Source organism: Pomacea canaliculata, linkage group LG2 (genome assembly GCF_003073045.1).
Source record: "Pomacea canaliculata isolate SZHN2017 linkage group LG2, ASM307304v1, whole genome shotgun sequence".
Lineage (NCBI taxonomy): Eukaryota > Metazoa > Mollusca > Gastropoda > Architaenioglossa > Ampullariidae > Pomacea > Pomacea canaliculata.
This window is the reverse complement of record NC_037591.1, coordinates 21,739,391-21,789,887: the sequence shown is the minus strand read 5'-3', so window position 1 is coordinate 21,789,887 and position 50,497 is coordinate 21,739,391. Positions and strand designations below refer to the sequence as shown.

Below are 50,497 nucleotides of genomic sequence, written 5' to 3'. Positions count from 1 at the left end.
AATTATATATATATACTATAAGAAAAACAACAAACTTGCATCAAGATTAATCATGTGCGCATCTGCAATATCACACACCACTGACACTTCATCTGAGGTTGAGCAGCTGGACCGCAGGTGGCACAAACGCTTTCAGGTGTCTGTTACTTTTGCAGGTTGGCATGGAATAGCGTTTACCTGAGCTTAATCATTTAAATTCTCTCGTTAGTACATGTTCAGGTATAGAAAAAATGCGTGAAGCTTTCCTAACTGTTGATCACAGAAAGAAGCTAAATCCCTGTCCGACACCAATTATTTTAGAACAGATATGAACACTACTGTTCAGACTGTTCCTATGAACAGAGAGATTGCGAAACCAGAATACAAATGAAAAGGATAAAAGACTCTCAACAAACGACTGGTAGAAACGTACTAAGATTTCTTGACTAACTGAAAAACTATTCAGCTTACGAAGAAGGTACATTCTTTGTTGGCCAGTGTGTTCGGTGTTTAAATTCCATTTGTATTTCTTCCAATTTTCTTCATAAATCATTCACTCCGCTAGTAAATTCCACTTTAGTAGCACATTTGGTCAGTTTCACCAAAATTTCTTTTTTGTAATGATTGGTGGTGATTCTACGCTTCTGTAGATACTTTTTCAAAGTTGCGACATTAATATTTTCAAAACTTTTGTTGCTAAATTCGATCGGTTCGCTATGAAATGCCATGTTGTTTGCCCACGCTAGGAAAACGCAACTTCTAAAAGGCCACAAACGATAAGCAAAATTTAATCCCCAATCTGTAGTTGTTTTTCGTGTCAGACTGACATGAGTTGATCAAGAAACCAGTTATCGAGACCCTTTAATGTATTTTTTTTAGCACCAGTAATAAAGCCCGTATAGCTTACATGCATCTACCATAAATTAAATTCTGATGGTAGTATAGATTACATAACCAAGCAAAAACTTGCAATAAGAAATGAACCACTTGCAATCACCAAACCGGACCAGCATATACCGCTTGACTGTTACTCTTGGTGAACTACTTGTGGCAACCATGTTTTATACTTGGTCCTATGATCCCTGTATGAGATCCGGAGCAGCTTCTTCAGGCATCTGTTTTCCAATGCCTGAATTCTCCTCTCTAATTCAGAAAACAGAGTCTATATTTTACACTGCAGGATTATATAAGATCATTAAAGCACAAAGGATAAAGCATTATTCACAGCTATGTGAATTAAGGACTTGTACAGACTGTATTTCCAGTGAACCTGATGTAATGGCTGCTCCGGACCATAGCCTAGTCATTGCCGTTGTTGCTGTCACGATCCTAATGCTTCTACCCGAGGTGGAGCTGCCGTCTTTGGAGATGGAGGCTCGCAAGTCGCCACTAATCATGAATTTACTTATATCAGTGATGGTCTCCATTCCATATGCGTTTGAACTGTCCTGCCAGTCTGTTGGTAATGTCTTACAGTTCTGTTAGTGTCGTCTGCAAAGCGTAGGTAGAGAATCGGTCTTCCACCGATGGAAATAAATGTGTGATCATTGTGGATGGTTTCATGCATGCTGTTCTCCAAAAAAAAATATTAAACAGTAGAGGAAATAGGGCACACCCTTGATGCACGCCTATTGTCATGTGAAAGAAAGCTCCTATTTGATTATTCACCAGTACCGTCTGTGTCTTTTTTTCTTTTTTTTTCTTTTTTTCTTGTTAACAGCGCTAGCCAGCAAAAATTGATTGGTTTCACCAAACACAAAATGAAGAATGTCGTAAATATTCCAAAGGTAAGATCAGTTTCACACAGTTTGCCCTTTTAAATTCATATCATATTCAGAAAATGCTTTTTTTTACCATCGCAGGTGAAAGAACTTTCTCGCCACCAACTAGAAATAATTCAATGCCTCCTGCTTTCTTAAGTCTGGAAAAGGAAATAGATAGTCAGTAGCCTGTCTCTTATTCTGAGGCTCACGATATTCTTCTTCTAGTCAAACCTCTTGACTGAAAGACGCTAGAAATTATTCAACTTCTCCCGCACTCGGCTGTCTGGAAAAGGAAACGGATAGTCGGTATCATGTCTGTTATTATGAGCTCACGATATTCTTCTTTCGGTCATCCTTTCTACTGAAAGACGCTAGTTTGTTTTTTTTAATTTTTGTTTTTTTCTTAATTAGAAAATTGTTCATGTGTGCACGTACATGTCTTGTTGCTGTTGTTGGGATGGAAAGGTGGATGATTGCGCGTGCATATCAAGTGGAGGAGAGGTGACATATGGACATCTGAAAAAATACAGTGATTTTAAGCATCATCAGGAAGTGCAATTAGCATTCCCTCCTAGATAAATCCTCTGATCTTTGTTATCATTTACGACAAAATATTGTACGACATACATATTGTATCTTTCTGATTGGGATGTGCAAGAAGAGAAACATTTGCGCCAAGTACAGAAAGCCTATACATAAAGAAATGGCGAGGGCTGATTTCGGTAACAAAATTAATATTTGAGTCTTAGAGGAGTAACAGATGCGGCTAAAGAAAGATTAGAGATGGGGCTGGCAAAACATAGGTTAGGTTTACTCCTAAGGGGCCGTAGTCATGAAGCGAGAATAAGTCGTTTCCTCGGGGTAACTCAAGGAAAAGCGTGGTGTTTTCGTAGTTACAATGCCATCCCCAGACACCGTGGATATTACTTTGTTTCTTTACCTCCAGGCTATCGTTTTATATCCAAGAGTACAGAGAGAGGGGCAAAACAATAGTTGCTGGGTCCGGACACTACTTTATAACTTTATAGACAAGATACTCGTCCTATCATTCCCCATTTTGCCCCAGGAACAGGCCTTACCGCCGATTTATAATTACTGCCCCTGGAGCTGGTTATCTATGATAGATAAATACTGTTTCTCTCTCACTCTCTCTATTACCTTCTCAGTTCTGTCGCCCTGCCTGTGAGCACGCGATGTCTGCAATTATCATTATCAATATTCACTAATATTGTACTGTCAGCATACCATTGCTGAATTCCAATAATAGCGCCTAACCTCACTTGTCTTGATGTCAAAATGTTTGGACAATAAACAAGATCAATGTCTCTCTTTTTTTTCTCTCTCTCTCTCTCTCATGCACATATTCATATACACAGATGTATTACACACATACAAGTGCAGAAACAAACATGCAGATAGACAGCTGTGGGGTTTATGTTTCACATGTGAACAGATATATTTCTTCGCAGCACTGAAACATCTGGTGTTTGTTAACACCCTAGGCTATACAGACACTGTCGAGCGGTTGACATTCTTGTTTTACCGAATAAGCGTTCGAGTCTGTTGACGTTTATACTCAAAAACTACATTGTTCATGGAAGAAGATTTCATATTAAATACACTGTGTGAGAAGAGGGAAAGAGAGTGTTTGCGTGTTTGTTGATTTGATTTTTGCTAATGACAGGATAAATGAGCCTTTTAATAAGAAGACTAAGATAACATGTCTCACTTTACCCACTAAACATCCGCATGTTCTTACGTTTATTTTAAAACGGACTAGATTTACGAAACAGAAAACCGGCAAATATTCTTGCATCAATCTTATTTTATCTTTACAATAAAAAAAAGGAATAAAAAGACAGGATAAACCTTCAGAAGCTGTCTCTCACGTTTATATCTACATGTTTGAGTGTGTATGTCATAGTAAAGCTCCCCCAGCCTCTTCCACCACCACCACCACCAACACCACACCCTGCTATGCATCATCCCTTAAAAGTTCAGGTCTTCATAGGTCGAGCCACATCGCTGTCAACAGCTGTTAAAACACTGTGAAGTTTCTGACATCACAACAGTCAACACACAGAGACATCATTCTTCACTGACACGTCATGCATTCTTCGCCTATTTCCTTGTTGACGTGGGAGTCACGTGGTGCTGGATGCGACTGTGTTCGCTGCCCTCGGTGACCTACGGATCACGTGTCGTGCAGCTGGTAACCCTGACTACCAGAGTCAAGGTGCAGACCGTGGAAGGACGTTGAAGAAAGGTGAAGAGAGACAGGGAGCAAATGTCAGTGATTAAAGCTTTATCCATCGACACCTTGTAAAATTTTTACTCAGTGAATTGTGTGAAGAATGCGGGAAGAGAAAGTATGAAGTATAAGTCTCATAAAATCATAAAAGTAGTCTGGAAGCTGTTTATAGCTGAGCATAAAAAACAGGGATCACATCAAGGTAGTCTTGCTCTTATGCATCTGCCAACGCTACAAAAATTCAACAAAAGAGTGTGTTTGATGTGCTTTTTAATTTTTTTTCCCTTGTACCCAAAGACTGGAATTTGAGTCTTGTCCACGACCTGAGGACGTCTGTGGGTAATTTAATGAAGAAGTGATCTTAGTGCAGAACCATAAAGGTGAAACCTGTTCTCCGTGCCATCGATCTCTTCGGAAACTCAAGGAGCCTGTTTTTAGCAACCGGCATCCAAAGCCTTTGGTATATAAATATAGGACTTCAAGCTTAACACCGGAAAATCTTACACACAAACTTTCACAAGGCTTCAGAACTTTGTAAGAATCCTCACCAGCGTGATTTAAAGCTTTGTTTTCCAGACATAACAGAGTATCATTTTCACAAAACAGTTTCAAGAAGTCTTGAAAACGTTGCATATTAAGGCTAGTAACGGTAATATAAAACCATATCACAGAAAATATAAGAAAAGGGGGAAGGGTGGAAGGAGGGAGAAAGAAAAAAAATAGAATATCTTGGAAATTTTGAAGTCTATTCGAAAACCTGTACAGTTTTGGTTTCAATATAGAGCTTAACAAAATTCAATCTGTAATAATCAAATCGTTCCTGGAAGGTCCGAGATCCAAAGCAACATCTTTATTTTCTAGTGAGATTTGTATCTTGGTTTGTATACGGTACACTGTAGCATTAGCCAACATCATACGTTCCACAGACACATTGTGAGATACTTAATCAAGTTTACTTGAGTATGCTTGCAGGCATTACTATTTACCAATTCGGCACAACCGTATTGTATTATATTATACTTCCTATTTCTCAGACAACTTGCTCTTTACTGCCTCTCTCCCTTTTGCACACACACACACTCACCATACTATCACGGCCAGAGAAAGAAAAAGAAAAATCGAGAAACCAGAGAGCGTCTCAAAGAAGAAAATTCAACCAGCTTACAAATATCTTAAGAACAATGTATTTGCGACTAATGACAGATAAGCCGCATTAGAAGGGAATAAATTAAAAAGGCCCAAAGTCTAGCAGCATAAAACAGTTCCATAGCAGCTGTCAGACAAAACTTCTTTATTCTCCTGACCTCCTTCAGCTACTGCTGTGCGAGTTTTGTGGTCGAGGAACCATTAACTCAACAACAAAGAATTAATACCACCACCATGTCCGATAAGCTTTGAGCATTTATGGTAGTAATCAACATCACCTTCGGTCACGATCAAAGCTCGTTGTTACCTCTCAGAGTTATGTGTAGCTATAATATTTCACTGAAGCCAGGAAATCTTCTCAAAGGGTACGCAGGTCTTATTAAGAAATTTCATCATAAGGCTTTTGATGGTCTACGAATAAACACTGCTCACGCATTTTTTTAATCTTCGTTCGGTCAAGCAATTTTTGATGCAATAACGCAGCTCTGATTTGATGGCCTGGCGAGACCCTTTATCACACTTCTCTGTCCGCCCAGTGAGTTGATGAAAAAACAAATAAACAAACCCTTGGACCATTGGGGCATCCATTTGCACAGGACTAAAATCGAGTAAATAGCAGTCAATGGTTAGTACTTTTCCATCAGTAATTAAACGTGGAAAAGGTGCAGGCTGGCAACAAACTTTCTCCAATATCTGACAAACAACTTCTAAGCACTTTCCAAAACTTACAAAATATTTCAAAGTTTTCTAGTTTTTTCCCAAAGAAAGATTGACATTGTATTATGCCTTCTTAATATGAGCTTAACAGATTTTAACAAAGCACTGAATATTTTAGTCTTTTAATCAACATATATCTGAGCTGCCAGTAGGAGAACAGAAATCATCTAAAGTTTATTACAAAAGACCTGACTGAAAATAGCGTTCGACAGCTGGCTGTCTCAGTAATTTATTTATTGTTTTTGTTTTGGTGTTTTTGTGTGGGGGTTTTTTTTTTGGAGGGGGGGGGCTTTTTTAGTTAGTTGCTTGTTGTTTTTTTTTAATTCAAAAATCTTGATGCTTATAAAACTACTCATTTCTTAGAATAGTGTAATCGGACAATCATGTTTTCACAAATATATGTTTTTCTGTATAATGCTCACAGTGTACACAAAATTATTTCCTACCGAACATTCGTTCATTAATTCAAAGTCGCATGAAGTCCAACGATAACTGCCACCCAAGTATTTTCTCGTCTAATTCCCATGATAGTTTGCCAGCCTTAAGGTGGTCCAATCAATGTTAACTCTCACGTTTGATGTAAAATCGTCCATATAGGTTGTGGGCAACCGAAAAGAAGCATACGTATCTGTCGTGTCACGTACTCGTATGTGTACTGTCTATCACGTGATAGACGACCGCGTGCCCCTTAAAATTCACTCTATTATTATTCATTTAATATATATTTATGTTGCTATTTAAAAGGCTTATAGATTTACTGAAATCTTCCGATGCTTTGGCTGCCCGGATCAAATGATTTCGCGGGGCGGACGTTCCCCCACCCTATAATAATAAACCGTGGTGACCGTTTTAGAGAATGATTTTGCTTTCTGACAAATCTTTTGGGGTTGGTTTTTTTTTTTTTTTTTTTTTATTGTAATTTACAGAATCACATTATTACATTAATTATAAAATTCATATTATTGAACCACTTTCCTCGATTATCTGTCGGAGCATTTCAACAACAACCGGGTTAAAACTCAAGGTTAGTGAGCCATCGGTTGTATCTGGAACTTCGACAGCTGGCGTTTACCGCTACTGTCAAATAGACTTGGCAGGTGACCATATACATAGTTACTATACCAATTTTTTTTTCGAACGGCATCGTTTCTTTAATGTGAGACAACAGTGACAGTAAATATTCAGTCCAGATTAATGTCAGATCGAGTGATTTCAGCTCTATATGTTCACCATTCTATGTTTTTCTGAGAGGAAATTAAATTAGACCACAATGGACGGTTGCGAGTGATACTGATTTTAAAGAAAAATTAGAGGGGTGGTAGCAATGTGTAATTTTAATTATTGATACATTAATTAATGACAGTCAATAGTGACGTTAGAATGCAGGTCTATTATCTTAACACGCAGTGATCATGCACACACAGTGGTTCAGACAACGCATCTCACATCTACTCGCTAGACTACGTATTAAAAGCGTTGCCGAGAGCTAAATGGAACTGAAATACAGAGACTAACCTAATTTTAACACAACTGCTGCAGCAAGTCCTCACCTCCCTTCTCTTCTCCCCCCACATCACATCTTTTGTTACTAGACAACATGGAGGAGAGGGAGGTGAGGCTGGGGATTGGGATCGAGGAGCCTGCAAATCTTTTCAAAATACTATAACTGCTTTTACAGTCACGCCGTCCCTTTAATTACTTCGTTTGGTTGTTGTTTTTTTTTAACACCCCCGGTGAAAAAAAAAAACCCCGCACCTCCTGATTCCTCTCAATGTCCTGTGTCCCCGTCCCCGCTGGCACGTGGAAGGTGTGACGTCACCACACGGAGCAGACGGCTGCACACACACTTGTGGAGCGAGGCTGGGCTCCGAGACAGCTGGCGGTCCACTTCGGGCCGACCAATGGCATAATGTGAAATCAGTGTCTGCACACAAACTTCCCGGTCTCAATGGCGGCGGCATCCTGTGGACTAATAATATGCCTCTGTGCCTTCACGGTTCTTCTCACTGGACACAGTTTTGCCAAAGGTGAGTCCGTTTTTCGTTTGCTCGAGCGAGAGGCACCGGAGGATCGAAAATGCGACCCGCTGCTTGAAAGCAGGCGACTGACCTAGATGAGATAACATTGCGTCAAAGATGGCGCAAGCCCCCACGCAGAAGTGGGTCACAAGGGTGTTGCGCTGTGTTCGTTGTGGGACGATAGTTCGCGGCGCTTGAAAAAAATTTTTTCATTGGTAAAAAAGCAGCGGGTTGTGTGGAGAAATACTTGTTCATTATTTTAATGAAGCGGCGGACGACGCATTGTAGGACAATGAACCTGTTGCGATCGGCGTGTGAAAAAGGTAGCTTGAAGACGTTGAGTTTATTGGATAAGGTCCTAGTCGCCTGAGGAAGGTTGTGGCTGGATAGGGATATGTGTTAGAACATGGAAAAATTGCCGTGTTGAGGGTAAGGAAGCTGCGCGAAGATTAATATCGTGGAGTAGGATTCAGTGAATTAGAAAATCTGGTGGCAATTAAACTGTGGTACAAGGTTGATCAGACATACTTATCAAGTGTAATAATATCACTTTTTGTTTTCGTGGTATATAATTGCCAATGGAAAAGTACAGCCACTTCAGCAACGAGGGTGTGGACAGTTGGGCTTGTTCTTTTAGACACATGAAAGTGAGCCTGACAGACCGCTCACCTTTAGAATTTTGGGGCTCACTAATGTGATGGGGGAAAAAAAATCTGAGTCAAATACAGAACAAACCAAAACAGTTGTGAACAAAGGAATATAAAATCTGCTTCATTTCCTTTCAGTTTAAAACTCCTGATGGTATGTACATAGGCAGGGTTATGTGAGCAGAAAACTAAAGTAAACATGCAGCGTTTGTCATTATGTGTAAACACTCCTAACTTGAGTCCCTTATACAAATGCTGAACCAACGGCGATGACATAAAGAGGATCTAAGAATGATATATTGGAATATCTCTGGGGAAAATGTGCAACACGAGGTGAAGTTACATAGCAGATGGCAGGATAATGTCGACTGTAAATATGTACGTGCATACACATAATTATATAGAACATAGATAGCAGGTTACCTCTATTTTTTTTTAAATGCATCGATAATTTTTAAAAATATTTTTATATCTGACTGTCTCTAACTAGCCTACTCATCCTTTTTTGCTGAAAATTCTTGTAACAATTTTTTTATTTTCAAGTTCTTAATGCATGGAAGAAACATATTTCTTTTAGTTTTCTGGTGGCTGTTATAATATTTTGGACAAGTCCTTAAACTATTTTTACTTTGACGGGTAAATGTCTAGATAGATGAAACGGGTAAAACCGTGATAGAATACCCTGTTGTGAGGAAAAACTACCAGCTCATGATAAATTGAGTAAACAGTTTGAAATAACCATGGGCCAAAGACTTTCATAAAGATTTTGACATTACTGACATTTTCAAGATATTGGCATACACCAAAAGAAGGAAAGAAACAAACTGGAAGGCTGCTGAGAAGGTGATCTTGATGTGTAGGAGAAAAACATTCACACATGAAATTTGTGCACAAGGCACAGTAGACTAGAAACTACTCCATTTTTCATCATACATTTCTACAGGCTGAGAGTGAGAGACTAATTGTGACAGATGATTGAAGGAATCTGTGTGCATTCATATGGAAATAAGCTCAGCTGGTTCAGATAAAAGTTTACTAATAGTAACTGAAATAGCTCTGCTGAAAGTGCTGCAATCAAACATCAGTACCACAACTGCAACTCATTATCAAAACATCCTTTTTCCTATTGTCTTTGTCACACATTAAGCAAATTTTGCATTTTTTTGTTGTTTTTTTTTTTTTTTTTTTTAGTAAGACTGCAGAAATTTTCTTTGAAAACTATTTTACTTTTAACATGTTAGAATTGTTATACTGCATTCCTCTTTAAAAGTTTAACAATATTATCAAAATAGCATTATGTAGTGTCATAATGTATTTGCGATAAAACTGATTCTGAAAAGAGAAGACCCTTCTTGAAAACGTTAAATTAGATCAGAAACAAAATGCAGTCATGTATATATTATCTGTTGTTGTAAGCATTTTATAAACAGTACTACTATTATGATTATTATTATCATCACTTCAACCACTAGTACCTTGAGTTAAATAGTTTCTGCTTGAAACTGATGAGTCGGTATGAAGAAGACATCAGGAAGGCTGAAGCAAATTTTCAAGTTATACAGCATCAATTCTAACATCTGATGATGTCTATTGGTTCAAAGTGCAATGCATTCTTCTGTTTTGGGGGGGGGGTTGTTTGGTTTGGGTTTTTTTCAACTTCTGACTTGACTTGAGGCAGCATAAGAGTTACAAGTGAGGACAGACTGTTCAGGTGTGTGAAGTAGGTATAACATTTTGATTTGAATTCTATGTCTTGCATGAATCAAATGAAATAGTTCATTGTTACTGGTTATTGATTTACTGAATAGAATATTTTCCTTTTAAAATGGGGACAGTTTTGAAGAAGAAAAAGATCCATAGGAAATGAAATGTGTGATGATAACTGCTTTACTTTCTTTAGCTACACAGGACAGCAGAAGAGAGAGTTGTAAGGTAGTGGTCACACAGTTGCTGCCTAGGCAGTTTTCTTAAGTACTTATTTTCAAGCAGTACCTGAGCTATGTGTCAGCTCCTTTTTCTCAAAAGCTTGTCTTCAGGCACTTTTTATGGTAAGATGTGTTCTAAGACTATCACTTGACAGCCCAGGTTTCCAGACACCTTAGACAACTTCTACTAGGACTAAATTTATTGCCAGACACATTGTGAGATACTTAATCTGAGACTTCCTCTAAAACATAATTATTCTGAGACACTTGAGATTCCTGTTGCTAGGAAAGAATTTGTTTCCAGACACTTATTGTCATCAGACACTTTTCAACACTTCATTTTATAGTACAAGTTCTCTGACACTAGAGACACCTGTTCCTAGGGTTGAATCTGTTGCCAAACAGTGCTAGATACTTTTTTTCAGACTCTCTTTTGAAAGCACAAGTTTCTACATACTTGAGACACCTGCTGCTGGGAAGGAACTTGTTTCCAGACATCCCTCTGATGTTTTAACTGTTTTCTGGTATTTTACTGGTAGTTGTTGTCTGGCATTCACTTGTTCCAGATTGAAACACTGCTTAACAGACACTTGTTCCCTAGGAACTTGTTTCACAAGCACTTTCTATCAGACACTTGTTCATATCATAGGCAGTTATTTTCAGGCTTATGCAGTGTTTTCTCAAGGCACCAGTCTAGACACATAGTCATCATCTTTTATCTTTTTTGTCATGATCTTTTTCATCATAATTATTGTTGTCCAATAACATAAGGATGATTGTCACATCTGATGCCAGTGCTTTTTTTAAGCCTTTGCTGCTGTCTAGGGTTATTTGAGAACAATCATTTTTTAAGTTATCTGATATTACATCTGCACATGGGTACACCCTCAGTTATGCACACACACTTTTTCTATCCATTTCCTGACTTTATATGTGTTTTAAAAATGCCTTAGTTTCTGACCAGGTGACTGTTTAATAAAAATGAGGGTAACATTTTTTTGAACTGTAATATTACAAAAGTAAACAAACACAGGAAAACAGGAACAATTTACTCATCAGTTTTGCTTCCCTGGTAGAGTGAAATAAAGTGGGCATTTCCATTTGTAATCATGCAGGTATTACTTGGAGGTTATATGCAGGGCTATTCTGATTAAGGTTATTTACCCACTATAGATGCAGGATAGCTAATTTCTTTGATCTGTCTTCTGTGTTTGCCACCACTAAACGAAAAACAGTTCTTCCTTCTAGATCCCATGCCTGCCATGTTTTCCCCTTTCAGCTCTTCAGGTTTAAAGCAGTTTTCCCTTTCTTGTGCACCCCTTTTCCTCTTCCCACTGGTCGCACTTTTTATCAACCTTTTAATCCTCCACATATTTCATGTTTAGGGTTGAGGGGGCGGCTAGCCCCAAACCTAGCCTATGAGAATTACTTGCTGGCCGGCTGTAATGGTAGCGACATTTATTTGGCCGGGCTTGTTACAGTAGGTTAGCCTCCAGAGGATCATAAACCATCTCCTAGTGAACGACTGCAGCTAAAATTGCTCGGCACAAGCAGGCTTTCCTTCACGTCTTCCTGTAAAACCGTGTATCAGAGGAACCGAACTAGAACGAGGTGTGCACACTGTGTGCAAGCAAAGGGTTGGCGCTGAACAAGATTTCTTTTCACCTTGAAAAAGACCCCCCACCTTGTTGTACTGTGCGCAGTAGTTGTGGGACAAAGTCCATGCATGTTTTGTCACCGGTATTGAAAAAAAATCCTGTTTCTAGGTATTGACTGTTGAAAGTTCTAATTAATTTATGGTTGCAAGGATCGATGTGCACCGCGCTGCAGAAGTACTAACTCTGTCGGTCGCTATGCTGTTGAAGAGTGATCAGAGGAACTGGGTAGGAGGAGAAGGAAATGATCTGAACAAGGAGGTATCTCAAGCTCACTGCAAATTAAAACCTGCGCGCGTCTAGGGGGGGGGGGGGTTGTGGGGTTTTTTCCCCCTCCTTTAGTTGGACTGTAAAAGGGATGGGGAAGCGTCCATATATATATATTTCCGCTGACTAGTTCCGATCAGTCATGTGTTTTGTTTTGTCTCTCTTTCAAGCCAACCTTTACTGTATTCAGTGTAGCTTATGTGTCTAACTCCAGTAGATTTCCAGATTGGGAAAGTTCAGAAGAGCGGCGGAGATCAAAGAGGAAAGAAATTTTTTGTGCCTTTGGTTTTGTTGTTCGTTCATCCTTCAGATGTTCAGCGCTCAGTCAAGTGTGCTGTGACTTTATCCTTTCATCGCTTTGATAACCGGTTCCGCCAAGTTGATGAAGACGGAGATCATATGATGTGCACACCGATGACATTTATAGATAGTATCCTTCGTCATCTGTCCAGAAAACTTAAAAATAGGTTCTTTTATGTCTTTTTTGAAATAATGTTTATAGTGACCGGTACTGGTTGGGTAGTACATGGTGGGGGAACGGAACAGCGCCCACACTGGTGCACACATGTCTATTGGGTTTTATCTCAGCAGCATTACATTGCTAAGGGCGTATTGCTGCACGATGCGGTAGACATGCAGCGCAAACACGACCAGCAGGTTAATGGTTTATACCTTTTCACGCTAACATTCTGGTCTTCTCCGCTGTAGCCTTCTCTCTCTCTCCCACCCACTCCCTCTTTCACACATTATGCGTGCATATTTATATGTATATAAAATACAGAAGACAGAAAAAGCATCCGAAATACTTCATTCTTTCTAAATTTTCAATGCCATTTTCACTTGAAATTTCTTGTCAGTTTTTTTTTAACTTTTTGGTGAAGTAGTTAAAGCGCTTGTCATCGCTACAATGAGAATTGGGTGTCGTGAGATCGTATCTCAGCTCTCTCAGAATGTGACTTGTTTACAGGGCTAACCGTGGGTGGTTTCCTCTGGGTACTCTGGTTACCTCTACTGTGTGTGTGCTCGCGCGCGCGTGAAATATTATAATTTGAATGATGGTTGATGAACCTGTAAGACGCATTAGACGCCTACTGATATATACTCGTACAACTGTATGTAAGCGCTGTGAGCCCCACCCCGCACCCTTTGTTGGTTAAGAAAAGCGCTCTATAAATAAACATTTAATAACTTTCCGTCCTTATCTTTGCCAAATCGTTTTTCTGTCCATCTTTTTCTCTACCTGCCAGCCAATCTCATTACCGTCTGATATTGTTTGTCAATCGCACGGCATGTATCTCTTCCCTTTTTTTTTTTTTTTAACATTTTTTGTGCACAATGTGTTTGGCACAAGTTTCACTTTTAGTCTTTGGTTCATATTTTCACATTATTGCGGAAATGAGAGATCCGTTTGACAGACAGTAATTAACATTGTAGAAAGACATTGCGAAGACCTGAACAGTCTGCTCATTATAGCAATGACTGTGAAGTAAAATATCAACTTTTAGGAAGTTCGTCACTGCTTATTGATTTGATGTTCACCTTTTACCTTTCCTACAGCCTTCGTTTTTATTTTTATCCTTACCTGATATTCATCACTTCCTTGTCGGCCACAGAGGTCTGGTAATATGTCGCTGGCAGTTAACTTGATGGCTAACTCCTAATAGCTAAAATGTGAATAAAGCATTGGCAGTTTTTAGCTGACTAGTTACTATTAGATGATGGCCATGCAACTAGCGAGTATACTTACTTGCCAGTCCTGTTGACCAAGAGATACCACGCGATGTTGTGTGCGCACAGGCCTGACGAGAGGGGTGGGGGGCAGGGTCTAGTGTACCCAGGGCCTGTGGCTGTGAAGGGGGCCCAGACTTGGTCATTTCATTTTTTTTTTCTTTCTTTTCCCTTTCTTTTTATTTTAAAGAAAGGTCGATGTAACATTTCTCACTCTGGGTATTTTTTCTGTGAAGCAGGGTACTACAAGTTTGATCCTTTAGTGTCAGTATTCCTCATTTACTAACCACTAACGTGTTAACAGCTCTGGGTTCAAGTGGTGATGTAGATCATAGTGCACTTGTCCTAATCTTTGCAGTCTATCTTAAGTTACTGAATGAAATGTAGATACTGACAATCGAATTGTAAGCATATTATTATACATTGAGAACATAATTTACTATTATAAATTACAATTACAAGGGGCCCTGACAGATCATTGGCCCCGGGACCCGTTCTCGCTCTTGTTGGACACGTTGAACACATGTACATTATGATGTCGGCACAGGCCTGCCGAGAGCCAGCACGGGCCCCGGGGCAGATGAGCTCTACAGTCCAATTGTAATTGTAAATTATTTTCCCAGTATATAATAATAAGCTTACAATTCGATTGTCAATGTCTATATTTCATTCAGTAGCGTAATAAAGACTGCAAACATTAGGACGTGCACTAGGATCTACAATTGTTTACACGTGAGTGGTTAGTAAATGAGAAAAAAAAATGACAAAAAGATCAAGCTTGTAGTACTCTGCTCCATAGAAAAAATCCCATAATGAGAAATATATCATCAGGCCTGTGAAAAGGCCCTAGCAACAGTTTGTGCTGATAGCTGAGGACATGTCGATTTTGCGGCATGAGCGTAAAGTTTGCAGATAATAATAATGATGAAAAAGGTCAATATGTGTTTTGACTGTATGGTTTTTCACCCCATGTTGTGGAAAATAATATAGGCGCCATGACTGTACGTGGTTTTTCACCTCATGTTGTGGAAAATAATACAAGCCTCTTGACTGTACATGGTTTTTTACCTCGACTTGTTGGGGAAAACAATATGGGCGCCTAGACTGTACACGGTTTTTCACCTCGACTTGTTGGGGAAAATAAAGTAGTTGACATGCAATTCAGCCCCTGAATGTGACAAGCAGGAACCAGCTCAGTTAATTTTTGGATGGTTGATAGGGTTATTTGATGTGTTTCAGTAACTGTGCGGTAATTTCACGACACATATTGCGTGAGTTGGGAAGGTAAAGGACGATAAAGAAGAGAAGTATTCGCAGAGAACGGCATGCATTGTTGAGCATGTGTCACGTGACGGGATATTTACCCGGGCCTTTAGCTCGTCCCTGTATTGACAACAAGCGCGGACATAGCCCACTCCCGACAGTAAAGACTCGTATGAGGATACCGACGAGAGATCTCAGTCCAAAGCACAGACCAGTCTAATGAACTTCTGTTTTATATACATTTATTGCGATTTTATCTGTAAGGAAACTTAATGTAGTCATTAAAGTCAGGCACCGATGCTGCAACATCTGTGCATTCGCAATGGAACAATCAGGCGTGGACGATCCATAGATAGTAAAGTTATAAGGAACAGAAAGCGTTTTACAAATTAACTGGAAACACTGCGCATTGTTGGTACTACTGCGTGAAATGCTGGATCATGCGAAGGAGTTGGTCACGGGAAAGGAACACATCTTTATACCTCTCACAAGCGTGGAAACAGCGACGAAAACAAAGAAAATGGTCACTTTTTAATGAGACGTCAGCAATATGCTATAATTAATCTACTTTTCTGCCACGACGATTGATACTGTTTCCAAATATTATAATTATTTCTGATTCCAACTCATGTCAGTGTATTTCGGCAAATATCTAAACGCCTGCTCGTCTTTACGCGATGACAGACCTACCCGCAGACAAGAGAAAAAGCTGAGGCGCATTTATGTTTACTAAACACCGCGGAAGCTCTGGAATGCAGCGAGCTTTTGCGATCTTTCCGCATATCGTCAAAAGGCTATCAGGATACGTTGCAGTCAGGCTACATACACCCCGTACCTTAGGTCGGACTATTTTAGCTTCCTTCCACAAGGCTGAGGGGTTGGGGTGGAAGCTGGCAGTAGACCATGTTCACCTAGAAGGTCAGCTGTTCGAGAGAAGTGACTGTTCGATGACCTACATTAATGCTTACCTCAGCTTACGTGCCAAACTTTTCCCCAGCGGGGTGAAATATGCGGGTGACGTTTTTTTTTTTTTGTTTTTTTTTTTGGGGGGAGTGGTTATTTTTTCCCAAGGCTTTTATGTGTACATGGGTGTTAACCAACATGGCTGTGTGCATGCTAGGAACTGAAGCCGCGGGTAAGATATACATGACCGAATAGCGAGGCACGAGTCAATGCTGAGGGCCAAAGTGTGTTAAAATGTAAGGTGAAGCTGTTTTTCTGACGACTCCATGCACTGTTCAGTCATGCATGCTGATAGCCATAAGGTCGAGTGAAGCGACTGAAACTGATAAATTCAAGAGCGCAAACGAAGCGGCAGAATTATATCTCACTTCTCTCTATCTTTCTACTCGCGAGCGAGCGCGCGCGCGCACACACACACGGGCACAAAGAGAGAGGGGAGAGTGTAGTCGATCGTCTGTTGCTTCTAATACGTCGTCTCCGACTCCCACTCACATTTCTAGAAGAAACTAAATAGAGCCGCCTCGGGTATCGATCCTGTCTGGAACCTAGACTGTTAAACATTGTGGTGACGTCGACTGCTTTCTTTCTTTCTCTCTTCTTTCTTTTCTCTCTTTCTTCTTTCTCTCTTTTTTTCTTTCTTTGTCGCTCTTTCTTTTTTAACACTCTCTCTTATTCTCGCATTCTTTCTTTTTCTCTTTCTCTCAGCAAGTAGTAGACTGAAAGCCTGGATGTCTAACGGTACACTGAAAATGATGTGCTAGAATTTATGTCATTCCAATAGCCTTTGCAAAAAAAAAAAAAAAACACAAACAAACAAAGTGTGGGCCATCCTCTTCTACTTTTACTTTCTCGTAAACATCTATCGTTTCCAGACCGTCAGGAATCTCGGAGTTATCTTTGACTCATTCTTATCTCTCAAATCTCACATCAATGCAGTCTGCAAGTCCATCTTCCTTGAGCTTTGCAGGATCAGTCACATCCGACCCTTCATGCCGGTTTCCGCCAAAAAGCTCATGTCTGCTTTTGTGTTGACCTGACTGGATTGCTGCAGCTTGTCGAACTTTCTAACAGCCAAATGGAAAACTTCAAAGGGCTCAGAATAATGATGCTCATAGTGTCATCCGTGAGAGCAAAGCAGGGCATGCTACACCTTTCCTTTGCGATTTTCACGGGCCACCAGTCCGAGCTGGCGTTGATTACCATCTCACCCCTCCGTGTTACCCTTTGTCTTCACGGTCTCACCCCCAACTGACGTCTTACCACCCAAGTCGGTCTCTTCTGTTTGTGTTGTCTTCCTCTCTTCCATGTTTCAGAAATTCGGCAGGCGCTTCTTTTCTTCAGACCTCACTGTTGACTAATATAGTTAACTCAGTTTTACCCAATACTGTATATATATATATGCGGGCGGGCCAGCGGGCGGGTCGGTCACAGACAGGAGGCGGGTCGGATGCGGCCCGCGGGCCGGCCTTCAACAGAAACTCAAACATGCCTCTAATGTTTCTGATTGAAAGGACTTAAGCATGAAGTTTACAAATGAAAATGAGTAAATTGTATCAAAAGATGGCACTGACTGTTTTTTCAGAAACATTCTTATCAGTTCACTATGGTAAAGTACAATAAACTTAGAAGCAATGGATTGATGTATTCTTGAGCTCAAACAGGGCTAGGTTTATGGTGCACATATACATTATAAAATAAGATACCTTTGATCAGTGGCAAACGTCTGCAAAGAACAGTGGGAGATCTTAAAAAGCTACATGTTTTGCATCTGGCTGGCTTTTTATGACGATGTAATTAAATCATAATGTATAGGAGCCAAATTCAGAATGCAGAATCACAGATCCAATTGTTTGCATGCAGTCTACTACAGTTGTAAAAATGTGTATATTAATGATAATAGTATCTTCTGTACTATAACAGAATTGTAATTTTCCATTATACATACAATAGATGCTGGTTTAGATGCAGCACAGGGTTGATTGAGTCATAACACAAGAACATTCTGGCTTCATTTATTCTGTGCTGAGATGAGTTATTTAAGAGCTTGAGGCTCATGCAAGACTACCTGAAGTGCAAATGATTCCCATCTGCCGACCACCCACAGGTTTCATTTTATAACTTATGCCAACTTTTTGTAAGAGGAAAATTTAAGTTACTATCACACCAAGGGAGTGCTACATGCTTCCAGAGGTGGCCACCTGATTAAGTTTTCTAGGATCGCTTACATAGTTTGTGGCAAAACTTTTGAGAAGGGGGAATGTATTGATGAGCATGCCTATATTTCTTTTTTGACCTGTGTACACATGTGCATGATTACAACTGCAGATACATACATCTACACACTTACTTGTGGATGTGCGGGTTGTTGTTGATTTTTGAAGGGTAAGTACTTCCACCTTGAAGTGATTTCCCATTGTGGAGATCTTGGTGGGGGAGGGGGGGAAGATGTGGGTATGGAGGGTGCGGGTAAAGGGAGGGGGAAAGGTCACTGTTTTGTGGTGCCACAGGTGTTGTCTACAGTTGTTTGTACTCTCTTTTCTTGCTGGTGTCTAGGAGGTTTGTCAAGTCTGTGTTAGTGGTGAACTGTGTTTGTGCTCATTTTTCCTGTTTTTGGTCTGTGAGGCCTGCCAAGCTTGCATTGGTGGTGTGCTGTGCTAATGCCCTCTTTTCCTGCTGCTGTCACTTGCTGTTAGTACCTAGGAAGTCTTTCAAGTCGACCCTAGTGGGGAACTATATTGGTTGCAGTATCCCTCTATTTTGGATTATTTGACTTTCTGATAGAGGGGGAGTTTCCCTTGGTTCTATATAAGTGATTATGTTGTCCAGTTTTAACCCTTTGTCTATCTTATTTAGTCTAGAGTTTGGGTGGCTTGTCGCTATTGATGCTACTAATGGAAGTACATTATGTCTTAGTTCTTTAGATGGGTTGAAGCCTTTATTAAGGTATAGTGCCAGTCTGTATTTATCTAAAAAAAAATGTGCTGGCAAATTAAATACACAAAGGCAGTGTGTTAGCCTATGTGTTTATGCCTGCTATATGCAGTGGAGATACTATATTCGTAGTATTTGTATCTAGGCTGGCACATAAGGAATCTGCACAATGCAAGTGCACATGGCTGTAAGTGTGTGTTACGGCAAGCATTTATAAAGTGTTTTATCCCTAAATACTGGAGCAAAACACTTTTACATGCAAACACAAATGTACAAGTTGGCCATCAAATGCATCATAGTACATAACACAACATGCATGCACACACAAATGTATAACACACACATTGGGTGGAAGAAACCAGAGTACCTAGATAAAACCTCCATCAGTATCCCTTGTAAACAGCTAGTGTCACATCCAGAGAAAGTTATGTCTAAGCCAAGATTCAAATCCAGGAAACCTGATTCTCATTGTTGTGGGGACAATCATTTTGGCCACTGCGCCACTAGCTGGGTGCGTTTGTGTGTATTTTGTCTGTGCATGCATATGTACATATGTTTGTACAAGTATATGAATGTGTATGTGTGCATGTTTATTAGGGCTGTTTATTGATGCAGAGCTCTCCATGTGCAACCATGTTAGTTCTGTTAGTTCTGGGAAAAAAATTGTCTGTTATCTTGAGCTTTTACGATATTCCCACATCATGTTCCTTCAGTTGAGATCAGCTGTATCACATTATTCAAAACCTAAATATAATAAAATATAATAAAGTTCTGCATGATAGAAAAATCACATCAGTTTTCTGCTGTCCTGTCTATTGCTAACAGTATCATCAACTAAAAATGTACACTGTTTTTTTGGTGATAAGGATGCACACTGTTCTTTCTCTCTCTTTCACTCTCTCTCTCTCACACAAAACACACACCACACATAACAATGGCACACAAAATGTAAATCACTTTCATCATCCTTTATGCTTTTGGTGATTTATCATCCTGCAAAATGGTTTTATGGAATATTGATTAGTATGGACCTCATAATTTTAACAGAACCTTATTTTTAACCATAAAAGTTTATTTTACTTCTGAACAGAAGAGGCGGGGCTGTTTCCAGACTGTTGCTATGGGAGCAACCCAGATATTTTGGATGCTGGAATTGGAATTATAGGAGAACCAAAGACTGTGGTTGTCACCCGAAGATCATCACTCACACTAGACTGCCCTGTGGCAGCTGAAAAAGAATTTGGCAGTCTGAGTTTTTCTTGGCAGCTAAATGGTGTGGCCATAAAGTCAAGGTATAATAAATATCTGTCCTTGTCTATTATTGAGCCTGAATATGAGATTATTTCTTTCATTGCTTAGATGCTCTCTCTTTCTTTGCATATATATGTATTTTTTTATGACTATAATGATCCAAGTTTTTTTTCCCCTTCTAGTTCTCGCTTGCACTCCATCCTAACTTGCTTTACTTCAGTTTTCTATCCTGTTTCAAAATTTCACTTATTTATTACTTTTCAGTTTTTATCACCGCTGCTTCACTTAAGATAGTGTTTTCTTGTGATGATGCTGAAAATTTAAGATTTTTGTATTTGCATCTAGAATATATCATTCTAATATCATTATGTCTGTCTAACCCAGTATATTCTCTCTGCCTTTTTTCTAAAGAATGATTGTGGTGATTCTGGTAGCAGTGATGGGGGCTAAGGTTTGATGATGAATTTGCAGAACTTTGTAGTTTGTGTCACAGTCTGTCAAGCAGAATCATTACTAATGTTAGCTGCAGACTACTGGTGGGGCTATCCGCAGTGCAAGTGATAGTGAACGATATTGGCACATTACAGTACTGTTAGCTCATCTGAATGTCCTTCAGATAGTTTCTGAACATCCCAATATTGTCATTTTAGCAGAAAATCAGACCTAATGCCTGCATCTTAGAAGATGATACATCACAGCACATATGGTTACATTATCTAACACCAGAGAGCAGGAAATCTAAAAGTGTACACTTTGTTCCACAAGCTGTTTTCAACAAAAAATGTAACTACAAGCAGTGCATGTGATGGATTGTCTGAGATTTTGCATCTCCTTTGAGAAAGCTGTTAAACAGTTTGTCATAAACTGTTGACTTACTGTTGCAAATCATGTGCTAATACTGGCTGATATTAATGGCACAATGAAATGGCCATTATTCAAAGGTATGAGCATTTCCATCTGTTGGCTGTGAATGAAATTTCAGAAAAAATGTTTTAAAGTTGGAAGCTATTCCAGGAAAGATGTATTAGCTGAAAGGTCTTTCACAAAGTCTGCAATAATTAGTATCTTGACTTTTTTGTTCAGCATTTTTGGGCCTCCAGGATTCTAGAACAGCAAATGAAGAGCACAGTTGCTTAAAAGTCAAGCATGTTATATAGATGGGCTATTAGAAAGGTGAAAAACTATTTTTAAAAATCATTGTATTTCTACCTCTTCATCATCATCATCATCATCATCATCATCATCATCATCAATCACCCATCATCATCCATTAACCATCATCATCATGTGTAAAGTTCCCTATTTTTATTCTTATACAGAACACCCAAGGCAAGAGTATATATGCACAGAAATGGCACACTTCATGTCAGAAAAGTGATGCATCGGATGAAAGATGGAAATCTGGTCTCTGATGAGGGATTGTATGAATGCTTTGTCACCAACAGTGTTGGCACTGTCTTGGCACAACTAGTTAAAGTTGTTGTTGCAAGTAAGTAACAGTGCATCAGTCACTTAACTAAAGTTTCCTTTATAATTATAAAACTACTTACATTAATTTGGACACATGAAATTTTTCTTTGGATCTCCACTTAAATGAAGTAATAGCCAGGGAACTAGCTTCAAAGGAGGGAGGGAAGATGAAAGAAAACAGACACAGAATGCGAGATTACTGAAATGTCTTTTTTTTTTTTTATTTCAATGGGTCCACTATAATTTACAATATTTTTAGGTGTTGCCAAAACATTCATCCGTGAACCTCAAGATCAAGTGGTGCCTGTGGGAGGGTTAGGCTATTTTCAGTGCTACATTGATGCTACTCCTAGTGACATGCTCGTTGTTTGGCACAAGGATGGAAACATATTAGAGCAGACAGCAGGTGAGTCATTGTGTTGTTATTGATATATTTATTGTTTGATTAGACATGTTTGTGTATTTTCTTTGTCACACCATTGTAGTTTAGAACTTCTGTTGTCAGCAGTACTTTTTACCCTTAGTTTCTTCTTCATGATCTTCTCTGGCTCCTGCCAGATGGAGATGGCAATTAAGGGAGAACAACAGTTTGATTATAGAGTGGAGAGAGATATTGTCACAGTTCCTAATGTGTTTCAGTTTCATTAGTGCTCTGTTGTTTGCACTACTGAGGAGTGCATCTGGTTTTGAGCCTTTGCTGGAGAAAATTGATGCTAAATATTTGAAGATGCGGACTGTCTCCCAAACTTGACTGTTGACCTCCGTTAGGGGTCTTTTCATAGACTGTAGTTTCTTGCACTTGGCAGTGATGTCCACTAGTGGTCTTGTCTGCTATGTAAAGGATCTCTGACTCATGGTTATTGACAGTACTACATGCCACATCCAGTCAAATACTTTATTGAAGTCAAGACATGGTAGAGATTCTGTTGTTGAAATACTCCACTTCTCAAATGATCATATTATTACAGCTCATGACAAATGTATCCTATAATAATGCAAAATATCACTATAACCTGGCTTTGGTCAGTTCCTTTTATAAAGAAAAATTTGGTTGCAGTCTTGCATTTCTTCAATAATAACTTTTCATATTGATGAACCAGATGGGACATGTTACCTGTGTTTTCAGCTCTAGACATTTTGTGCTTGGTGGAGTACTTCAAATCCACAATGTCATCCCCAGTGATGCTGGTCATTATCGATGTCAAGTGACCAACAAGGCTTTCTTTGATTTTGTTACGGATGAAGATTATGAACCACCTCAGTGGCGAATCAGCCGTGAGGGAGTGCTCACAGTCACAGAAGGTAAAGTTTTTTGTTTAAAGAATTCCCCTTTAATTCTTAGACTTTGAGTGTGCCTTAAATTTGTTACAGAGTAATCCCACAATCATTATAATGCCTGACCTAAGTGTAAGGTGTTTTTAAGCCCATGGACAGTTGGAGTGGCATTAGACAGTTGCCCACAGTTGTGATATTTTTAAAGTTTAATTATGTATGCATGAGTAAATGTTGTATTATTGATGTAAAAAGTTTGGCTCTGTGGCCATTTTTGTTCTGTTAGATGGTGGCTGAACTTGTTCGAAGAATGGCTTAGTTGGTAATATTTGACATGTCTACTCATGTCATTGGTGATCGATTCATCTTTTGGGCCTGAATCAATTTGACTTTCATGCTAGGACAATATATACTTATACAATAGTCATGGCTGGATTGATTCAACTCACACATGGTAGACTGAAGTGATTTGGTTTGGGGGGAAATGACTGGTGTACCATTGAACAAGAAGTCTCTTTTCAAAATGTACTTAATTTATTTTCTGTTTTTTCTTCAGAAAGTTGTAACATATTGCAAACAGTTACCCAGAAGCCATCTATTTTAAAAAATACTTAGTACTTTTTAGTACATGACTTTTGTAAAAATATCGTAATAGAGCACAAATTGTCAGTTGTAAGTTGTGTTGGGAGGTGGTCATGCATGTACTAGACTACCTTTATACAAGAGACTTTTACAAAGTCAATATTATTGCCAGTTTAAAGTTTATATTACAAGTTTTACAGGCTTGTGTATTTATAAATATTATTGAAAGAACTTTACAATTATTTGGAGCTGGTGATTTCACTTGAAGGTAATAATTAAATGTAACAGACTCGATGTGGCACAAATTGCCATGTAACTTTTTTTGTTTGTTTTCTCCCAGATATAAAGGTGTCTGTGAATCTATCATAACTTTAGTATCATAAAAAAATTTCAACTAATTTAGTTTTGTTTTCACTGTTTTAGAAACTACTTCACACTCACCTATTTTTCTCGCAAAACCCCAAAATATCACTGAGGTTGCCCATGGTCATCCGGCCATTTTGGAGTGTGTTATTGGGGGTTCTAGTGTGAGATGGAAAAGAAACTGTAAGTTGCCATTTAAAATGTTTTCATACAGGTTAAACTATTGAAAAAGACTTGTATCATTGACCAACAATAATTGCAGTTGAATATATAATGCTGTTTATAATTGCTTAAAATACTTACATTTATTCACAAGTAATGGGCCAACTATCACTTGCCTTTTTGGGACTCTAACCAAACAGCTTTTGACAGGTCTTTTTACAAAGTATAGCATTTTAGGGTAGTAAAGAATTCAATAAAAACTCACAGCTGTAAAGACACTTGCACTTGACTAAATTTTTCTTTGATGCATTGAAGTGAATTCCTGAGTCAAACATGAAATTTGACAAATGAATAAATCATAGCGCTCATTAGTTTTCATGAAAAATTAGTTTTGAGAGCCAGGGGAAAAGTGTGAAAAATATTGACCTTGATTCTAACTTTTAGCATCATTGAAAGCAAGAGTGCTTTGAGCGTATATTCATGACTTATTACTGTAACAGTGAGCCCACTTTTGTGATATTTCACAAAAAAATAGGTTTTTGACTTCATTTTAACATTCAGGTGGGAGATTGGACAATTACAGGTTTATTTCACTTGAGTGAAATAAAATGTTTCACTTTTGACTTAAGCCTGAATTCTAGAGCTATGGATAGTCTGCACCTTATTTATTGATACAGTTAAGCTCATCATGGTGGAGTCTTTGATCTTGATCCTCTGTTATATGATTGCACACGCATACACACACAGTGATTGTGACAGATTGCCAAGTCAGAGCACATAAAAATTTTTACACCAACATTCAGATATGTTTTTTATAGTGGCCTATTGTTATGAACATCGAGTATGTTTATGGTAAAATTTAGTTTTCAGTCTGATATTCAGTAACAAAGTACTGCTTATAGAATTGTTTTGCTTGCAGTCTGTGGTGGTGTCACTTTTAATGTTGATTGTCTTTCTGATCATTTACAAGTGAGGCCATCACAAGATCTCTGGGAAACTATATGGCCCTCAGCGAATTTCACAGTCCTCCCCGGAGGTAGCTTACAAATTCATCGTGTTTCCACTGCTGACCAGGGTATCTACACTTGTTTTGATGTAGATGGCAAGGTTTCAGCCTCAGGAGAACTGCGTATTCTTGGTGAGGAGAGTCTTTCAGCTTTTTGCTTGGATATTCTTTGTGAATTCATATGTTCATGAAAGGTGTGTATGTGAGTGTGCATATAGTGCATGTGTGCAATGCGTATGTGTGTTTGTACATGTGTGTGTGCACATGCATGCATTTAAATATGAGAGTGTGCCTGACTAATTTTCTTATTGATCAGTTTATTCCAATTATTGTGTATAGGTACAGTTCATCACAGACTAAACCATAAGGGTTGCACCCTTCTAGCCCTAAGTATTTTTAAGATGAACTGCTTTACAATATTGTGCTTCGTTGTCTAGCCACCATAGTTCTACAACTCACTGGTTGGTCTTTGGGTTTCAAACAGTTTTTAAAACATTTCCAGACTGGACACAAATTAATTAAACATTTTCCATAATAGCTAGTATCAGCATCCTGAAAGTACCTGTACAAGTTCATGTGATAGCTAGCCCATGTATGTATGCATATGTGAGCCAATCATCTTGTAAATTATTAACATTGATATTTCCTGTCCTACTGTTTATGTCCCCTGCCACAATCAGGTAAATATCACAATATTGTAGCAAACATTCCATCAAGCATCACATGAGTGTGTGAGAGAAAAAAAAATATATCAAAAAATGTGCACACATGCATGTAACTCCATGTATGCATATATATCTATATGAATGCCTATGCATGTGTTGTGCCATTGTGGCAAGCATGCAAGAAAGATGTGACAATAAATTTAGCTATCTCTGGAACTCAACTTATAAAGACTTATAAATACTATTCCTGTGGAATATGCACCAACCCTTGCAATTTTTTTAAAAGTTGTGAGCATGAGTGCAAGTCTTTACAATGTATTTTTTTCACAATTTATTCTTACTTGAAGAAAATACATTTCAACAGGTTTTGAGACCTGTGACAAATTCACCATAGACCATGCTTAGAAGAGATAACACTGAGCACAGGCCAACTAGAGTGTAAACAGTGCAATGATGGCAGTTCATGTAAAATTTAATGTCACTTAGCCAGGTGCTATTATCTTCAGTTCAGAAGTCATTAGCACAATGCAAAATGTCATTGATGTCAACTCAAATGGTCTCACCATCAGAAGGAATATGATTAATGGCAATAGGATGTTGTAAAACGTTATTTAAATAAAATCAAATGTCACGAACTATCCAACTGAGTTACGCAATTCTACTACTTTACAGAGGAACCTGTTATTCAGGAAGGTTTCCAGAGCCGGGGTTACCCTCTAGCCAGCATGATACGCCTGGACTGCGTAGTTAGTGGACAGCCAAAGCCTAAAGTTCGGTGGCTGAGGAATGGAACAGATGTTGTAGAGAAGTCGTTCCGAGTGGAGGTTAGGGAGCAGGATCTTGACTTTTTATTTGAATGATTTATTTTGGTGGCAGAAAATCTGGATAATTTATTAAGGTGGCACTTTCACTTGGAGACTATTTGTTCATTTTGCATGCTAGTCAGCCTTTTCCTACTACATTTTGATGATATTTTTATGATGTTTTGCACAATATGGCATCAAAATATAGCAGATTGCAATCAGATCAATCGAGAAAACAAACCTAGGAATTGGTTTTGAATATTTCCATTATAAACAATTTCATATATTCAAAATAATTTAGTATCATAATTTATAAATATAAATGATGAATAATTGTAATAAATATTATAGTAATTGAATTTGTAGAGTTCATTTCCAAGTGTACAAATGAGCACAAAGTGAGGTTCACAAATGAAATGACTGTCAGCTATACAACTAAGAATCACAAACAGCAGCAAACACTGTGGCAAACATGAACGAAGTTTATGGATGAACTTGAGGAACCAAGGAGTAATAATTTAACAATATGTTGATTTGTATAGTGCTTTTCCTCACCATTAAAGGTGGTCTCCAAGCACTAGTCATGACTGTCCACATTTCTTGGCGATGGACGAAGCTACAGTAATGTGGGAGAATAGTCTCATGTTGTAACTGCTCGTTTAATACTACTTTTTTCTGTACATGGTACCTTCAGCTGCCAATAGACTGGGTGTGGTGTCTCATGGAAGACTGGAACCATTTCAAAATAGCACCAGAGAACCAAAAGTAACAAGAAAGCACTGGAGAAGGATGCCATGGTCAAGTTTATTAAACAACTGATTTAACTGATTTAGTCTAGAATGATGGTAATGAGATGCAATTCCTTTCTCAAGAAGGATGTAAAAGTCTTCTGCCACTGTAGCTATCTGTATCGGTTCAATAATTCTCCTGACAGGCTGACTGAAATGGTTGAAGTAGGCAATGGCAAGAGGAATGGTTCAGTAGCTGGACCAGCACAACCTTTTGGAGCACTTTGAGAGGAAAAGGAAACTGGAAGATAGAAGGCTGTGTTTCTTTAGAAATGTGTTGATGACAGCATGCTTAAACAATATGCAGTAGTAAAATATATTCATTATAAAAATATATAAGACAATATTGGTTCCTTTCATATTTTTTCCCTACAATGTTGACCAGAGATGTACATGCATTACACATATAGTGTATTGTTTGGCTATTTTATGAACTTATATATATATAACTAATATGTATTTATGATATGTTTAATGTGTATTGATTTATAAAGGCATCATAAATTAAATTCTTTTTAGTGACAGAATAGTCAGGCACAAGAAATGCCTGAAACCTGTTGTAAATTTTGTATTGACCATCCAGCATGTATCATTGCCATAAAGTGTGCAGTGGGAAGGATGTGGGGGGGAGGGTATTGGTGTTTTACACCAAGACAGCAACTAAGGCTACATCACGGCAAGGAAGACAGGCCTATAAACATATGCCACATGCAGAAAGAATAGCATGTCTGAGAGCTGAACCCAGGAAGCTGCAACAGGCACTCATTGTGCCACCAGACCACCATCCATAAAGTGCAAAATATCAGAACAAATATTGGATAACAAAACAATTGTAGGAGAAAGGATCCAGTAGTGATGGCTGATGAATATCAGCCAGCTAGTGCCCAGCATTGTTATCTAATTGCGACATTGTCAACAAATTTATAAAAAATAAAATTAACGGTTTGTGCATCTCAAGCCAGGTTGCCAACAGGTCTTAGGTGAAAGTGCCTCACTATAGAAAATTAGTTCCCTGCCACAAGTAGTTGTAATTTGCAAGTTTTTTGAGTGTAATCTATGTTTAAGGGTTTGATGTCCCCTATTCCCTAGTTTCTGTGTGTGTGTGTGTGTGTGAATGAGCGAGTTAGTGATGAAAGAATGTAAGAAATGTTTGTGCATGCACATAAACATATGTATATAGCAATGCACACATACATCTTACAGTTTCCAGGCACATATGTGAAATATGTTGTCAAATATATGCTTACATGTGTGCATGTGTACATTTGTAGCCTGTTTGGGTTTTTTTTTTTCCTATGCATACATGCATACACTCCTGTGTTATTGTGTTTTATATTTATTTCATATTCTACATGGTTGTGCTGACTGTTCATATGCATACATGTGCATATGTCTTTATATTTCATAAAGATTACCTGTTCAATCATCAGATTCCTACCATAAATCCCATTATTTTTCTGTATTTTGTACAGTTTCTTGGTGATGCATTGGTGATTTACCACAGCAATGTAAAGGACTCTGGATATTATCAGTGTCTAGCTGAGAACAAGGCTGGCTGGGCTTTGACAACTGCACGCATTGCTGTTCGAGTTGTCAGTAAGTTAATTTATGAAGCACTCTGATTGTTTCAATAAAACAGTAATAAACAAATATTTTGAGTGCTTTTGTTTAATAACTGTCTCATTCGGTTCTCTGTTAAAGGAAATTACTAGGAACCTGGGTGGGCTGAGGGAGAGAAGGGGAATGGTGCTGAACATGCTAAATAATAATTTGTGCACTGATTGAGCTGAATGAGGCAGTCTGTTGTGGTATTTCATTACATGGTCTTGTGATGCTTACAGTTTTAAGCACGCATCAAACTCTTTTCAGATGATGCTCCACCAGCACCCTTTAATGTGACTGGGGAAGCTACTCTAGATACCAGCATCACGCTTTCATGGGATATAGAGAAACCTGCTGGGCAGCTCATTGGATTCACCATCCACCATCAAAGGTCTGATGGTGAGTAAATTTCACAATCCTCATGTCTAGCAAGCAAGTGCATGGTGACATACATATTGTATATGTGGAATATAAATCTGTTTATATACCTCGTTAGTCAAGATTCCATCAAAATACATTTTTTGTTTTTTGTTGGGTTTGTTGTTGTTGTTATTGTTATCATCATCCATCCTCTGGTTTGTTGAACGCCACACATGCATTCTCACAATCCAGTTTGAAATAAATTTATTAAACCTATGAGGGAACATTCGGTAACAGATATCCGAATTGCTAGTTCACTGGCAACCAAGGCTGCAGGCATGCATATTAGGTGGTTCATACCTATGTAGTGCAGTGCATTTCTCCTAGTTGACCCACATGTTGAAATGGGTACCTGACTTCATAGAGGTCTGGGCAAGAAAAGGTGGCAAGGAAGAGATGTGCACCTCCACCAGCAAAGCCTTATCTAGCACCTCACTCTATACAACCATAACCACTTGGGACTAACTTTGTGTGTTTTTGTTTTTTTTCCAAACCAGACAACATTGTACCTTCCATGAACATTGTGAGCCTGATATTTCTGTTGGGCTGGGGGCTTATTTGCCCCTTTTTTCTGTTATGTGAAAAAATCAATCACTAATGCATTCTTCTTTTCTGTCTGATACCAGGTGTGGGTGGGGAAGAGGTACAGGTTGTTGTTGGAAATTACAGAAAGACAACCCTGTATGAGCTTGAACCTGACACTGAGTACAATATCTTTGTGAGGGCTTACAACAACTTTGGCGCAAGCCTCAACTCCCCTTCTGTTTCAGTTCGTACTCATATAAATGGTAAGGTTATAAAAAGGAATAGAAAATGTGTGTTTGGATATAAGTGTGTATGTAAGTGTGTATATTGATCAGTGTACATAATTTTAAGGTAGACTTGCGGTCAGCATTAGTCTTCACTGCTTATGACACGAATGGTATTAGTAACATCAGAAAGACTGCCACATGTCACATATACAACAGTCAAACTTGAGAAAACTTGGATTTTTGCCTTTGTGATTGATGGTCATATGTATGAAAACTGACATTTCTCCAAAGAATTTACCACATTAAATTCTACAGAAGGCAGTTTTTTCCCAAGTAGAGTATTTGCGATGCAAGGGATAAATTCAGTTAAACACCCACAACTTTGATCAGCAGACATGCAAGCTCATTAAACAACAAGTATTTTAGAGACTTTAAGTTTTATTTTAAACCCACTGTGCTCTAAACTCTTTACAATGATTTTAAAATTCTGTAAATATTATTGGGAAGACGAGTTGGCTTTTTCTCGTCAATGCTATTTTGTGCAAATAAACTTTGCTCACTAAACCATTTTTTTCTTTCCAGCACATCCTTCACCCATGCTAAGTGCCGCTGGAAGCACGTCCATTTTAGTTACTTGGTCAGATTTCCATGCTCGCTACAGAAAACTTTTTCTTATCGAAAAATATCGGATCTATTACGGGCCAACAGATTCTGAGCACAAACAGCACCAAGATGTGTCAGGAGAGCTGGACCAGTATATTCTGAAAGGTGCTTTACATAACGTCCATTTTCTCAGTACAGTAATTTTTGCCAAGTAACATTAAGGAATCTAAAGTGGTTACATTCAATGCTGCTTGTTCATGAAAAATGGCAATGCATGGTGAGTGCATTTAGGACCTTCAGATTGGTTGGTGTTAAGGGAACTAAATAACTCAATGCCTTACAACACTTTGATCCAAATTAAGATGGATATTACCTGCTAGCGTGTGGTGATTTTCCATTTGTGACAAAGAAAGTTGAATTGATTCTTTGAAACCTCCTATCCATGAAGTTCATGTAATGAACAGATCTGGTTGGCAAAACTGGTGGATTTAAGGAGTGTGTTATTGTGCCTTAATCAAATGCTGCCTTTGATGCATATAATAGCAAGCAAAGATAGGTGATGCTTCACCAACAAGAGGTCAAGCTGAGATAAGAATTATTATTTACAACTTTACAATTTGCAAAATATTCTACATGATCTGCTAGAACACATTTCCTTTATTAATCATAGTAAGTATTTAGAAGGTGCCTATTCAGCAAGTACTAGGCTCACTCTTTCGGTCATACACCATTCAGGCATGAACAGTGATGCTCAGGCATATCCAGTCAAACAAGATGAGACCAAACAAAGACATATTATATGTAATACTATTTTGAAGAAAGAGAAGAGGAGTGTCTAGCATTGCCAGTGATAGTACGAACGAACGAATTCTTTATTGAATAAACCTTCTGGTTTGTTTCATGGGGGTTAGAAAATTACAGAAATAAACATCATCAGCAATATTCCTAATAAATTCCTAATCAATGCATTTAACATTTCTTTATGTACTTATTTCATTCTTATTTTTAAATACATGATACAAAAATTTTGATATTTGTCTAATAGTTGTTTCCGAGTTATCTGTAAAGACTTGCGTTATTCCATCATTGCCCTGTTTATATGGTATTGTAGATTTTAGCCAGTGATAGTACAGGAGATCTAAGTAACTTTATATTTTATGCACTCAAGAATAATAAGCCAATGAAGTTTCATTATTAAAGGAGAACAAGATTGGTGGTGTGTTTTGAAAATGTCGTGGGCAGCAGACTATTGAACTATTGAACTTTCTGAAGGGACAACCAGTGAAGTGTGGGTTGCAGTAGTTTAACCAACTGTAGCACAGGGGTGATGAGAATTTCAGTAGCTTCTTATGTGAGAAACTGGCTAATGAAACTAATCCTCCGAAATTTCAGATAACATATGGCAGACTTTTATTGTTAGAAGGAATGACATTGCAAGCAGCCTGAATCAATAGAGACAAAGAAGAATCCAGTCTAGAAGATCCAAAAATCGTTAATCATCACCATAATTATTATCTGTCATTCACGATTGGGTGTGTAAGCATGAATGTTGGTTGGATTGCAAGATTGTTGCAGTTGTAATCATCAACTTACCAGCAGTAGACAGTAGTGAAGAATACATGACAAACAGAATAGAGCCTTGGAGAACCCTGAATAAAAGTGAAGTTGAAGCAGATGAGATGCTGTTGACCAACACATAACTGAAAACAATCCAGCAGCTGGGAACGAAACCACAAACTGTCTAACTTTATAGTTTCTTGAAGTTTGTAATTATAAAAACTTCAGGGGTTCTAGAAGAATTTATCAAAATATGAATGCATTTTGAAAATATTTGAGCATTAAAAATCTGAACACATTGAACATCTGTTAGGATCAGCTTAAGTAGGTGTGAGTTATCTGTTATTGTTTAGGGGTGGATCTGTGTATCTTTTCCTGCATGATTTGGCTCATATTTTTAGCTATTGATGCCTAAATACATGCACAGGCAGGGGCTAGTTGCACAATGTATTTCTAAAACTTAAAACTGTTCTAAAGAAGCAAATTTATACACCTATTTCAAAAATTGCATCTTTGACATTTAGATGCATTGCACATGCACATTAAAAAAAAGTGTGCTAACAGAACAGAAAGTCTGGCTTAAGCCATTTTATCTTATTTAAAGCATCTTTAGTTTTTAAAAAGAATCAAAAATTGTGGTGTGCACTGTTTCTATAAACTGATTATTTAAATAGTTTTAAAGCCTAAAAGTGTTTAAATTGGAAATGTGTTGTGCAACTGACCTATTGTCTCCAAACAAGCACACCTGCATGTTAGTTCATGTGATTTGTTTACAGATCTAGATGAGAACAGAGAATATCGCATAAGGATGACAGCTGTTTTTAAGGAAGGTGTGCCAAGGCTTTCAGAAACCAACTGGCACTGGCAGAATTTTCGCACTGGTAAGATAACAGATGGCAATTGTGGAAAGTTTGTTGCTCATATTAAGAAAGTGCATAGGTTTTATTTAAACACTTGTTTAATCTGAGATGATGATATCACATCCTCACTAAAACAGCAAAGGGCAACAATAAATCATTTACTCCATTATTATATTTAATTAAATTCAATGACGTTTATAAATATAAAATATGCTGTCTCACATCGTATCAACAGCAGCATAGTGAAAAACGAGCAGGGATGGGCGACACAATCCTACAATGTTGCCAATTGAATGTAACCACATTAAAAGTAAGCAAGCCATAAAAACTATCAACCAACTGAAATGCTTGTGTGAATTTGTATATGTGTGTATATATATACTTTAGAGCTTTTTGAAATTTAAATGGATGTGATTTATGGGCTCATAGATGAACGTTTCTGATGAATCTTGAAGAACAAGAAGAATGTTAAAAACATTTTGCAGGCAAGTCTCCATCAAATGATATAAAAACCATTGAAAATACAGGAGGCAGTGGTACTGGACTGAACAATTCAGTGACTAATGCTGTGTCGGCACCTGTGTCTTCAAACTTCACCACTCCACTAACAATGGTTATTGCTGCTCCCGTCAATCTCTACGCCTTCCCCCTTAAACCAGATGCTATAACCCTTCAGTGGGACTACCCATCAAAGAGTCACTCAGGGGATAGCATGCTGTCTCCCATCACACACTTTGGTGTTCGTTGTCAGGCCATTGACTCCACCATGGCCAGCTTGTGCTCAGACACTTCCAAGGCAGTTCTGTACAAGACCAGGTGAAACAACCTTGCATTGGTTGCACAGCTCTTGTCTGGCTATAAGAGTTTTGTTTCAGTTGAGCATTCAGTGTTTCAGTTAAAGAACTCTTTAATAACAAGTATATTTTTTTTGTCTGTTCTTAAAATCATAATCAAGATATTGTATGTGAGCAAGCTGCTGATGTTTTTAATATTTGATGCATAGGCCATGACATAATGCAGTAGATTATCATTGGTTTTATAGGTTAAAATGTTAAAAGGTTTCAAAACAAACCCATTGACAAACATGATAATGGCATTTTGATTATGTTAATCACTTTCGGGCATCTTAACTGATAACCTTGTTTAAACTTCTGAAAGAAGAGTCAGTAAAGCTATGTCTAATGTCAGTAAGAGAGAGAATCTCAGCAAAGAAGGCTTTGCCATCATGGTTGATATTGAAAATGTTGTCTTCAGCCACAGCAACACAGTGGTGCTGGAAGACCTCCAGCCATTTACACTGTACAACATCTCTGTGTCAGCATACAATGGAGATCAACAGGGCCCTTACAGTCGACCCATCTATGTGCAGACCAAGGAGGATGGTGGGTAGAGTTAATACAGATGCTGCATTAGTGTATGAAACTCATAGGATTGTATTATTTTATTATTACTGTTATTGTTATTGACCTATGGTCTCCTCTCATTAACATACTGATGCGCTAGCTTCAGCAAATGTATTTTATCTTTGCAGTGCCTTCTAAGCCTGAGAATCTTCACGCCAAAATTGTAGCAGAAGGTGAAGTACAACTATTCTGGCAGTCTCCCATCTTTCCAAATGGTCAGATCCAAGGGCATTATATTATCTACAGCAACAACAACAACAACTACTTTTTGGATGCCAACAATGATGGCAAATATCGCAAGATACAGTACAGCTCATGGACACACATCTACCAACAGGGTTAGCATGAAAGCCTGGATTCAGTTATAGTTTCCATAAAGCCAATTATTTGTTAGGGGTTTTTTTTTTTGTTGTTTTTTTTGGTACATTGGGTATGTTCTAACATTGTACAGTCGTGCTACTGCCACTTCACTTAAAGAAACCAGAGAACCTTTATTCCTCAGAAACACAATATGCAAGCTAGTTAACTTAAAAAGGGATAGATGTAAAAACAAATTGAGTATGCACTTGATTGCTTTGAGTGTAGCGGCTTCATAGTTGGTCAATCCATTGTATGAGATTCCCATCTCTGTTGCCAGGCAATAGCACCTGGGCCCATGTCAGTAACTTGACCCAGCAGATTTACTTCTTCCAAGTGAAGGCGTGCACGGCGGCTGGTACAGGAGCACCCTCTACACTTCTGATGGTTAATATGGCAGGTGACTTGATTTTTTTTGAAATCTCTCATCTTATAGTGTTGGTCAATGTTTAGCCCAACATGAAGTAAAGGGAGGAAAAAGAAAATCCTTTTTTCTGTAACATTTTCCTGACACTTGTATTAAGAAAACGCCGTCCCAAAACCTGTTTTAGGTTGTTGAGCTATTAGAAACCACACTTTTCTGGGGCAGGGTGGCAACTTTTTAAAGGAGGGAGGTGTCCATTTCCACTCCTACTTCGCTGTATATCCTTTCTCCAATCCTTTGTGGAGTCAGGTACCAATAGCTGGTGTGGACTGGAGGAAGTTAGCTGCACTACACAGGTATCGAACTAGTGTATCCCATGGATATCAGTCCTTTAATCTCGTGGATATCTACTTTCCACACACACACAGCCATCATCCTGCAGGTTTCAAGAAAGTGTGGTGTGACTGTGTGCGCGTTTATGTATATGTGTTTATGTGTGAATGAAGATGAAATTGATAGGCAGAGAGAGATATGGAAAACGTGAATGAAAATAGTCAGTTCTTTTGCAGATTCTATGCCACAGCGCCTGCTGAGTGACCAGCATTTGGGTATTCTGGGTGGCTCGGCCATTGGGTTGACCAGCATCCTCATTACGGTCGTAGTCATCTCATGCCGACAACGGTGTGTTCTTTCAATGACCATGACCCATGATAACGGAAAAGCGAATGCTTCAGTAACGATTTTTAAATAGCAGAGACATAAATGTTACAGTGACTGGCTTTGCGAATATGATGTGTAGATGTTAACAGGAGAGAGAAGGGGCATGTCAGTTAACTTTGGGTACTTTTTAATAGTTTCTTAGAATGAGTGGATGGGATGAAATTATGTATTCGGATGATCCTGAAACTTATGAGTTGACTTTGCTTTATGTGACAAATGATCATGTGACTGACTTTGTTGATGAATGGCCATGTGCTGATTTGCTTAATCAGGCAGCTCCGTCGTCAGCTGGAGAGGCAGGCAGCGCTGACACAAAGAGCATCGCCTTCGGACCACACCCAGCGACCTTTAGCCTTGCTTGGCTTTCAACAGATGCCTACCGTTGCCAGGGTGTGTAGACCACATTCTCAAATCTCAGTTTGAATTGCTTTTAATGCTTAAGTATGATTTTTTTCAGGTCACGTTCCTATTCATATTTCTCACAGCAGTCAGCGACGCCCTTAGTGTAACATAAGGAAACTTGTAAAGGGAACTGCTTCCATGAAAACCACGAACTAATATCCCCTTTACACGTCCTTGAGGAAAACAGTTCAAGGCGATGTAGCTCTGTACAGTCTTGTGTGCGACGGATCAAGAAAAATACTCAGCCGACGCAGCCCGTGATGAGTTCGCAGCTGGTCGGTGTAAGTGGGGTCAGATGACAGTCAGTGCTAGCTTAGTATCAGTGGAGTCACATGACAGGTTGCTAGCTGAGTCACTGGCATCCCACGACAGTGATTGCTAGCCGTGTCATCGATGCCACGTGACAGTAATTGCTAGTTCAGCGTCAGGTTCCTATAAATAATTCCCTTCTACTGTTATCTTGTAGACCTACTGTTTTCCTGCACATGACATTTTCTACTCTGTGTGCCTTTCGCTTGCTGTATTTTTCGCTGCTTTCGATCTATTCTGTATCTACTTGAGTTAACAAGCGCGCACTAATTTTCTGACTCTTAGCCTCCTGCTTCATTTCTTTTTTTCACTGCTGCTGTGTCGATGCAGCCTCTGTGACAGCCATCTATATGTGCGCCGACAGCTATGCTTATTGTTTTGTAAAGCGCGTTGAGTCCACATTGCTAGAGGGGAAAAGCATTTTATAAATCATCATCGTCGTTAAAAATATGAGTATTCCTGCATATGGCGTAAACATACAAGTTTTCCTGAGGCTAGCTGCACAGGTGAAAGTAAACGTTGCCACCTGACTTTTTCCGGTGGTTGGGGAGTAAGGTGTTAGAGATCAACCCTCGATAGAGAAACTTTCTTTTTCAAAAAGCGCTCTAAAATCATTTAGATGTGTTGCACACGCGCATACGAAAAATTGTTCTGAGGGAAACAAAAGTCTGGTTTCAACAGTTTTATTGTATTTAAATCAACTTTATTGTGCTGTGCACTGTTTCTGCTGTGTTTATGTAAATAGATGCAAGGCCTAAATGCGTTTAGAATGAGAAATGTGCAAATGGCCCTGAGCTTTATTTAGACACACTGTTTTCCTGCACATTATTCTGACACTTGTTTTCATGCCACCATTAAGACATATTTCTTGTTCATGATTGAGACCTGTTGTTTTTCTCAACATGACTGAAAGACACAGTTTTTTCCTCCACGTGATTCAGACGTCGTGTTCCTATTCCAGACAGAGGAGCTGGAGAACCTGCTACCCCTCGCTGCTGTGACCCAGGCGACAGATACATCCGCTCTCACTGCCATCATCACCGGCTCCGACTGTGACAGTGGCGACAGCGGCTGTTCGTCCGGCCATCCGAACACCTTCGACGACCTTGACAACGACAGCAAGCGCCCGCACCGACCGCCGGACCAAGAGCCGACCGATGGTGACGTTATTACCGTGTCTTCGTCGGAGGAATTCGTACACAGGGCCCCCGAGACTAGCCACACGCAGTACACACTCTCGGGGTTGTCGGAAACTCTCTGCTGATCTCCCGCACCCCCCTTGCTCTTCCCACTCGTCTTGCCTCGAGGTCAAGGGAACTGCTAATTCGTGGGTAGGGGGAGCAAATAATGCTGCAGCCACTCATCATCTCCGGCTCATTGGTCAACGCATTTCAGGCCTCGTCGGCTGATGGGTCAAAGCGTCATTTTATTTGCTGACGTGAAAAAGTAAGAGCTTAACACGGCCGAGAGCTAGTGCAGGGCTTCAGGCCAGACAGATGTGTCCGCGCCTAAAACACCAACCTAAGACGGTGCATGGTGCTGCACCAGGGATCACGCTTCATTCACGTCTGTAGCTCACGCCTGACCACATGACCGAACTTGCACGCGTGCACCTCAGCATCCTGTGTGCTTCACGGCGGGCGCAAGGGCCAGGAAGTGCTAATCAAATGCTACCTTGTGGAACTTCAGCCGTCGTGCAGAGTCGGCCTCTAAGTGAACCTTAGCATCGAGAACGATACAACATGGGTTTGAAGCTTTAAGATCCCTCTCGTGATGACTAGCCGAGCAATCATAGTTCCATAGGTCTCTCTTCATTTCTTTCCCTCTACCCCCACCTCTCCCAACTCACCCCGTGCTGGCCGAGTGGAAAGGCCGTGCACCTGTTAGAGAGCAAGTTGCTGCTAACCTGAATGCACGCGCGTGGATTATTCGGAGATGCGTGTGCCAAGTGTGTGCCTCCTTTGCAGGTATGCCTGATCCACATCGTTTTGGCCCTATCGTGAAGAGAAACTACTTTTGTTAATATGATGGAGCCTCGTTCCCACTGTGCTACATTTCGTCGCAGTGCTACATATGTTTCTTTTTGGCTGCTTACTGCAGTCGTTGTTTCTGGGGCCTAGGGTTGTGGAAAGAAGAGTTTCTCTGTTGTGATTGATTACACGCGCAAAGGGGACATGTCAAGCCCCTCGTGTCCAAGCCCTTAGCCGTTTTCTTCAGACTTATTTTGTATATTTGGCACGAGGGCCAATGAGAATTCGTCTGCACATTAAGCATCATCGGAACGATGTCAACTTTTTCGAAAGATGAGTGTAGTCGTGTGACGTAGCCAGCTAACTCTCGTTCTGCACGACTGTAGAGCTATGTCACACAGTAGCTTTGGATACCACACCCATTCTATAGCAGAGCATCTGCAACCTCACTGTTATGATGGGTGGGTCAAGTAGGGTGCGTTGTGTAAACAAATTGACACCAATGACTGGAACATTCTGTGAGTAGTCTCTCTGACTCCCAAGCTTTGTCGTTAAATTGACTACCTCCCTTCTTCGCCACCCTTTCGGCACTGAAGCTTGGCTGGGAGTCAGAGAGACAGTTTGATCAACAAACATGAACTGATCGGGACGTTTAGGTGGCCTGCTGGAGGACACAAAAGAAACAAGGACGGTTCCGATTTAAGAGAAGGAGGCGGAGGTCTGACTATTATCGCGATTAACGAAACAAATAAAGCGATCAGCTCAGAGCCGGTGTGGACGGAAACTGCATGGGACTGCATGTTTATGGGTCTATGGTCGCGTCTGCAGGGATTGCTTCACTTTTTTTTTCTCTCAGCAGCTGTGAAAACGTGTAGACAAATTACCTCATATTTGGAATCACAACTTCAAGACCGTCATCTCTTTCTTCCGTAAATCCACCTATTTCTGTACTTCTCTCCGTTGCCCTCAACCTTTCCTCGTATACTGACTAAAAGTTTCGAACGTCTACACACAGCGAAACCAAGAGTGTGCTCCGGAGAGCACGTGAATTGCGTTAGTCATTGGTCGTAGTGGGTTTGTGGGGTTTCACGTGCTGTTGGCAGTTACGATTTGGGGGTGGGAAAATCAGGTCTTGCCATTGTGGTTTCACTTGTTATTGCAAGCTGTATTGCACGTGCATCTTGAAGTTGTGTCTCGCCTACCTCGGGGAAGAAAAAAAGGAAATGACAGCTAAAGCTTTCAAACCGCAGCAGTTCCATGTGCGTGCGTGCATGTTATCACCTGGTCACCTATCCCATGTGTGCATTAGACTTTTCAGAGGAAAGTGCCTAGTTCTTTCCAGCCTGTGATTGGCTGCAGAATCTCTTCTGAATACCTTTGATTTAACCATTGAAACAGGAAGTGGAAGGTCTTTTGTGGCGTCCAACCGGAAGAGAGTGCTCACTGCCTGTTGTGTTAATACCCCGGAAAGGTTGTTGTGAAGAGGCTTTCAACTACCTGCTGTAATAATATTAAAGTTGACAAAAGGTCAATTCTCATAACCTTTCGGTCGTTAGGATTTGAGGCTTTATAGACCTAGATTTTCTCGGGGCCAGCTTGTTTGTGAGGGCGGTGTCCATCTCCAACCATCTACGGAGTTAAGTACCCATTGCTAACAGCTGAGTTGACTGGGGTAGGGGTGGAGAGTTCAGCGCCATTCGGGTTTGGAACAGGCGCGCTTTCGAGTGTGAACGCTAGTATTCTAACCACTTGGCTAGAGTTTTCACTTTTTTTTAAAGCACCGGAAAAAAACTATTTGCTGCCTGCTGGGATTCCGCCGCGGGCCACAACGGCCACAAATGGTGGATAAAAGGAACTTGTAGACAACAAAGATCTATGTCTGCCTAAACTGACGACTGGACACTGAAAACGAAACAGCCGTGGCCGTGGCCAGCCCTGACGGTCTCTTACTCTTTACGTGTCAAATTTATGAACAAAGAGTGCGAGGTAATTCCTGGCAACATTCAGAGTAAACAGGGTTGTCATTGCAAATTCACATTGTTCAGTAACGATTGATGTTTTCTTTCCTATCTCTTGTTTTCCTTCCACTAAGAATTAACGAAAGATTTATGTAGTTAAATCATTTTCTACTTCGCTAGTTTCAGCATTAGTCCATTACTCCTCATAATTTCCGAGTGTAAGAATGCTTGATTAATAAAAAGCAAGTCCCTAAGTTGAAACATGTACCACATTGTTTTATTAAGAGTTGTTCCTTACCTCAAGTAAATCAGTGCAGCTTTCGACAGACAAGGTGACGACAAACACCTCCTGAGTGAAACTCCCACATGATGAAAGGCAGTAGTCTTGCATAACTTAGTCCCAGATGGCTCCAGAGTGGGAGGTACTCAACGGCTCGTGTCTGTAGTTTTTTTGTTTGTTTTTTTTTTAAATTTTGTTTAAAATCTCAGCAGACCTTCAAGTTTTGTAATTTGAAGATATTTTCAGAGGATTATATCTAAAAACTCTCGTCAGGGATTTATTAGGTTTATTGGCTGTGCAGGAAAGATGTTCATGTTGATTTTGTTGGCATTATGTATGAGCGATATATAATGCCTTTTGTAAAGTATCCACCATTTGCATCTCTTTATCTTCTAACTACATTTTATGCACTCGCATACATAATCCAAAGACATGTGCAACATGCATGCGCGCACACACCACATGAATGTACCCATGATTTCTTATATTATGAAACAGTGTCTATATTAATATATTTTGTATGCTGCATCGCAAACGTTGTGCACTTTTAAATCTTTTTTGTAGCCACTCTTGCCCTGTATGACATGTTCTAGGCCTTCACAGCGATGTAAAGGATGACTTTACTAAGTGTCAGCAGGTCATCCGTGACCCGCCTTGCCACACACCAGGCTTTCACACTGGCGTTGGTCTTGAACAAGGTGTGAAGTCTGTTCTCTCACTATTGATGGCGCAGTTTGGCATCCCGAATCTCCTGTTACTTGATACTTGCATTTTGTCTGCTTTTTTGTGTGTGTGTGAATGCTGTAGATTAGAACATTGTCCTAGAAACAGAGGGCCTCCTGGCTGTACAGCCAAGACGAGTTTTTTTTTTTTCCTCTATCACTTTCAGACCTCTTCTTGGTAAATTACTTGTGGGAGCAAATTTTTATTGCAGAGACAGGTAATTTTGTGAACTCAGGGAAGAGAGTAAAATATTTATATAGTGTTTAAATTGTCCGTTAGAAAGTAAATCTTGCCATTTATAGACAGTTATGTAAGACTCGAAAAACTCAGGTGCAGATTTCAACCTTTTGCCAGGATCTGTTTCTGTTGAACTGTTGTTTCTCAAAGACCTGTGTGCTGCGACATGAAATTCCTTCGTTATTACCACCCAACCTCTCTGCTGCGCACACCCGTCAAGTGGCAGAGGCCCTAATTTCTGACACTAGACTTAACATCATCACCAAATAATTATAGGTTGTGTTTTCAGTAAGACCGTAGCTTCTACCAACGTCTTACCAGCATCCATAGGAACCTCACAAAGTAGCGTCATCAGCTGGAATTATTTTCTCCCTGTGCGTTTTAGGCTCGTTAAACGGTGCAATATGGCACATTCTGCATGGCTTTTCAAAATTAAACCAATCAGTGTTGTAACTGGCAGCTACAGTGATAATGAGCCTAAAAATAACCTTTGCGAAGATTTCTCAATTACTAATCATGTACAGTATATACTCTACGGTGAAAATCACAAAACTCACAAAAAGATTTGTAAAAGTTGTTTGTTATTTTAAGATCTGATAGAAATGTATGACGTAGTGTTGAGTGCGGATTTTGGGTAAATTAAAGGTCTACCATGTAAGATTTCTTTTTTGTTTAACTGGGTAAGGTTCGGATTTCCCCAACTCTGGGTGAATAGCTCTCTGTCGTTCTTGACATACACATCTGTAGCCATCACAACGTAAAAAAAAGAGGTGAGACTCCTACTTCACGTTTTACACAAGTAATTAGTAAATGATTCACATTGGCTGTATCCTTGTCATTGTCAACGTATTCATGTACAATTCTGATTTCAGTGGTGTTGACCTTTGTATGGTGCATGGTGGTGTTTCTATCTCAAGGACGAGTGTGAAATATTCACCCAGATTTGATGGGGAAAAAATTGCACCCCACTAGACTTTAAGGTTTGCCTGAAAGCTCCGAGTGTCCTGTGAAAAGGCACAACAGGACCTGGTCTCACCATTTGCTATATTCCGTCAACACTTTACTGTAGAGAACCAACACCTTAAAAAGGCCTTTCTTCGTCTCTCGTTTGTAACGAAATGTTTTTGTGCATCAGCACGTTCACCCCGTAGTTAGAAGTGCATTCTTCCAGCGACGTGATAAGAAGACAAACATTTCCTGGCTCCACAGCGAGCCGAGAGCATTTGGCTGTTACATAACGACACGTGGCGGAAGGCGCACAGATCCATATTGCCTGAGTGACGTCACCAGTGTCAGTGTTTTTGCTTTGTTTCCTGAGGAGGGCATTGACACGAGTGCGGTCGTCAGCCGTGGTGTTGATGCAAGGATGCGGCTGCTGTAAAGGTCACCTACTTCGATTCCGGTGATGGTATGACGATGCCGTTAACCCTGCGTGCCATCCTTTCTGTTTGATTTCAGTAGATTCATTGTGATAGCTGATTAAAATGGTGCATGGGACTATTAAGGAACTTTCCTAGAAGGGTAGCATTAAGTGGACCTTTACTCGGGTAAACAAGGTTGTTTTAGAAAGAAAAAACTCCATGTTGTAGGCCGTGTGCGTGTTATTGTCTATTAAAACAGGCTCACGCACGCGCTTGCAAGCCTCTTAGCGCACCTGATGCTTGCATTCCATTCTACCCACCCGTACACTTGTTTGCTAACGCGTCAGGATTTTTTGCCGTAAGTGCGGGATAACTGGGATTTAGAAGAATCTTCTACGGCCACGTCGTGATGCTTTTTTTCAAAAAGTTCTTTTGTCTTCAAGCAGACAATTTTTTTTAAGATATTTTGGTCCACCGAAGCAGTGAGAAGCACTTGATTGTCAAACTCTGCATTCTGTCTTACACGTAAGCCACTTGGCCTTTTTCGGTCTTTGTTGCTTGGTGGTGTTGTTTTCTTGTGAAAGTAGGGTGATTTTTAATTTACTACGACTCCACGTGCTTCCCTCTTGAAGCAACGGACAGGGTGCAGCAGTGACATCAGTGGGTATCAGGTTATGGTTCAGTTTTTCATTTTAAAAGGTAACGTGTATTAAGAATTTCTTAATATTGCTCGTTCTGTATTCTTTGGTAAAGTCTTTTCTAAGGTTTTATTTTCCAAGATACCTCACATATTACACTTACACCCCTCCTTTTTTTCCAGCTTTTAATTTTAGCGTTTTGTTTTGTTTGTGTGTGTGTGTGCAAACTTCCGCTGTAAGGGAAGGCTTGTTTTAACATTTTTCTTATTGTTATTGCTGCTACTTTATGCCCCTCCAAGCAGCGCTGGCAGTTCCTGCGTCAAGTGCCTGTATTTGTGTGCAATAGGCAGCACAGCACACACTCTTTGTTTAAAACTGCTACGTGATAGACTAAGAAAAGACCGTTGACTATTTGCCATTTCTATTTAAATAGTTTTAAATATTTTTTTTATGCATCTGTGGCGACGCTTTAAACGTTGGCGGTGCATATTCAGCAGCACACTTTGCTAGTTTCTGCCCTGTCCTGTTCATTCTTTCTTCCTTTGTCTTTGTCTTTCTCTCTGCTAACCTTTTCGGTCTGTACCTCTCTCTCATCGGTCTCTTCTGCTTAACACCTGGTCAGAACAGGGACTGCATATATATATATGAATAAGTGGAACAATATTTTTGGTTAGTGACCTATGTACGCGTTAACTTTTGTGCAATGTGTGTGTGTAAAAGATTGGTTTGGCATCATTCTGAAAGAATGGTCAGTCAGCTAATATTTTAACGAGTGCCTCTCCTCAGTAACGATGCTTTTGTCGACTGCTCCGTTCTATTTCACACTTGTGTTTCCTTTTGAAGCATCGGACGGGCGAGGAGCTGTTTGTGGCTCACATTACTTGGTTGCTTAGCCTAGCTACGTGTTGTGCACTTGGCCGTAGGCTGCTTATGAAAATATCAACAGTTTTGGTGAGATGTAGGTGTTGCTGTACTTTTGTGTGTTAAACATCGCTTCTCTAGCCTTGACAGTCTTGATTCATGAAATATAGAATACATCTGTCATTGCATGTCAGTTCATAAGGATTTGTCAACAGCTAAACTGTAAGTCTTCACATCTTTCCGATGAAAGATTGCTTAATTGTAATATCACAGTTAAGCGTGACAGTCTGTGATTAGTTGATGTGCCAGTTTGTGATCCTAGTTTACATGCCAGTATATGAGCACATTAAATGTGCCGGAATACGAGTAGCTCTGTTGTGCCAGTATATATATGAGCAGCGTTGATGTCTCAGTCTGTCAGCACACCCGATATGCCAGTACATGATAGGAGCTGACGTGCCATTATACAGTCAAGTTTATGTGCCAATCTGTGATCCGAGTTCATTTGTCAGTGTATGAATAATGACTACAGTACGAGTGTCGAGGGTGTGACCAGTGGAACGCAAGTATCAATTTTTAAAGGAGAAAAATTGAGACAGGAAAAATTAGAGAGGGGAGAGAGAGAAGAAGAGGAGGCAGACTGTGGGCTTTACATTATCCGCCTGACGCAAGGTGTCCAGCTCCAGTCTGTCGCTGCAGAGCTCCACACACTGAGAAAAGGTTGAATTGTAAAATTGTCTTGTATTCTAGCAACAGTGAATTGTCTGATCACTGATCGAATTGGGAATTTCTCGATGTGTTTAGCGTATAGCCTCAGCAGAAAGTCTGTCCTGTGAACTCCCATGATCCGCGTATCATGAGCTAGACTGACATACAAGGAAATGCGTAGCTGTGATCATTTGCAACACTTTTCTTTCTCCTCCACCCCGCACCTCGTTGTTACTGAATTCAGCACATACTAAGGGATTTGTTTGCAGACTTTTGACTGTTTTTGACATGTTTCTCACTTTCCTTGTGTTTGTGGATCATCTCGATGTCCTGTCATTTTCTTCCTTTCCTCCTTGTCCTGCTCTGTACTCTTTTTTGTATAAAAGCAGGCTTGCTAGTGTTGTGACTTGTATGCTACTGGCACATGCGGACCGCTGTATTGAAAGTGGTGCCGAGTCCCGAGGCCACGGGATCCAAACGACTCGGGTGTACAATGGAAACGTTCAAAGGTGGCTACTTTGTACAGTTGGGGGTGTAAAACGCGCGTTGTGTGACGTCACAAGGGGATAACTGAGCAAAAGGAAAGTGAGTGTTGTGTCGTGGATGAGGTTTATTATGGCGTGTTTGTGAGAGCCTGGGTACTTTCTGCTGAGTGCATTTCGTGTCAAATTTTTTTTTGTTTTTTTGTTTTTTTTTTGTTTTTGCCGGGGTAAGGGGGTGGTCCCGTCCTGAACAGTAGATTCATATACAGCTGAAAACAAGAAGCTTGAAGGCTCAGCTTTGCATTTTCTGTTCCAGACTTTGAAAGCAATTAAAACAAAACTTCGCTCTACATTCAGCTACATGTTTTATTTCCTACAAGTGTTAAGTTTATTGTACCTGAAAGATGGAGACCGTGGCGTGTACATGAAGTGCTTTGCGTGTATATGTGTGTGAGTGTGTTTGCGATAAGTTTATATTATTGCCAAAACAGTTTTTATTACCAACATTTATTATGCTTATGATGCTAAGCATGTTGTTAAGTTATAAGACGAGGCCTTGTAAAGAACATGTTAAGCAAAGAAGACCTAGCTGCGCTGGTCTCGATAACAAATGTGGTAGATGACAATGACAATGTACACGCTACGCTGTGTAACATGCTGACGCTTACATCTGTGTAGCTATGGCTTAGGCGCTACATGTCACAGCAACTACAGTCACGTGGTGTGTGACGCACCTAGATGACAGTGCATTCCTTTGAACATGACCACTGCTGAAAATCCTGATGACTGCGCATGCGTCCACAATAGCGAGCACGTTTGCGTAGTTTCACCGGGCTAAGACATGCACGCAGGCAGGCACGCACGCACGCACACGCACACACACACACAGTGAGTAGCTGGCAACATCAGTAGAGCCGCGATACAATGCTGACGCACGCTGTGATATTAATGTTTTAATTCTAGATCGTCAACGATATGTGTGCAAACTACAACCTATTAACCCATTTGCTGTCGACACATCAGTTCGACCCCGCTGCTTGCAGATGAAATGTGTGGCATTCGTTCATGTGGCCTACATGGTATAGTTTGTTTTTCAATTTTAAAATCATTTTGGGATAAATATTTTGCTACTACTACCAATTCATTTTCATTATTATTTGCTCTTGATAAGATAGTATAGTTTTAGCATTTTTAACACCATTTATGCGGTGCAGGGGTGTAGGGCAGATATGCGTTCGTAATTAAATTTTAGAATATTTAATGCCATGCCTGATATGTTTGCTTGTGACCTTCTTTATATATATATATGCACTATTAAGTTTTGTTAGTATTGTAAATACATGCTTGTTGTGAGCGGAAAAGGTTTGTACAAAGATTTTTGTGGGCTATATAAGCACATGTTGGGACTGATGTATTTTCCTTTATGAAGTGAAAAAGCAGTTCCGTTGTGGTTTTTTGTCCAACTGAGAAAAGATATAGAAGCAATCACGAATCATCCTCAGTAAGAGATGGCGCTTCTGGCTTACACTGTACGCATGAAGTCGCGCTGACATCTTGCGGTAGAGAGTAAACTTTGCTAGGTGTGCTTGGTCGAGACGAAACATGTTTCAAGTATCTTTTGGTGGTGATGAACGACTATGAAGAAATAAAACAATGGAGAATGCCTGTTTTGTTGTCCTGTCTTTTTGATCCCACGGTGATGTGTCAGTATAAAAGAAGAGCACGCGCAAGAGAGCTTTTTTTTTTGGCTGATGTACACGTGCCTGTCTTTACAAAATAAATGTCTGATGATGTAAGTGCACGTGGCCCGAATGTGTGGTGCACACGGCTTTGGTGTAGCAGGCTGAAGTATTCATGTACAAAAACAACTGTAAATGTAACCAATGATTATATAGCCTTTGATGGAACCCTGAACTTCGAATTGCCTACTTTTTGTCTAGAATGCGGTTCCTTGGTTTATGTGAGACCACCTGTTACCAATTTTTTACACAATTTTTAGAGAAGTGTTGGAAAAGTTATTGACGTTCGTTCCTATTTCACCTTGCAAGACTGCAATCGTCTTCTCGCAAAAGTGTTTAAAAAGAAGCGGAAATTGTCCCATTTATAAAGATTTCTGCAGCTGTGTAATAGGTTTTACTTTTTTTCCCAACTCTTTTTGCCTGGATGCATGCGGGGAAACGTGTGTAAGAGTGAAAAGAGGACATTTGTGTGTGTGTGTGGTTTAGAACACAGTTAGCTGTGAGAAAGTTGATATTCTTTAAAACAAAAAGTATAAATTCTTTCATTCATTTTTGGAAACGTTTTATTGTGAGCAAAATGTTCGTATTTTGAAGCAGTCGCAGCTAATTATAATTACTAACAAGAAAAAAGAGATGAAATATTAAAAAAGCACGACAACCAGTCCTGTAAACAGATGGAGTCATTTACCAACATCAAGTTTGGAGAGGGCCTACATTTTCACGCATATTGGGTATGTTGCACCCGCAATTAATTTCATATCCAGAATAATTGTACACGTGAGTAAATATTATGCCTGAGAAAATGAGTCGATTATAATCAAAGTTATGTAACATCGAAATTGGATCTTTTATTTTTAGACCTATTATCTTGCGCTTAACGGATTGTCATTGACGTGTTGTTGGTTGTTTGTTGTTTTATATGGGAGGGTTTGAGTGTTTGATGTATGGCACAGTGATCTGTGCACTGTATCTGATATCTTAACAAAACTGCACGCATGTGCCGCTCCCATAATAATCTGAGATGTTGCACTGTATACAGCGGATCCTAACGTGAGCGTCATAACTCACTACATATTCGTTAACAGTCATGTAACGGGTACCTTGCAGGTCCTTACGATTCGCACTGAACACTTATCACTAAGTTAAATGAGTGAAAATCTTTGTCAGATCCTAAACAAATTTTACGGTGATTTGATTTTTTATATACTAAATTTTTTTTTTTTTTTTTTTTTTGGTCTATGGGAAGGTCTTCACTGTTTGGTTGTGTATTTTTGCTTCGTACCATCCTGATTTGAACTTGATTGATGTAACTCATTATAAGATGTTACCAGTGATTGGAAATAAAAATCGTCTAGAGCAAATTATGGTAAAGATTTTGACGTGAGTAACATCTTCATCACTTCATAGGGTGGTTTGTCAGAGTGACAAACATGTTGAACTACTTCATCAGACAGTTCATCCCGTTCTTTGAACAAACCTTTCGCTGTCAACACAAAATTCACGCACATCGACGGCTAAATTGAATCAACTCGAATGACATGGTAGATCCAAAAGTAAACAAAAACAAATTAATGCTTGGAGAGTTCGCAGGAAAAATTCAATCGCGGGACAAACAATTTCTGCTGTGACCTCTGTGTGCAATGCCGGTGCTGTTATGAAAGTAGTTTGCAATTTGTTTTAAATGTTCACATTGCAACAACATATGCGGGACTTGCCCCTAAGCAACAGGTTAAAGTTACTCATCCCAACATGCCATATGCTTTAGAAGAATTAGCAAAGAAAATCGTCTTCAACGCTGAAAATGTGAAGAAACAAACATCTAGGACAAAGAATGTGAAGTCGCAGAAAGAACGAGAAGAACCGGCTAAACAAAGATGCAGTATGACAATCGTTAATCTTACATACGTTATGATAAGCCACAGCCTTATGTTCCTGTCTAAACACCAACAAAGAACAAAGCTGTAACTACCGATTCATTAAAAATAACAAATATATATTAATCATGACATCTTCATCTACAAAGTAAACATCCCACTCCATGAGCCAGTAAAACGTGCATTTATCAAATTATAGATGGAGCTCAACCTGATGAACAACGATAAGTCAATAGACACCATACAAAAAACTTTAAAATGTCGTTTTCAGAGCAAAACGACGGTTTGCCATGATTTCAAGGAGTAAGCCAAAGCATGAGACTGGGCGCTGACTGTCGGCCCCAGCACAGCTTGTCCCCAGCTTGCCTTAAGCTTGCCAAAAGAAGTTTACACCCCAGCAAATTGTGAGCTGATCACATGGTAGTCAGTCTGCGGTCGGCTTTGAGAACACCGTGAAGGAACTGTGCTAGTGTAAGTAAATCTGGAACCACGAGGCAGAAGAAAACTAGAGAGATGATGGCAATGGCTACGACCCCGGCTGACACGGACGATGGCCTGGCGTCGGGAGCCGATGTCTTGGCACGAATCTGGGCTGACAGCTGCTTCTTGGGTAAGATGAGCGAGTCCTTGATCTCTTCAGTAAGATTAGCTTCAAGGCTGTTCAGAATCGGAATGTTCTGGGAGTTTTAGCCAAACAACGGC

At 39.6% G+C, this 50,497-nt stretch overlaps 1 protein-coding gene across 1 annotated transcript; it reads left to right on the top strand.

The window, feature by feature from the left end:
* The first annotated feature begins 7,749 nt into the window (after positions 1–7,749).
* LOC112555200 (immunoglobulin superfamily DCC subclass member 4-like) lies at positions 7,750–49,282 on the top strand. The gene is made up of 21 exons (XM_025223489.1): positions 7,750–7,883; positions 20,344–20,545; positions 21,824–21,993; positions 22,234–22,380; positions 22,861–22,888; positions 23,101–23,276; positions 24,252–24,374; positions 25,324–25,491; positions 26,697–26,848; positions 29,088–29,211; positions 29,485–29,616; positions 30,264–30,425; positions 30,972–31,157; positions 33,326–33,430; positions 33,895–34,225; positions 34,664–34,791; positions 34,941–35,150; positions 35,450–35,569; positions 36,103–36,214; positions 36,526–36,643; positions 37,926–49,282. The coding sequence occupies exons 1-21, from the start codon at positions 7,805–7,807 to the stop codon at positions 38,226–38,228; spliced, it is 3,276 nt and encodes a 1,091-aa protein (XP_025079274.1). The 5' UTR covers positions 7,750–7,804; the 3' UTR covers positions 38,229–49,282.
* The last annotated feature ends 1,215 nt before the right edge of the window (positions 49,283–50,497 follow it).

What these genes read in the sequence shown, in the direction of transcription:
- LOC112555200 (XM_025223489.1), top strand. Translation starts at nt 7,805, where the DNA reads ATGGCGGCGGCATCCTGTGGACTAATAATATGCCTCTGTGCCTTCACG. An exon ending in GCAGTTCTGTACAAGACCAG is followed by an intron (nt 34,226 to 34,663) that starts GTGAAACAACCT and finishes TGTTGTCTTCAG; the next exon opens with CCACAGCAACACAGTGGTGC. An exon ending in GTCATCTCATGCCGACAACG is followed by an intron (nt 36,215 to 36,525) that starts GTGTGTTCTTTC and finishes TTGCTTAATCAG; the next exon opens with GCAGCTCCGTCGTCAGCTGG.